The sequence below is a fragment of the Stegodyphus dumicola genome, chromosome 1, assembly GCF_044657685.1.
Source record: "Stegodyphus dumicola isolate Sdum_Otavi_A_Nest chromosome 1, ASM4465768v1".
Taxonomy (NCBI): domain Eukaryota; kingdom Metazoa; phylum Arthropoda; class Arachnida; order Araneae; family Eresidae; genus Stegodyphus; species Stegodyphus dumicola.
Genome location: NC_140768.1, coordinates 158154601 through 158226689, shown reverse-complemented (window position 1 = coordinate 158226689; position 72089 = coordinate 158154601). Strand labels below are relative to the sequence as shown.

The window sequence follows — 72089 nt, the reverse complement described above, 5'->3', positions numbered from 1 at the left end:
CTTATACGAAGCTATTTAAGCAATCGTTCTGTGCAAATCACCACCGATGCAGCCACCATCCAATATGACCTGAATAGAAGATGCCCACAGGGCTCCTGTTTGGGACCCTTACTATGGATACTTGTCGCAAACTCGATTCTAAGGGATCTGAGTGGCCACCGAGACTGTAAAATTATCGCTTACGCAGATGACTTCCTTATTATCACACGAGGGAAATCCAAACTCGAAAGCATTACACAGCACTACCTTGATGTATTTGGAGATTGGGCCAGAGCTCATAAAATCACAGTATCGGCCTCTAAAACTTAAGCTATAATTATTGGAGCCCATAGGCCTGTGCGGAGGAATCCCTCCATTAAAATGCAGGGTTCGGCAATTAAAATAGTTAAAGAATTCAAATATCTAGGCCTTGTCCTAGATCATCGTTTATCTTGGTTACCCCATCTTAAGTATGTTAAATCCCGTACTCTGCAATTAAATAATACCATCAGACGAACTGCCACAGCCTCATGGGGAGTCTCATCTTCTCTCTTAAAACAATGGTATCATACGGTCACTGAAAGAATCGCTCTGTATGGCTCGGGAATATGGGCGTGTCGGATGACAACCCATGAACGTCGCTTCCTTAATACAATTCAACGACCACACCTTCTACATATCAGTAAAGGCTATAGAACTACATCCACCACTGCTTTGCAAACTCTAACTGGTATTCCACAATAAGACTTAGTTGCTGAAAGAGACTCTACCCTTACATTAATACTCCGCCTTAAACAGGATCATACTCTATGGCACACCTTGTATCAACATCAAAATTTTGAAAGAAAAATCTTTGATATTCCTGTTCATCCAGCGCTTCATGATCTGACAGACTACGTAACCACTTCCTACAAGACTCCTAATGTGACCAGCTTCAATATTTACACGGATGGCTCTAAGATGGACTCGGGTACAGGGTCGGGTCTATGTATCATTCAAGATAACTGTATCATCTCTACATGGCGAAGAAGACTAGGTGTTGACAATTCCATCTTTCAGGCCGAACTCACGGCACTACAGAAAGCGATTTACATAGCGAGTCAGATACGATCGAATGTCTTTATTCATAGTGACTCCATGTCTAGCCTACTAGCCGTGGGTGGTAGGCCGAGTCGTCATCCGATCGTCATCAAATTACAAAAAATGCTCCTTAACCTGATGCCATCAATACGACCAATACTCACTTGGGTGCCGGCACATACTGGAATAAAAGGTAATGCAATAGCCGACTCATTAGCAAAGGAAGCAGCAACGAACACCAATCTACCGGAACAATATCTTCCACTTCCAGGATCTTATGTTAAGCGCACTACAATGTCACAACTACTTTCCAAATGGCAAGACAGGTGGACTATGTCCCCCACAGGACGCCGCACCTTTAAATTTATTCCCAAAGTCAACATTAATACAATTTCCTCGTCTTCTGCAATAACCACCTTTCTAACTGGCCATGGGACATTCCCAGAGTATCTCCACCGGTTTGGACTACGGACCAATGACCTCTGCACATGTGGTCAGAGAGGTACCCCGGATGACTATGTTTTCTCTTGTCAATTCACATCTAATCTGCAATTTCAAAAACCAGTGGACAGATATCTACCGGAATGGACAAAGCACCTATTATGTCATGCTGGAAGCCAGAAGAAGCTTTTCCAGATAATCCAATATTGCAAAGATCATTATGCATAAAGTTAGAGGACTCTTTCTTGCTTCCTGGGGACTATTCTATGAGTATTAAATACTACATTATGACTTTTCGGTATACTATGTTACAAAATTCATTGTTAAAATGTTATTCATTAATATTATGTATATAGTTTTCTTTTTTTATTTATTTATATTTTTTTTATTATTTAACCTTTTTAAATTTTTGTATTTAATATATACTGTATATCTAGTCATATGTATATATATATATTGCACAATGAACAAACATATCAAACTTTCTAACGTATTCCTTGCTATTGTTTGCAAGATGAATGACACCACTTTAATACGATTCTGTATCCATTCCTTGAACTTGTCAATTCACATCTGCTCAGCATTTTCAAAAACGATTGGAGAGATGTCTACCGGAATGGACAAATCACCTATTATGTCATGCTGGAAGCCGGAAGAAGCTTTTACAGATAATCCCATACTGTAATGATCATTCTGATTAGAGACAGAGGACTCTATCCTGCTTCCGGAGGACTTCCTTATGAATGTTAAATACCACAATATGACTTTTTCGATGAATGACACCACCTTAATACGATTCTGTATTCATTCCTTGAACTTGTCAATTCACATCTGCTCTGCATTTTCAAAAGCGATTGTAGAGATGTCTACCGGAATGGACAAATCACCTATTATGTCATGCTGGAAGCCGGAAGAAGCTTTCACAGATGATCCCATACTGTAATGATCATTCTGCTTAGAGATAGAGGACTCTTTTTTTGCTTCCGGAGGACTTTCTTATGAATGTTAAATACCACAATATAACTTTTTTGGTATACTTTGTTACAAAATTTTAGTTAAAATTGTTCTTTATTTGCATTATGTATATAGTTTTTTTTTAGTATTTATTTCTTTATTTTATATATTGTATTTTTTGTCATTTCATATATTGTATTTTTTGTCATATGTATATATCTAATTTTGCAAAATGTTCAATCATGTCAAGCTTGTAACGTATTCCTTGCTCCTGTTTGCAAGATAAATGTCATCACCTCACTGTGACTCTGTATTCATTCCTTGACATACTGAATAAATGCTCGCTGGCCTGTTGGCAAGTTCCACTGGCTGTGGCGGCTGCTAGAGGTAGATTTTTTCCACTGAACGGGCATTACACTGCTTGGCTTGCCTTAGGACAGTGGCCTGTTCAGTGCTGCGAATGTCCGTGGTGCTGCAGGCTTCATATCACTGCCCGTAACGTTCTCTCGGGTTTTAATGCTTAAAGCCACTGAGATTTCGCACGGCGTTCAATATGGACCCATTGATCTCATATTCGCCTTACAGTCGTAGTATCCCGACCAACACGGGCAGCTCTGTCGCGGAAGAAGAAATCGTAGTCCAAAGAGTCCACGATCTTGCCGTGGTCGAATTCCATACTCGCATGGAAATTATACATTTTCAGTGGAATGTCTTCCGTTTTATGTACCATCCATACGTCCATAGCTTAGTTGGCAGAGGAGTGGAGTGTAGAGGTGTTGACACAGCTACTAGTAAGGGTTTCTTCTTTTTATAGGGGGCGTAATACAATCATAATCCGAGCAACTGACGCTTAAATACGATTTCTGACTGACTGAAAAACCCGTTGTTCAGTTTTTTCCCCATTTATACGCAATGCAGATGGTATTACTCGTACATGCTTTGCGCGCATGCGCTGGAATACTAATTGTTCTTATATCCAGGATGCAGTACTTGGGGTTCATGCAAATTTGACATTTATTGCATGTCGCCTTCATGATGTTAATTTTAATAAGCAGTAGCGTAATGTTATCAGCTGACAAATAAGTATTGTTGCAAATAAATTGAAGTCTATCGTACGTACATACGGGTATACATACAGCCTATATCATAGAAATCGACTCATTGAGAAGTTATCCAAATAGGTAGAAATTGCGTATGGCTATACCTTACGACGAAATATGGAAGTGATTAACATTTAATGTTGAATGATTGAAAAGATATGGAGCTCCAGCGGAGCAGACAGATGAAATGGATAGCTTCGTCAACACCTCTACACTCCACTCCTCTGCCAACTAAGCTATGGATGAATGGTACATAAAACGGAAGACATTCCACTGATAATGCATAACTTCCATGCGAGTATGGGTCCGTCGATCTAGGTGGACTGTAGCAACGTCTCGTAGACGGGTTTGTCAAAAGTATGAGCTAATGACACTATTTAAGAATAAAGGAATGAGGGTGGCCGCAGGATACCTAGATATTTGGATCCGAGGAATGCGACAATTCTATGATGTTAACATGAATGGGTGAACCATGGTTGTAGAGAGCGTCAAGAATATAACGGTCGAGCAAAAGCGACGACAGAACGCAAGGACAAAGGGATCGTCCAAACACGATCACAACCTCAGTCTCTGATGCTTTAATCCGACGTGTAGCCGGAACATCAGTGCAATGACAAGTGATAATGAGACTCTGGGAACGGGGCTGAAGTTACAGAAGGCATTGCGTCGGCTACCCATCGTCATTGCACACCGTTAAGCATGTTTGTAGCGGTGCCGGAAGTATTCGACTTGGGATCTAACAGACTGGAGTATAATTGCTTTCAGCGATGAGTCCTGCTTCAAAGTGAGTTCCGACGACTAGCGAAGAAGTGTCTGGAGACGTTCAGAACAGGAATGCATGCTCATCTGGATACTGTCAACGAGACTACCAGGAGCTATCGTATGGGATGCCATTTCATTTGACAGCCGGCCTTGTTTGGTGTGGCACCCTTATAGCACGGCAGCACTTCGATGAAATTCTTGCCCTTTATTTTTGCCCTTCCTTTTTTACGGATCTCTGGGCTTACATTTCAGCAGGGTAATGCTAGGACGCATACGGCATGCCTTTCTACTAATTGTTTTCATGCGTCTCCACTTTTCCTGGCTGGCGCGATCGCCAGATCTCTCCCCAACTGGGCACGTTTGGGCTCGAGGAGCCATGCCCGACCCTCCCTGGTTCGCGCCGATCTAACTTGCCGGTTTGAAAGTACAGGGTTTTCGGGATAAATTTGACATAATTATAACTGATTATTTTTTTTCCGTAGGTTGGAGGTATTGACACGCACTACTCGTCATTTAGAAGTTTGGACCATTTTTCATTCACATACAAGATGTCGGAAAGGATGGATGACTGGAGCACACCTGAATCATGGAAGTGAATAACTTGCATCATGATGATTCGTGCCGGCCATCAAAATAAGGATATTATGACTGCTGCCCAATGCTCCCTGAACACAGTAAAAACAATCAGGCATGAACTAGACACTTGCAATGGTGACTACAAGGATGTAACAGGAAGAAAGATCCCTAGCAGACGATCTGATTGCGTTCGTACAGCAGAATTCCTGGTAAATCTGCAGGAACAGGTGTTGAAGAACCCTGGCACTGGAATTCGGGCTTTGTCACGTGAAATGAATGTTGCAGCCTCTACTATGAAGTTTTTTTTTTTTTTTTTTTTTGTCAATTCATTAAATTTAATAGATACAAAGCGGATTTTCTTTTTCCTTACGAAACTGTTAAATTTATCCCGAACACCCTGTATATGGCAAGGAATCCTCCAGGAACACATCTACCAACTCTACGAGTCAATGCCTAACCTGATTAGAGCTTGCATTAGGGCTAAAGGTGGGCCATTGCATTATTTATTTTGCTTTTGTAGCTGTATTTCCTAAATAAAAAATTAAATTCCTATCATACTAGTTTCGTTTTCAATCCATCTATAGAGTTTCGTCTCATTCAGATAACTCCTTTTTGGTGTGTCATTTTATATGTTACAGAAATGCAACTGAAATTGTAGGTTAAATTAATTGAATATGGCGATGTTTCCAAGGGGTATCTGCTTAGGAGGAACGATGCTTTCATGGAGGACTTATTAAGATAAACTGGCTCATATTTACGTTATGCATGGGGAAACCACGAAAACCAATAATTGCCTTTATTTGTGTGTCTTTCTAATAAAATCTTACATAGACTGCTATATATCTTATAGCTAGAATAGAGCATTTTCACAGGCTAATTTCATAAATGTTATCAAAATAATGTTAGAATTAATAAAGATTATTTACAATATTTTTCTTATTCGCTATAACACTTCAGTTTTGCATTGATAGGACAATCAAATTAATCTCTTTTGTACTTCTTGATAAAGCTGCGTATAAATCTGAAAGTAAGGCATTAAATTGTTTTAAATTTTACATACTGTGCATGTAAGTAATTTTAGAAAATTTATATAATTTCATCTTTAAATCTATGGAAGATTTAAGTATGCTTTCAATTGAACTTCTGCTATGGTTTTGGTGCTAAGAAGCATCTTGTTCTTGGCAGATAGCACTTGAAATGCATATGCTTATGATTAATAAAACATTAAACCACATGGTCAAAATTCAGTGTAAATTTTCTCTTCCTTTTGTAGAATGTTTTTCATTACTGACATGTAAAGTTGAAAGCCTTGTGAACTTTCTTCTTCTTGTTGCTTTATTTATACAAAATAATCTATACTGTACAATTGTTCTATGTATAACGTATTTTATTTTAGAATTTCATTCCCTTCTCTATATAACATTGTAATTTGTAATTTACTACTCTTGGTATTCTGAAGAATTATTTACAAGAAATTACACTTGGTATTATAAAAATTTCTAAATCTATTAATCTCAATGTTTTTGAAAGAGATTTTTCCCCTCCCTGAATTTTCCATTTACGGTAAAAAATTTTTAAATGCGAGTTTAATGCAAGACATACAAAAGTGTCATCAATTATGATAAAGCAGAGTTTATTTTACTCAGTGTAAATGAGAGCACATGTCTTATAACTCACAGGTAATCAGTGGCTGAGTGGTAAAAAATCACTGAATACGGGCAGTTCCTATTCGATTTCAGAAGAATTGGGGTGGCTGCATGGGGGTTTTCATGGTTTTCCCTACCTGTGCCATGTATATGAGCTAGTTTCCCTGAGAAAGTCCTCCACGATGGCATCCTTCCCTTAGAAAGGGAACCCTAGTTTGCTTTGCAATAATCAACTAAACCAAACCAATTATGAGTCACAGTTCAAAATACCTCTAATATATTAAAAATATACCAAGTTTATGAAATGTATTTAATTACATAATGTGAATGTGCCTATTTTCTTATTAACCGTTTCAGATATATACATATCTTAAAATTTATAATATACTGATTTATAATAGCCTAAGTTTAATTAATAAACTGATTACTAAAATTTTGAAATTCTGTAATAAATACAATTTTTTAAAATAATAAATGATAATTAAGTAATAATTAAGTAAGTAATAAATGAAGGTCCCATTTTGGCAAACGTGCTCTGAAATGAAAATATATTTGAAAGCATAAGATTGTGTATGCAAAATAAAGTAAACTCATTAGTCAATGGTCTTGTATTTATCTTTTTATATCACCGGTTGCTCTAGGAAACTTTTGCTTCAGCAGAATTCAAATGCCTACCTACCAGAAAAAATATGACATTCACACCTTTTCTGAGATTTGATGCATGAAACTGAACTAGGTTGAGGTGACAAATTCTGTTTGCCTATTAGGATTATCTGGGTTACTTGTAAAAGGCTGACTGCTATATTAGGGTTTAGATGAATCAAGATGACATCCTTTTTTTACTAGTTACATATTTAGTAGCATTTTTCAGAAGTTTTCTTCTGGCAATTTTAGAAAACCTTTAGGAATACCTTCAAATTTTCTTCATTACTACCAGAAAAAGTATCTGGTTTCCTTTTAAGATTTCATTACTTTGTGTACTTACTTTATCTATTGTCAGGAAGTGTAGCGTGCTATAGAAATAAAAACCCATTCCTTTCATTGCATAACATTAAGAGTCCTTCCCCCCTTTTTTTTGTTAAAAATTTTTGGCAGTTTTCAAAGGTGAATTTATGCAAAAATCAATCTATGGAGTAGATTTGTCGAGCCATACATAATATCCATTGATTAATGATTCCATACTCTGATCCAATTCTTGTACTACCACTTTGATAATTTCAATATCTATATAATTCAGTAGTATTCTTCAGTAAATGAAGTATCTACCTTGTTATGAAGTATTCACGCACAGGCTCATTCCAATCAATCTTTCCAAATGGAACAAAATCACTCGCTGGCGTTCTAAGGCTGAAACCTGAATGTATGATATATACAAGGTATGTCTTATGAATGTGTACAATTATGTTTTTTATGAAGGGTACACTTTTAAACTGAATACTTTGCATAAAAAGCATTGGGCAAGTTTTTAATTACACAAGTATTATTGGGGGCACATGTATGAATACAAATCATTTGGAAAATGACACCACAAGTCTCAATATCACAGCTTAAAAACAGAAAATAAGTCCATAAAATTATTCCATCATAACAAAAATGTGCCCACCAGTGCTTGAGCACTAAAGTTGCTCAAAGCTGGTAGTTTGACTTGACTGTAGTTTTAGGTAATCAGATTCGCTTGCATGTGTAATGAGGATACGAGTGAGTGTCTTTTAGAAAGTCCTCTATGAAAGCATGCTTCTGCTTATGCAAATAGCTCTCACATGCTTTGACATAAACAAATCATGCAGACCAAGCCATATCAAATTAAAATACAAATGAAAATTACAATAAAATAAGTTCAACTATTACTAAATAAGTAACTTAAAAAGTGTGTAATTTGAGTTTAGCTGTAATTCTGTAAAATGTCCTATGCATTATATGTTTTTTTTTTTTTTTTTTTTTTTTTTTTTTTTTTTTTTTTTTTTTCCAAGAAGGGGGGTAATTAGCTAATCTAGAATCAATATTATTGTTAAACATATTAGTTGAATAACTGTATTGCTCTTACATAAGTAACAGGTTTTACATGTTTCATTATTTACATGCCTTACAGATTTTCTATGCCTCATTATTTACATAGCTTACAGGTGTTAAATGCCTCATTTTGTTTTTATTTGGTAAAAAGAGGTATAATAAATTTCATTGCAAAACATTTTGACAGGTAGTTATGTAGATGACTTATAATATGAACTCTATATTCAACTACCATATAAATACTATTCCTAATATACATAAAATTTAATTTTTATTTGCCTCTATAGTCAACGCTCTAAGGTATAATATAGCATGGTTTGAGTAATAATTTTCACAATACAATGTATTGTGAAATGTGAAACATGAATACAGAAACATATTAAGTGCAAAGAACATAGAGAATAAAATGCCATTTTAATCATAGATATTTACAAGAAATAATGCTTGATATTTATCAGAAGTGTTCAGATGAACTGGTACTAATTGCAATACATGCATCACAATGACAAAGAAGTGATTGGCATATGCTTTGAAAGCTATTCAGCAAGTCTCTGCTGCAGTGATGCTAATTGGCTAACAAGGTCTGCAGTAGAATCAATCTCTGTTTCGTAAACAAGATCCACTGTCATTGTAATGCATGAAGTTTGCATTCATTTATATTAATTTTCAAATATCTTACTGTAATCATAAACAATTACCAAGGAATTCAGATTACTTAATTAAATTAAATAAATCATGAAGGAAATACTGCAAAATTTTCACTATCACATTCTGTAAGTTGGAGATGATTTATATTTATGACAATTAAAATCAAAAATGAAACAAACTATTTTTAGTTTATTCTTATACAATTTAAATCCACTTTTATTAACTACATAGAGCATTATTTTATGACATCATGAAATACTATAAAGATGAGGAAATATATATGTGTTTAAATACTACAAAATATGTATCCTTCTAGCAGGTTTAATGAAATTTTTATATTTATACTGCAGTTAAAAATTGAAATACAATACCATTGTATTTTGAACTATTAAGACTTGAGAGCATTACCATGTCTAACAGTACACAAATTTATCGCATACATATTTCTAAAAAGTTATTATTATTTCTAATTCGTATAATAAATACTAAAAATATTAAATGTGCTATAAACTAAATATCAGACTGAGGCTAAAAATGTCCCAGAACAATTATACTGCAAATATGTTTAGTCTGAGAACTTAGGTCTGTTTAAGCCAGATATTTCTAGCAACTGTGAAGTAAAACTGCCACTCTATAGGCAAATTTAAAGTTCCTCGGAATTCAGATAACTGTATGTAACTATGAATATGATATGAAAGCACACATTGACTTATTTTATTGCACTACGATATGAAAGCACACATTGACTTATTTTATTGCACTACAATATGAAGGCACACATTGCAAGAAAGAAAGTACAAGAAAATGTTTATAGATTACTTGCAATCAATGCACATAAAATAAATACTAAAAAGCTATAGAATAAACCATATGCCATATGTGAACATCGATGAATCCAGCGAAGCATAACAAATCAAATGAAAACAGAAAATAAAGCATTAAATAAATATTTACAGGTGCAGGACACTTATTTTTACATATATTAACAATATTTTATATTTTATTCAATTATGTGCTATTTCTAATTGAAGTGTCTGGTGTGCAAATATAGAAAAATAACACTTCTCTGACTCCAATGGAACCAATATTTTATTCCTTACGTAGTTATATATTCTTATTCATAAGATTTATTTACATTTTACATGCACGTAGAATCGCGTGACAGAAAGCCGAAGTTTGTTTACTTCGTTCTGACCAAGGTTCTTTAATATACTAAGGTTAGGCCAGGAACGGAAAAAGCGTGCCATTGGTTGCTGGTAGTGACGTCACCCGGGAGACAAGACGCATCGGCCGACGCGTCTGCTACATGATTTTGGTAATGGAAAAAATGTAAACTAAAGCAAAATAATCATTTTATATGTGGTAGATATACCGGAAATACGGGGTATATACTTTCCGATTAAGTATTTTGTTAAAGAAAATGTTTATTTTATGCACAGAATTCGTACGAATGCTGAAAATAATTGTAAACATTAAATTCTTTTCGTAAAGGAAAGCATTAGAAAATTAAAAACGATATTTAAGTTAATTAAGGGAAATAAATATTGTAAAACAAGGTATTTTTCAATATTTTTTCGTAGTATTGTTTGCACTAAATAAATCTTGTTAAACAGAACACATGATGGCATAACTGCTAAGACCACGGTAAAAACATAATCAAAAAGTATTATTCTATTTATTTTCATTGCTCATGCAGTTTCCATGAGAAATATATGATCGTGAATTTCAGTTTAAATTACATATCTCAAGCAAAAATATATATAAAAAGATTTGACTTAACAAATTCATATTTAAATACCATAAAATTCTACAAATTTCTTAATATCCGTCATTATACTTTTAAATAGTATACTTATCACATTCTTTTTAAAGTGAAAAGTCACTTCATACTGATTCACTTCAGATTATTGCAGAAGTGCGTATATTTTCAGTATAATCTAAAAGTACTCTTATAATCCCTTACACTCCCAAGATTTCTATATAACATTTATCCTGACGTGATTATTTGCTATAGTAAATAATCTTCGATATTGGCATCCTATTCTTCCTTTCATACATTAAAAATGGAACAATTAAAATACATTTTCTTACACATATACGCACAATAATAATAATAATAATAAACTTGCCTTACATCTTAGTTTCGGTCCACCAGCGGCCGAGCGGTAAAGTCGCTGAACACTGGGTAGTTCGGTTCGAATCCCGCGAACGGGCTGGCTGCATGGGTGTTTTCGTGGTTTTCCTCATGTGTAACGTGTATACGAGCCAGTTTCCCTGAGAAAGTCCTCCACGAAGGCATCACACCTATTACGCAGATAGCCCTAGTATGCTTTGCTATAATTAAATACACCACCACATCTTAATTTCAATTCAGTCTGTACACAAATTAAATATTTTTAATCACTAATGTATTTTTATTAGCTTGTTTCTTAAAATACTTTTGTTATACTCGAAATATGTGTTCAATATTGAATTATTTTTCTTTCTCTTATAATTAAAAACAAGTTATATGGAATCAAAATTAAAACATATGCAGCAGTTAAATAACATTGAACAGAATATCTTACTTTCTCTTTCGCTATTTGTATTCTAGCATTATACACAGATTTGTTTTCCTTCAGGTTCAAGCATGTGTAAGTTATATCAATTAAATTACATCACACATACCTGTATGCATCAGTTAAATAACACTGAAGGAAATATGTCACTCACTCATTCGATGTTTGCAGCATAGTGTGGTCGAGAAATTGTCCTTTCCTCACGGTGAGGCATGTATCAGTTTACTTAGTTCGCAAAGCTTAACCCAGACGCTGCTTCAATACATAGAGTTACGTTTGGGATGTAAAGAAAGTAACCAAAACATGTGAATGAAGTTGGATACGCAAATTTATTAACTAATCATTTAGGTACTCAGTATTGGTAAACATGACACTGAGTTTAAATATCTCACTACGATGTAAGTCTCATACACAAAATGAAGATTATGATAAAAAATGATTTAAAATGAGAAATTTTTCAATTTAAATGTAAAATAGCAGTAAAATGAAAAATAAATGTAAAATTACGTCACAGTTATGTATGAAAACTACATAAATTCATTAAAAAATAGTTATTTTATCTGATTGTAAAAAGTGTTTTCCGCCAAAAAACGTATTAACGTGTATAATTCTGACACAACGCTATAGCACAATTTGCCACTTCCGCTTAGGTATAATAGCAAATTAACAACACAAATCAAATCAAACTGTTGATGCAACGAAAGTAAACAAACGCCAAGAACTAACGCTGTCACCCACATGACGTCATGCGTATGTGGCATAACTTTCTCACTGCACTGCGCATCGCTCTTGGGCCCCCCCCTGGTTCTGACAGACAGACAAACAGACAAAGTAGACAGATGTCTTGTTTTGCACCCGCTAAGTCTTTCTGCATCGATGGGCGAAAAATCAAGCATAGGTGCGAAAGAAAGGTATATAGAAAGAGGGGCAATTTCGTATTTGAGGAGAGTAAAAAGGAACTTCGTACATCTTGTACGAGTTCAAAAGGCCAGGAAGAAAAGATGGGACAAAATAAAATTTAAAATAAATGGCCCAAAAATAATAGAGGGAAAAAAAAAAAAAAGGGCCTATGGAATGAAAAGGAAAAGAAGTAGGAAATATCCTAAAATACGATTGTGTCCATGAGTGTAGTTAAAAGGAGAAGAAACTGTCTTCATTTACAATAAATAGTGTCTCACATGTGTGTTTGTGTAGTGAGTGTGTTTGGTAATGGTGAATAGATGTGTTACTGGGGAAAAAACAAATATTGACGCTGTTAAAATGCTTCGTATCAAGGTATTTAGCATGGAATATAAAGTAATATGTACGCTTGCATCCTGAGATATCAGCAAAGGTCATTAAACAAAAGTATATATTAATTTAACCAAAGTAATTTATGCTACTTTCATTCTCAACATTTTCATACATTTTTCAAAAAACAGCAGCAGACTAACAACAGAGAACCATATACAATATATACAATACAAGACCACAACCGCACACACCAAAAAAAAAAAATATATATATATATATATATATATATTTATGTGTGTAAATTACTGAGTATATGTATTAAAAACACAAATTAAACAGTATTTATTAATTTAACTATCATAATTTATTACAAGATTAATTATTTTACTATCATAATTTATTACTAGTTAAATAATGTTAGTATAACACAATGAGGCACACTGTTATTTATATAAGCTCATAGTTCTAAGAATTCATTTAAGGCGGTGAAGAATAAACCATCCCTTACATATGGACATTTAACAGATAGCAAAGAACAGTATGAGAAAAAATCGGTGAGGTATAATATTATTTAAAGGCGAAACTATATTCAAGCGATCTAGAAAGAAATGAGAATCCAGAAGATCCGAGAGGGAAATAGCGCGATGCCCAAATTATCCCTCTCATCCCCAAATTTTCCCTCTCTCGAGATTCCTTAAGGGCTTTGTAAGTGTTGACAGACGTGAACTGATAACGCTGGCGTCTGTTTGGAGTTGATACACAAAGGAAGCCACAAGCAATGGTAATTTCAAGTATTTTTTAATGCTTTAAACTGATGAAAAATTAAGATTTATTGATTTAAATGCACTTACGAGTATTTAAAGAAATTTGATTTAGTTTAGATGAAAGAAAAGTACTTATCTTAAAATTCCAGGCTTTTGGAGTATATCCTTACATTGTCCGCTGTTTTATTCTCGTCAACATCGGAGCCGAAATTCATTGGAATGATATAGGTGTTGTAGGGGAAAAAACATTTTTCAAAGAAATTTAATTGATAATCACCAAGAGGAAAGGAAATATTTTCACTTTTTTACGGAGCGCAGCGATCGTGCTGCCGCTTGCCTCAGTGATCGCAGACCACTCATGTGGTGTTTTTGTTTGATAACACTAAAATCGTTTACTTCGTTCTTTGCGGAGACTAGAAATTGTTGCCATTCCGCTTTAACTAAATTTAATTAGAAACTTGACGGAACTGAAGCGACACTACACACCCCGTTCCTAGCGACAGCGATTATGGAAGATAATCTTTAAAGTGACTGGGGAACTTCACATGTCTGCCGGTTTTAGTAGTCTTGGTTTCATGATGAGTTTCTGAATTTTCTTCAGTGTTCTTGAGTGCAGGTGTTTCCCCAAGTCCCGCTTTCTTGGAATGGGAGTTTTGGAAAGGAATATCAGAATCTTGCACTAGGAAACATGGCTTTAGTCTGTCTATTGAGCAACCTAGGTCTTCCTTGATGGCAGATCTTATTCTTGAAAGAACGAAAGGCAATGCTTCCAGCCATGATTTCGATTCGAGTAGATGACATTTGAGATTTGCTTTTAAAGTTCGGTGTTGTCTTTCGATCAGGCCATTTGAATATGGATGGTACGCAGTTGTAGTGTTTGTATGAAAACCAAGGTATTTTCCTAAAGCTTGAAAATTTCGCTATCAAATTGCCGACCTTGGTCAGATGTTATGCGATTCGGAATTCCAAAGCGTGAAAACAAAGTATAAATCAAAGCTTTAGCAATAGATTCTGCTGATTGATCTTCTAACGGTACCGCTTCGATCCATCTTGTGTAACGATCGATGATGGTTAGAAGATACTTAAATCCTTTGCAAGGAGGTAGCGGACCCACCAGATCTATGTTTAAATGCTGGAATCTGTGTGGAGAAAATTTGAATTCTCCCAAAGATGACTGTGCATGTCTGTGAACTTTAGATCTTTGGCAAGATAAACATGCTCTAGTCCATAGTTGGCAGTCTTTATTCATATTGGGCCATATATATGAAACGTCGTGTTACCAATTTTATCGTGGATCTTATTCCAAGATGAGATAAATTATGGATTGAAGAAAATATTTTCTGCCGAAACTTTAAAGGGATGTATGGTCGATTATAATTTGTAGAAGTATCACAGTAAATTTTCTTGTCGCTGTCCGGTATAGGGATCTGTAGGATTTTTAAGTTTGAGTTGTTTTTAAGTATCTCCAAGTCGTCATTTTCTTGACAGTCTACTATAGTTTGTAAGTCTATTGCAGATGATACAGAAATGGTGTCTATGCGAGAGAGAGCGTGCCTCAGCGACGGTATATTCATGCCCTTGTATGAATCGGGTATCGGTTGAGAACTGGCCAATATATGACAGTTGTCTAGCTTGTCGTGGCGAAGCTTTTTCCAAATTTTGTTGGAAGGCAAATGTTAGTGGTTTGTGATCCGTGTATATTTCAAAAGTTCGCCCTTCTAAGATGTATTTGAAATGTTTTACTGCTGTATAGATGGCTAAGAGTTCTCTGTCGTAGGCACTATATTTTTGTGCTGATGTCAAATTTCTGGGAAAAAAACTCAAGGGTTGTTTTTCATTATTCAGATGTATGATTCAGATGATGTAAAACGGCTCCAATGGCAGTATCGGAAGCATCAGTTGTTAGCGATATTTCAGCCTTTTCGGATGGGTGAGTTAAGTTTGTGGCAGGAATAAGTGCATCTTTTAAGATCTGGAAGGCGTTTCTTGTTTCTGCCGTCCAGGTATTTCTTTTCTGCAGTTCTTTATAATACCACTGAGCAATGTTGTTAAAGGTTGTTGCAGTTTCGCACAATTTGGTATGAATCTGTGATAAAAATTCACCATACCTAAAAATCGTCTTAAACTAGTAAATGACTTTGGTTCTCGGAAATTTTTGATGGCATCAACTTTCGTTGAAAGAGGTTTAAGTCCTTCAGCTGACAGTTGTTAGCGATATTTCAGCCTCTTCGGATGGGTGAGTTAAGTTTGTGGCATGAATAAGTGCATCTTTTAAGATCTGGAAGGCGTTTCTTCTTTCTGCCGTCCAGGTTATTTCTTTTCTGCAGTTCTTTTTAATACCACTGAGCAATGTTGTTAAAGGTTGTTGCAGTTTCGCACAATTTGGTATGAATCTGTGATAAAAATTCACCATACCTAAAAATCGTCTTAAACTAGTAAATGACTTTGGTTCTGGGAAATTTTTGATGGCATCAACTTTCGTTGAAAGAGCTTTAAGTCCTTCAGCTGACACTTCGTATCCCAGGAATGCATGTTTTGTTTGACCAAATTTACACTTTGGCGCATTAATACACAGGCCATATTCGTTTAGTCTCTCGAGGACTGCTCGTAGATGTTTTTGGTGAGTTTCTTCATCTGGAGAGGCTATTAGAATGTCATCCAAATAGCAAAACACGAATTCTAGTGCATTCAACACACTGTTCATGAAACGTTGGAACGTTTGGGCCGCATTTCGTAGGCCAAACGTCATGAATGGGAACTTGAATAAGCCAAAGAGAGTGAGAATGGCCGTTTTCGGTATATCTTCTTCGCGAACTGGAATTTGTTGGTACGCTCTAATGAGGTCTATGGATGAGAAAACTCTTTTTCCAGCTAAAATGGAACTGCAATCTGTTAAAAATGGGAGAGGGTATCTATCAGGAATCGTGACGTTGTTTAACGCTCGATAGTCTCCACAAGGTCTCCAATCACCTGATTTCTTCATAGCGAGATGTAGTGGGCTCGACCAGTTACTTTTGGATGGCCTGCATAAACCCATTTGGAGCATAAATTCAAACTCCTTTTTAGCCGCTTTAAGTTTCTCAGCTGATAGTCTCCTGGCTTTATCGAAAACTGGTGGACCTCTGGTTTCGATATAATGTTCGATGTTATGATTTTTAACTTTATTATTAACTACATTCAGTTTTAACAAATCCGGAAAATCGTTAATGATACGTTTATGTGGATCATTTACGGCATTTAAAATCGGAATATTATTATTGTTATTTTTAAAACAAGCAGATCCATTGGTTGTTAAGAATGTAGTACCATCAATCAACTTGCGATTTTTAGAATCTACCAAAAGGTTAAAATTTGCAAGAAAATCCATGCCTATTATCGGTTTGTTTACGTTCGCAATTACAGAAGGCCATGCGAATGATCGTCTGAGTCCAAGATCAAGCTTGAGTAATTTTTGGCCATATGTTTTAATTTTCGTACCATTAGTAGCAAAGAGTTCTAATTTTGAGATTTTTTTATCTGCAGGCAAGGGAGGAATGACAGAAATTTCTGTCCCAGTATCTATTAAAAATTGGGTATGCGATTCTTCGTCGCTGATGAAAAGACGACTCAGCTGCACCCCTTGTCCCTCCGTCGTCAATGAGAGACGGGAGTTAGTTTTTCGGGCTATTTGTCTGTGATGTTGATGAGTAGTTGCAGGGTTGTTTACGCTTAAATGACTTATCACCGAATTTTTTATGATAGTAACAAATATCACTAAATCTGTTACCACTATAACTTCTATCTCGTAATTTGGATCCGTTACGACAATAGAGACGACTGTGGCGTTGCTTGTTTAAAGCAGAAACTTGTAAGCTACTTGTGAGATTACGCATCTCACATAGCAATTGAGATGGCTTTTTGTCACCCAGTTCTAATTCACTCAGTAATTTTTGGGTTTTTTGAGTCTCTGAATCAGCATATAATGAAATTAGTCTATTTTTAATTGCCTTATATTTATTATCTTGTGGTGGACTTAGCAAAATATCAGATACCTGTGACAAAATATCGGGTTCAATGAAACTTATAACATAATCATATTTTCTTTTATCTGCATTTATTTTTGCATTTCTAAATTGTGCTTCTAGTTGAATAAACCATATTTTAGGATCTGGCTTCCAAAAAGGAGGAACTTTAACGCTTACCTTTGCGACAGATGCAGTTGTTGCTTTTAATTTCGGTTTCGTCTTCATCAGCCATTGTAGAATTCGATCACGCAGGGATGCACCAGTGAAGTGTCTGGTGTGCAAATATAGAAAAATAACACTTCTCTTACTCCAATGGAACTAATATTTTATTCCTTACGAAGTTATAGATTCTTATTCATAATATTTATTTACATTTTACATGCACGTAGAATCGCGTGACAGAAACCCGAATTTTGTTTACTTCGTTCTTTGTGGAGACTAGAAAGCGTTGCCATTCCGCTTTAACTAAATTTAATTAGAAACTTGACGGAACTGAAGCGACACTACACTAATTTAATACTCTTTGCTTGATAAGCAAACAGCAAACATAATAATATTTGAGTACGTATCCCGATCTGCTGCTACGGATAATCCCTTAGCAGGGAAAAAGTATCACGCTGTCCTCCTAGAAGAAGTACGTAATCGGAAGACAAACATAACTTGGTGTACCATAATAAACTGTTTCTCCCCGTTTTGGCGTTGAGGTTGTTCTCCGAATCTTATCCAAGAACAATTGTAATATTAGTTACATTTAGTTTATACAGTTAGGTTTAGCTAACAAATGTGAAATTCTTTTCATATAATATACATGGAAGTTTTGAATTCTAGCAAATATTATATGATTACAAAAGCCAACGTATTCACATTTATATTTATGCTATTATTGGAGTTGTGAGGAATCGTTCTGTTTCTACCCTGCGGATGGCAGCACTACCCGGAACTTGATTTCTTTCGCCAACGCGAAATGCATTCTGGGAGATTTTAGAGAATAGAACCTCGAGATACGAGCACCTTTATATACGAGAAAAGTGTGAGCAAAAAATTCTTATCTAAATACGAGCATTGACTCGAATAACGAGCAAGAACCCAGGCTGTTGGTATGAGCGGCGCCGTTTCCCGATCCAGGTCGACTCGGGGAATCCCCTCTCAGATCACTCAGAGTCTTTGATCTACGTGTTTGAGCGCTTGTAAGTTAATTGGTTTTTACTTTTAATGTGAAAAAACGGATTTAATGATGCCTCACAAGAAGATTATTGTCTCAGATAGTGCTGCAAAGGAAAAGAAGGAAGCTATGGCCGTGGAAATTAAAAAAGAAATCATAGATAAACTTAACGTTGTGTAAGAGTAACGGAATTGGCGAAGACTTACGACCGTTCGACTGCATGATTCTGAAGAAGAAGGAAGAAATTAAGGAAATTGATGTAACGAAAGGAGTTACTGTTACTGTCAAGCACCGCCTAAACTCCCAGAAGATGTTGAGAGGCTGTTGTTGGTGTGGATTAACGAGAAGCAGTTAAGAGGCGATTCGGTGTTGGAAGCATCTTATGTAGTCAGACAGACAAAATAGACAGATGTCTTGTGTTGCACCCGCTAAGTCTTTCTGCTCCGATGGGAGAAAAATCAAGCATAGGTGCGAAGGAAAGGTATATAGAAAAGGGGGAAATTTCGTATTTCAGAGGAAAGTGAAAAGGAACTTTGTATATCTTATACGAGTTCGAAAGACCAGGAAGAAAAGATGGAACAAAATAAAATTAAAAACAAATGGCCCAAAAGTAATGGAGAGAAAATTTAAAAAAAGGGGGTCCTATAGAAAGAAAAGTAAAGGAAGTGAGAGGATTTTCTTAAAAAAAAAAAAAAAAAGATTGTGTCCATCAGTGTAATCAAAAGGGGAGGAAGTTGTTATCATTTACATTAAATAGAGTCTTCCAGGTGTGTGTAATGAGTGTTTTGTAAAGCTGAATAGATGTGAAGATGGGGGAAAATTAATTAAAAAATAATAATATTTTGGGGTCCAGTCACATAACAGTATAAGCCTAGTTTAGAAGCTAACTTTTGCTATGTCAGGGAAACTAAAAACTAAAATTAAAAAAATTGTTAATTAATTTTTTAACATGGGAAACAATATGTTTGCCTCTACCTTGAGACACAGTTACAAAAGACATATAATATCAGACAAAATTATATATTAACTAAAGTAACATCATCTATTGCGGTTTCCAACGTATTCATACATTATTCAGAAAACAGCATCAGACAAAATCATGAATCCATACAGTGTGAAACATATCAGCAAAAATAAATAAGTAAATAAATTACAGAGTTTATATTTTTATTTTAATATTAATTAATTTTTTAAAAAATTAAAATTTTATTTATTTATTTATTTAACCGTCATAATTTATTAAATTTGTGCTAGTTTATCAAGTTGAAGCACACTGTATATGCTTTTAATTTAAATAGATAGGAAATATAGATTAATCTTTGTCTCTCATATGCGGAAGGAGCAAAACCGCAAATCTATACATTCATCGAGGCCCAAGATCGTGTTTTTTCCTTCTCGAGAAATTCCTCAAAGGGGCCCCGAAGGGTAGTGCCAACAGACGACACTGCTGATAAGGATAGCGTCCCTACAAAATGGTAAGCAAAAACAAACAAACAAAAAAAAAAAAAAAAAAAAGAGAGAGAGAGAGAAACCACATGATTTAAAGCAATTACTTAGTATTTAATGCCTGAATATAATAAAATGAGCATAATAATAAACATAATAATAATGTGCAACGATGTGCAATGGTCAAGTAAGCTCATGACATTGAGCACTCTGACATGTTTCAGTGAGAATCAAATTACATGAAGTTGGTCAAAAGTGAATTTGTAATAATCATTAGAGATCTGATAATGCCAAAACTAATCAAGAAATATGTGGATTTCTAAATTTTAAGCAAAGAAATCAGTTTTTGTTATGATTCAGTATCGAGTTCAAAACTATGTTTTTAAAAAATATATTAGAATAGAAAATAAAGTTATATTAAAATTTTTTCATTCATTTTCTCAAGATATTTATGATTGTATGTTGGTTTTCAACAATTTTTCTTTGATTTTCAATACAAATTCTTTGATTTTCTACAGATTTCTCAAATAAATTGTACATCTGAGCTAATAAATTGGAGATATTTTTTTGAGTCTGAATGATGTCCTTTTCTTCTTCTTCAATTTTCTCCATTTCCTTTCTTTTCCTTTTCTCTCTCATTCTTCTATTTCTGATTGTAGAACCTGTATCTAAAAATAAAAAAATTTTAAAATTATCATTTAAAAATTTAATATATAATAGATAGTTTCCGTTTTATTTCAACATGCTTGTAGGATTCCCCACTGTGTAATTCTAAGTTACAGTTGAAAGTGTAGAATCTTAAGAACTAGGAAGCGAATAATCGCTTGAGTTCGTGAGACAGTAAATAAATTTGGAAAGAGTTAAAAGACCCTTTATTATTCAAATAAGATTTAACAGAACTCTGACTTAAAGTTGCACAATACAGCTGACACTCGGGCTTCAATTTAAAAGATTAAGAAATAAACTAAATTAAGAGTTGGCCCCTTAATGCTAATTGACTGCGAAGCTATCAAGGGCCTAAAGTACGGCCGAGCATAATAATAGCTTACGAGAGAGTAGCCTAAAAAGGCGGACGTGTGCTAGCCAGAATATTTGGTATCTCTTCTCACTAAAACAGTAGAACTTCGCGATTAAATACCGCTCTTCCTCATTAGCATTGATTCTAAAACTACGTTCTGGCCGGAAGTGGTAAGTTGAAATTAAGAAGCGATAGGAAAGGAAGTTTAACTCAAAATTTAACTGTTCATAAAATTAACATAATCCTTACATGCTTATTAAGAGAAGCTATTCTTAAATATAAAGTGAAAATTCCATGAAGGCCTATTATGACATATTTCCCAGCAATATTATGGATTTCCTTCACAGTCTTGCTACCTGATGGTAAGTGCCTCTAAATAAAATGATATTGCTGTTTATCTCTAAGCCAATCAAAGAAATTGCCAAGAAGAAGATGTTAGTCTTCTGATCATGCCATCAACATAGAAAATACAAGTACCAGTAATCCTCAATATTATTTAAACTAACATCGTCTGGCATAGTTTTCATCGTTAGAAGTAATTGCTGTGATAAGTTTTACTGTTCATATTATATTTCCCTTCACATTTAGAAAACATCTTGCAGAAAACAAACAATAAGTTACTAGAAGAGTTTTAGATAATTTTTAGTTTACAGCATTTATCTCCTTCCTATAAACAATAACATACAAATTTTAATATTAGAAAGATCTTTCATCTGGAAAACTGACATCTTTGTGTCTTGGATGATAGTTATATAATTTTCAAATGAATAATTTAAAAGCAATAGAAACACTTCTTAATGATTAATATCTGTTTTATTGGTTCTTTCTGATTATCCACCTACCCTCCAAAAAGTATTCATGCACAGAATTATATATGTGACAAACCATAATGTTGCCAAAATTTTTTAATGTGCAACATGCAGGCAGCAGATGTTCATTTCAGTTCATGCATATTTCCATCTTCTGGATTCAACAGTAATTTTTTTAATTAATGTTTTTGTATATAATACACTTTTTTTCCTCACAATGAATTATAAGAGGATTGTTGAGTTTGCTGGCTGATGAAAAAGAAAGTGTCATAATTTTTTTTCAAATTTGCATACTACACTAATTTGAATACTATATATACTGTACTTCTTAAATGGTAGAATTTTACTTACATGCTAGATGAAAATTATTAAGAATGTGAGCCAGAAATTGGTTTGAAGATAGCTATATCTTGTGTACAACAGAACTTTTTACCTTAATATCAATTACATAAGTAATAATTATTTAAAAAATGGATTACCAGAGCATTTAATTTAGAACATTTCACATATTTTCCCCTCCCCCTCCTGAATGTTATTAGTGAATTTCATAAGGGCAATTTATTTAAAACAAAAATAATAACTTTTACAACAAAAATAATAACTAAGTTTCCTAAAGTAAATTTAGGGGGGAAAAATGAGAAGAAATCATATGAAATAAGTATGATTTTGCTCTGACATATTTATACAATCAGAGATAATTTTTTATTTTGCATAATCATAAAATGGCGATAATCATAATTAAAAGATAGCATATAATACCAGTAGGCATTTCATCATTCTCTATAACTGCAAAATTTTCATTGCTTCCATCAGATATTCTGTAACTGTTTACTGAAGATGATCCCTGAAATATAATAAATGTTTACAGAAACAGACATACCTATTATATAATGCAGTAACATATTAGTATCAGTGTAACATGTTTTGGGAGCTTGGACGCATCTGTTCCAAGAGAAAATTCAAGTGATAATAAGATGGATAATGAAGCTAATAACTTTCAGAAAGTTGACAGAATCAAAACTATTATACTATGCAGCTTTGCTCTTTGACTGTTTGAAAACAACAAAGTGAGTGAATCAACAAAATAGATATTTTATCTCCCATAAAAAATTTCAAAAATATACTACACATTACAGAAGAGACACAGTGTCATGTGTATCAATTTTACCCACAAGAGATCCATAGAAGACAGAAATTTAAGAAATCATAATTTTTTTGTCTATAAAATGTTTATTCAAATGCAAACATGAAATCATAATAATTGCAATTCATCAATTTTTACATTTTAAAAAGATTTATAAAAATGATTAAAATTTTGAAATACTAACCAAATTTTGTTGAAGATATTGTGGTCTGCAATTGTCATCTAGGAAAGGAAAAAAAAATTCTTAGTAGAACATTCATCGACACACAACTATTTGAAGAATAACAGAGAAAACTTCTAAAATTATGAATGTAGGGCAACATCATTTATCATAATATGCATTGATAGAAACATACTGCAATATTAAACGTAAGCATAGTTAACAAGCATATTTCAGTGATGATTTACATTTCCTAAAGAATTTTTAAACTTTTGAAGTGCACAAATATAATGATACTTAGCTCATGCAAACAGATACGTATATCTGTACCCTGTGGAAATTATTTGAACTACGTAAAAATGTAATTAATATTTTTATATATTTATATCAAATTTAGATAGCAATATATAATTAAAAATCTGAGAATTCCATTCTTTCAGAATTCTATCACAATTCATTAACAGTGTATTTTTAAGAATGGTTAAATGCATTACATTATGTACTTGCATACAAGTAAGCTGTGGTTTGGAAAAGTCTGAATTTTTTGGCTAACGTATTCAAACACTTACCATTCAAGGAATGTGGCGTGAAAACTAATGCTGTATTCTAAAAAAATGAAAAAAAAATACATATATAAAGTTATTAAGAAATATTTATAATAAATATTTATGTTAAGAAATTATTCTACAAAAAAAATTACAAACATATTCATGATTATTTGAAAATAATGGCACTAGCACCTACCTGTTGGCTTGGAGTATGTATCACAGAATTTTCTGAAGCTTCCAAAAAATAAAATATTACATAAGACAAAAAAATTTTACAGCAAATGATTTCAAAATAAAAATTTAAAAAATATACTTTTAAAATGAGTTTTAAATTTTAAAATTAATTTTGTAACAACTTACTATTTCCTTCCAGTTTTCTTTGTTTCGGAAGATAAATAAATTAGTATATATTACTTAATTAAATTTTAACTATACAGTAATTGAAACTTTAGAAAACTTAAAAATTATTTGAAATTTAAAGAATTAAGGTTTTCTGCAGGAAACTGGAAATCTGCTAATGCAAACCAGCTTACACACTTCTTTAAGTTCGCAATTTGTATTATCAATAATAATAAATGGTGTAAATAATAAATATAATAATGTAATAAATGGTGTAAATACTGAGATTTAGCCAACAGTAATACCTACCAAACTCGTTAAAGTAAATATTTGGGAAAAAGTGCAAAGTGAATCTGAAACTGGCATATTTTGAAATAGTTAGACATATATAAACATTTATTATCAGAAATGGAAAACTAATAATGAAATTTTATTGTAGCTTAAGTAACTTTTTTCCTTCAGTGAAAGGCCCTCCAGCGGGCGAGCGGTAAAGTCGCTGAACACTGTTAGTTCGGCCCGAGGTTCGAATCCCGCGAACGGGCTGGCTGCATGGGTGTTTTCGTGGTTTTCCCCATGTGTAACGTGTATACGAGCCAGTTTCCCTTAGAAAGTCCTCCACGAAGGCATCCCTCCCCTTAGGCAGATAGCCCTAGTGTGCTTTGCCATAATTAAATACACCCCACCACACCTTTCATTGAAAAACAAATCAGAAATTATGTTTTATAACATATTATTATTTCAATTTCAGTATCAAGGTATTCAAAAACTGCTAGAATAAAACATATTTTAATACATGACACAGGGAATTAAAAACATTTTAATGTTATTTTTCTAAAAATCATAATTTTAACACATTATCTTTACATTTTTGATAAGGCAATAACATTATTACATTTGTTAAAAAAATGTCATGAAATTCACAAACCACCAGAATAGGTTTGAATTACGACAAACATTAAATAATGCTATCTGTTTAAAGAAAGGAAAGCTTTCATGCAGGATCACAAATATTCTTATAAATTAAACACACGCACACACACAGACACACACATATATATATATATATATATATATATATATAATTCTTCTGCAGGGGAAAGCCCACTGGGTTAGTCTATTTCTTATAAGGTCCATGTTGCGAGATGGCAAAAGCGTCGCATCTGAATTCGCTTTGCTAGGCTCAGTTAGGAACGCCCTACTGCGATGAAAAAACTGCGATTAGCAAAGCGTCGCACTTGAATTCGAAGTCTAAAGGCCCGTCCACACGAAGACGTTCTCGACGTAGTTGACGTAACTTTTTGACGCCGGCGTAAATTCGCAGGACGTAGAAGACGTAAAACTGAGTACGCTCCTGTTCAGCTTTTTCGCCCGCGACGCGCGCGTATAGGCAATAGCCGACCGAGTTCTTATCACGTGTCATAATCAGAAAACCTTCTTGCTTACCCGTTTCAATATGGCTTCAGAGCCACACAGAGATGAGTTTTTGCTTAGAAATATAACTGTATATAGCAATAAAATAATCAGCATTGTTCACGCCATCTTCAGATTTCTCAAACCGTACATATTAGTATACATTTAAAATTCTCATTAAAGGGAAAACTGTATACTTATAAAGCAATGATCCGACCAGTATATCCATATGCTTCACCTATTTATAACACCTTTAGTAATAGGAACCTAAATAAATTACAGTTTCTACGAAATCAAAGTTTCTGCCTTACAAAATTCTCCTTTATTATTATAAATATTGGCTATATCATGTGTAATAAAAAGCTCTATAAATATCCCAATATTAAATACACCAAAAACTAACTTCAGCAATATAATAACTTCTAAAATAAAGCAGTTAACTGTGAAAGAGTATTCAATAAAATACAATTACGAAATTTTGGAGGAAAGTTACAACTTGTATCATACAGCAATCATTTATTTAAGTTTAATTAAATTACCTTTGCAGCGACTTCTACTTGTTACATTATTTTTCACAAATACTGCTATCACAGATAGCTGAGTGGTCAGCGCGCTGCTTTGGTGGCGGAGGAGTGGAAAGGTGGCAAGTTCGAACCTCAACCGTAGACGGTATAATTCAGTTAGCTTTTCTCATTTTGAAACGTGTTTCTTATATTTAATCATGAATCATTATATTCTTATTTTATCTATTATTATTGTTTTCATTTCTTATTTTATTCAATATTATTATTGTTTTTAATTTAGTTTAAAAATGTGCAGTGCAAATAGAAATCCTTATGTAAAAATATATCTGCATCTCTTTATCATATATCATCTATAAATTCTCTCTTTATTTTTAATTTATTGCATATTTTATCATGCACATAATTTCTCATAAACTGTCCAAAGTTTGAACCTCATTCTAAATTAAAAAATAAATAAAAAGAAAAACAAAAGACCAAGGGAGAGCGAGTTAAAAAAATATGAAGTTGATTTTATTATATGGTGGATGGTGTATATAAAGAGAATTAAGTAATTTAATTCTCTTTATATACTGTATTCCAAACCAATTTTATAAATCCTAATTTTCATACGATATAGAATCTGCAAGTCTGTCAAACTGGTCGATACTCATCCTGAAGGAATTAAAAAACAAGTAATATACCCCCCCCCCAAGAAAAAATTAAGTCAATTCCTACTTAGGTCCACAAAGAAAAGTTTAAAAATACAAAAATAAATAAATAAATAATTAAAAATACAAACATAATTTTTTTTAATGTGAAAAAGCTGTATCAAGTGTCATTCACTGCAAGTTTAAAAAATTGTATTTGAACTTGAGTGGATGAATAAAAAGCATTTTATGTACTGAAAATTTGAACAAGATATAGGGAGAGTGTGAACTAATAGTAGGAATTTAATAATTCCAGATATTCCTTTCGCAAACAAGGCAGTAAAAAAAAAAAAAAAAAACTCTTTGAACAGGTCGCTCTAAATAAATCTTTCGGACCCATTCTTGCCATTTTTTGCGGTTTTGCCTCTGCTTAATAATTGCACATAATAATAAAGTTTCAGCTATTAAAAAAAATCATCTGATTCGGACAACTTGCCGCAAACATACAGAAGAACAGCGAAGTAATAAGATACAGCTCTGTTGACGCTATATTACAGCGTCACGTGATTTTTGCGCAAAATAATTCTATTGGTTAAACGCACTCTTCGCAAGCGTACTCGTTTGGACGCTTTTATAGTGATAACGTAAACGTAGCGTTCGTCAGCTACGTTTCGAGCGTACTCGTGTGGACGGGCCTTAAGGTGGTGCGAATAGCATCAGCCCTTCGATGACAACACGTTTGATTTTTCGCCCAGCGGGCAGAAAGACTTAGTAGGTCCAAAACAAGACAGCTGTCTACTTTGTCTGTCTGTCAACTTTGCTCATGTGCTAAATGACGGGACACGTTATTAACCGGACCTCTTCTCGCTCCTCCCACTAAATGGAACCCTCTCATTGGTTATAATGAAAGTCAATCAGACATGACGTTCAGATGAAGAGTTTTGTCTCCGGGCTACTAGAAGAAGTACTTTATGTATGTCATAGTAATGAAGAGCAACTCAAATATCGCCAATTTGTCGTGATTTTGGGATCTTCGCGCATTTTCTTTGTTCTTTACTGAAATTTTTTGTTCGTATGCAGACAGAAATTTTCCATAAGCTAATCACTAATTTTAATGCTTTAACGTATTAAACGCTATTTTATAAGGAGAAGCATTTACAATATACTCTGAAATATTTTTTAATCACTTAATACTATAACAATAATTCGTATCACTGAAATAATTTTTCAGTATTTCCTGAATTAAGTTTTTATCAGGATCATCAAAAGTCTTTCGATATGAAGCATGGTTTATTAATCTTTGAACAAATGTAGTTTCAAAATATTAGTCGTAATTTTATTTTCTAACATCTCATAGTTAGATCTTTTATAATTTTGAACTTACGTTATCTTTTCTCAAATAAAATTCGTAAATTGTGAATGATCAGAATAGCTATTACTCTACACCAATTTCAGGAGGTTTTTATAACACAAAATAAGTATAATAATAAATGTTTAATAATTTTAATTTATCTTAATTTAATTTGATCTGTTTTTATATTGTAACAGATTTGCAACAACAAAATATCCTTGATTCAACTTACTTATGTAAACTTGTCATTGTGATATATAAATTATACTTTATAATTGAGATTTTCATCAAATTTCTATGCACCTCATACAACTAGTTAATAATAAGTAAATGGTGTATCATGTTGTATATGGTTAAACTTTGTAAAAAATTAAGAAATCATATTGCATGGTTTCAAATTATGTATAAACTGTTTAAATCTCCTTTAATTAGCAAATTAAAATGGTTTGGATAAATTTATGTTACTTTTGTTTTGGATAAGTAATTATCGTTTCTTTTAGAATTTTCTGTTCAATAGCTCATTTTAATAATTAAACATATGTTTGATTTGGATCCCATCAGTGGCCAAGCAGTAAAGTTACTGAATACTAATAGTTTGACCTGAGTTGGATTCCAATCGAAAGGGTTGGCTACATGAGCATTTTTGCAAATTTCCAATGTGTAACTTGGATACCACTCTAGAAAGTCCTCCACAAAAGCACTCCTCCCTTTTGACAAATAACACTCACATGCTTGAATTATGCACTCACATGCTGAAGAATTTTCTGTTGAATAGCTAGCTTCATTTATAAAGCAAACTGAACTATGTTTGATTTGAGATTAATTAAAAAATGAAAGGCAACTAAAAGCTAATTATCATTTTTTTTAATTTTTTAATTTTTCTCTTCAAGTTAAACAGCAAAATACAACTAATAAGTTAATATAGTATAGAAACTAATACATAATGATCATACTGGGTATTTTCTGGGCACTTGATATAAGAAATACAAAAATAAACTGTTGATTGACTCCATAAAAATAAACAGATTTAAAGATTTTATTCCAGTTATTGAAAAATTAGTATATATATTGATTAAATGTGTGCAAATTAAAGATTAAAACTTTAACGTGCAACTGATTTAATAGCAGAGTAGGTAACACTGATTTCTTGAATTTATGGGTTCCTGTGCTAGGCGAGAAAATGCTGACATCCTTAGCTATTTATAATTCATTCTAAGGAAGCATTAGATCTTTGTATAGTTAATTTTCTTTTTAAAAAAATGTACATTAAGATGGTAAATAATGATTTTATGTTTCTACTGGGTTACTAGAACTTGTATTTTAAGGTTATTTTAGTAATGAAGATCAACTCAAATATTACCAGTTTGTCCTGATATATTCTTTGTAGATGTATTCTGTTCCTTTCAAAATGTTTGTTGATCATTTACTTGTAAGATAGTTATAAAATAAAGTATTTTCTCCTGTCCTTCCACATGTCTTCATGATGTAATTGAAAACAGACTCGATGCATATTCTAGAGTTTCAGGGTTCCTGTGAGAACATTGCACATTTTTCACACCGCCTGCTTCAAAATAATCTAATGATGTCACATAGTACTTAATTGTTCAAAAGCTAGTCAATAATTTTAATGCTTTTTGCCATTTTGTAGGGAGAAACATTTATATTATAATATGAAATATTTTTATAATCACTTTAAATTATTGAAAAATTAGTAATTATATTTGCTATTTAATAGCTGATTTAATAACAGAATTGTTAGTGCTGTGGTTTTGTTAATTTTGGTTCCATTTCCAGCTGAGGAGATGCTGATGTCCTTAATTATTTATAATTGATTCTAAAAAAGCATTAGATCTGTGTGCAATCAAGTTTCTTATTCAAAAATGTACATTAAAATGCTAAATAATGATTTAATGTGTCTGAGTTAAATTATAAAAATAATCCAATTTCTTTGTGATGATCTTGCATTTCATTATTAGCTTAAAATGTATTATGACATGGATATGTATTAGTTTACTACTCACACATTTAAAAAATAAATACCTGAAAACTTCCAAAGACTGATATAATTAAAAGTTCAAGATAGTGTGGTATCTTGATATTGTGCTTACATCAAAATTTTAACTAAGCTTTACACATTTGAGCAATATAATCACAAATTAGATAACTGACCTAAATTTCTGTAACATAGCATTTAATGATTATGAAAAAACGACTTAACTATCTAAAGATAAAAATTACCTTTATGGCTGGTATTCTATTTAGGATCCAGAAAAACCACAAAGCCACCTTTACGGCTAGCCCATTTCTAATGTTTTCAATGCACTTCGAACTATTAATGTGTGGATGGAGAACCCCAACATACTGATTTTTTTTGCTCAAAAGACTTCTCCTTATCTAAGCAATTAAAATTTTTCTAAAAGACATATATTTCATACATAAAATATCAGTAAATGACACATTTAAGTTTATATATATATATATATATATAACATTTTAATGAACACTATATATTATACTTAGGTTCAAGTCATAGAATATCTAAATATTAATTCTGTTTATTGATTTAGTCCCACACGTAGCTGAGTAGTTAAGACTGCTGAATGCTGGAAGTTTGATCATAGGTGAAAGTACTGGCTGTATGGTTTTTCCTGTGTGTAACGTAAATGTGAGCCGTTTTTCCTTAGGGGAGGCAGATAGCCCTCGTGTTCTTTGCTGTATTCAAATATCCTAATCTAAACTTTTATTCATTTTTTTCCATTTAGTGAATATGGCAGAGATAGTTATAATTCTTATGTATTACAGTGCAAGGATAAATTGTTGTTAATAAAAATAAACAAATAAGTTTCATCTTTACCCTCCCCCCTGTGTGTGTGTATGCATGCATAAAATTTTGATTTTTCCATCTAAATTTGTTTTTGCGTTTAATTATTAAACTTGAAATGCCAGTTTAATGCCGCGTATGTAACTCAAGTGCATTTTTATCCAACCACAACTTTTTTTTTTTTCTTAACTGCAGTGTGTGTACAAAACTTATTTCATTTTACTTTGGATTCACTAAAATTTTTAATTCGATACTGCCATTTTACCTCTGCAAGATGATTGTTTTCAGAGATAATCAAATCTTGAGCTTATGAGAAAACAAATCACCCGTGGTAGTTCTAAATTTTTTTTACCTTAAGGAACAATGTAATAAAAAACATGAGAATTTCTTAATCTTTTTCTTGAATCTTCATTGGGCTACATTTTGTTATTCTATTGAAGTATTTATCATCCTTGCTGCATAATACAGTCAAAAGTTGTTAATCCGGACTCGTCGGGACTTCGGCGATTCCGGATTATCGATTTTTCCGGATTATAGATCATCAGTTTAAAGCTGGTAAGATGGCATGCAGAAATTATAAAATTAAAAATATGAAACCGTAATTTATGAAATAAAGAGCAATTATTATCTAAAGGGTATCAAAATTTACAAAAAGAAAAAGCTAAATATTTATTTGTTAACTTTATTAAACATTTCTTTCAATGTAAGTTGTTTAATATGCTTCGTTTCATGTGATAATACTTTGTCTTTAATGCTATTAAACAGACATAATTTCTAGTTTAATTACAAAGTTCCGCTGTTCAAATCCTATAATTGCTGTGTCGAGAATACCGACTAATTTGTCAATCGAAATTTTTTCGTTTTGAATAACCTCTGAGTCACTTTCTTCACTATCGGAAGCGAATTATAATGACGAGGAACTTGATTTAAATCATATCAAAGATCGAGTACATCGAGATGAAATACTACATTTAGTAAAGAATTATAAGCCAAATAAAATAAAAACATCTGCCCTGAAGATAAGGATAGTGCTGACAGATCAACTTCCAATTCATTACGCGCCGTGTCGTTTCCTTTCCGCCGCAGAGCAGCGTGAAATTGATACACATATTTCGGAATGATTAGATAATCAAAGGATATGTCTTTATCCATTTTTTGCAGCAATTCCACTTTCTGTTTAATGGACTTCGAAACATACTTTTGCTTTGTAGATCCTTTACATATTAGTAAATATATATCGGAAATTTTGTTTGACATAATCGGAAGTTCAAGCTTACTTTTAAAAAATTGCTCTAACAGTCTGCAAAAAATAATAAGCAGGATTCAATTCGAAGATTAAAGAACAACGCAATCTGCAACATTAACTGAAATAGATAATTAGATAATTTTAGCGTATACCGTCCGTTATACATTAAACGCGCATGCGTAAACGTATTATACGCATGCGCACATGTATATTCGCGGCCGTAAAGGTCTTACGCGCACGCGTAAACGCCTATGCGCAAGCGTGAACGCGAAGCATACGAAGAAAGTTTTTAGCTTTGAGGTTCGGATTATAGATCATTCCGGATTATGGGTGTCCGAATTAACGACTTTTGACTGTAATTGCCAGTTTTCAGAAGTTATAATTCAGTGTAGTGTAATATTTAATTTATTTTTCACATTAAAACTTAAAAAATAATGAGCATCCTTTTTTATATCTTTATTTCATTTTGATTTTTATAATAATTAGGAGATAGAAGTCTTCAAAGGAATATAACTGCAATTTGTTTTAAAATTTATTAAGATCTATAAAGAAGGCAATACAAGAACATGTCATATATGCATAAGAATTTTGGTCCTTGCTCAGTAGCAAGAGGCTTAAAAAAGGAAGAGAACGTTCTGACTGGCTTCCCAATGTAATCTAAATATCTTCAAGATTTTGCCATCAAGTAACTTCCTGAATTCTAAAAATTACGTCACCTGTACTTCACCAGGTGACTAGTCCTGTGTTTTAGACACTATACACTGACAATACTGAAAGAGAATTGTCATTTCATTAAGCTCCAGAGTTTGAATGCTGTTTTCAACTTTGAATTAACAATTTATTTTATTAATTTGATCTGAAGTGTATGAAATCGGGAAAATTTATCTTATATTAAAATAAAAAAAGAAAAACAATATTTTTATTTGCATGCATAAAAGACCTGGGCAGTTTGGAAACATACACTAAAGTTTTAGCATTTTCCTAAAATATGATTAAGTAAAAATAACCTCGACTTTACAATATCCTGATTTAATGAAAAATTTCATGAATTATGTCACACTTTGATTACTCTTAATTGTTTGAAATGATATTTTTGCATACTTAATTGACAAACTTAATGACTATAGCACAGGGAATTTAAAAAAAATTACTGAATTTAATTCAATGAACTTTTCATTAAGTCACTCGTGTGCAAAATTAAGAAAATTTGCAAATTATGTTTATTTTTAAGAAAAGTTTTAAATCTAAGGTACTAATTATGCCGCCAAAGAATTATGCAAATATTCAGAGTCGAATACGTAACCGTACATGTGCGTATCTGCGGAGCTATGATCGTGAAAAGAATGTCAGCGCACGAGGGGTTATCAACAATACTGGATATTAATCTGCATTGTGATTGCACCTGTATGTATTTGTGTATATTTGATATCTCCTTTTTTAATATCTAAATTGTATTACACTTCATTTGTATTCTTATTTCATTGTCCCTTTGCTGTGTATATCAGAGACTTCGAGGATTTTTTCCTCCCTCCATTTCATGTGTTCTATAACCACTAGTTGGCACCACATTACAGTAAATCACCTATCTGCATGTTGGAAAATTTTTTATCACCAGTTCGGACTAGCATCCACTTTTGCGATGGAATCAAAGAGTTAAATGCAATGGTAGCCACAGTAATTTGCTATAGAGTTTCGCCGATTACGGTGTGTATGTATAAAGCCAATGGCCCAGAAGAGTTCTCCCAGATTCGGGTAAAAGCCAGTTAGTTACATGCCTGTTTCAAAGCCACGCTCGGCGATTAACGGTAGATTGTCGCCAGATCAATCAGAAGCGCAGGTAGTTAAAGAGCTCAATGTGACACCCAGTGTCGTCAGCAATTTATGGAAACAGTTTCAGGACTTTGAAAAGTTCAACCAAGATCCACAACCAAGGTCCAAAGCCGACCAAAATCCACAACGACGATTGAAGCTCACTATTTGCCTCTTTCAGCGCTGCGACACAGAACTGCTACAGATTCACAACTCTCACCTGAGCTCTATGCTGCCGCTGAAATCCGAGTTTCACGGTTTACAGTTGTCTGAAGGCTTCATGAGATAGGGCTGTATGCCAAAAGACCTGCTATTTGCGTTCCGCTCACTTCAATACACAGACTTCAGTGCGTGCTTTTTACACGAGCCGAGATATGCCTGGCCATTGATTCTTATTGTGCCTGCATCTGGAAAGAGCCTGGAACACGATACCATCCCTCCCTCATCATGAGAAAGGATCATTACGGTGGTGGAGGTGTAATAATTGGGTAGGTATTATGCTGAACGGCCCCACACCTCCCTTCATGTGTTTGACAAAGGCTTTCTGATTTCTATGAGGTATAGAGAGGCAATCTTAGATCGTATGTTTCAGGAGCGCAGTTGGTCCGGTGTTCCTGTTAATGGATGACAAAGCTCGTCCACATAGGGCTCAGCTGGTCAACAGTAACCTGGAAAGTTAGGATATTCGCCACCTGGCTAAACAACGCAACACCTAACTGAAATAATATATCCCTATAAAGCATGTCTGGGACGCTCTTAGAAGGGCAATTTTCCCCCTTCCAAGAACCATCCTGGAGTTGAAAACTGTCTTGTTGCAGGAATGAGACCGACTGCCATAAGGGCTCTTCATCTGCGTCCTGTCTAGTATGCCGTCACGCTACACGACCTGTCTGGCTATAGAAAAGACCTTACCTCATATTAGATCTTAGAGAGATGTTAATTTATTTTACCGATGTTTATTTAGAGCTTCATTGATAATCATGAGACATAAAATGACTTGGAATGTCACATTCCTTTCTCTGTTATAAATGTATATTCATAGCGTAATTTTAAAATAATTCATATTCAGCGATTTTAAGTGATTTACAATAAATTTGACAAATGAACTCCTGTGTAAATAGAAAGTTTAAGAAACATTAATGAAGTTCTCCTGTATTTATGTCTTTATTCTAAACAACGCAACACTTAACTGAAATAATATATCGTTAGTTTCGCTTTCAGTTTCAGGATAGTTCTAAAAAATTATTTCAAAATTTTAAAAAATTAACAGTATTCAGGATCTTAACCTGTTTTTGAGGTGATCCTCTTTACTTCTCAAGGTTCCATATGATTTCGATCTTGTGCGAAAGTGATTTTCAGTACCGATATTAGACTTAGATATATTTTGTTCTTTTCAGAGATGGACGCAACTAGAGAGTTTACTGCATTTTGTTTTATTCCGTCACAAATAAGGTGATGAACGATTTCATCACGTTTGAATATTTGTGAATGATTTTATGTTATGCCCTGTTAATTATAATTAAATAAAGGGAAACTTTTTTAAAATTATTTCGTGTGATATTTGAATATGATGCAAATGTTATGCCATTTTTTAACCATATTTAAAGACAATATATCCACAGCTAACTTTTAACAGTTACCGTTATTGAATCTAAGAATCTCTAGAAACTATGCATTTTCGTCTCAAAAATATAATAAATAATGTAACTGTTCAATAACAGACTGACAATACTTTTTATAAATTTTAAATAACTTTGAATAATTCGTACATTTATCAGTTAACCAGATTTTTAAATCGCTATAATTTAAACACTTTTTTTTAATATGCTTGGCACTTTTTTCATTTTTGGCATTGCGAGCTTGGTATATAACATTATTCGAATTATCGAAAACAGTTTTAAAAAATTATATTTGAGAATGCAGGTCATGATATAAAGAATTATCGCATTTGGCCTTTGCCTGTTCTCATGACTAGCACGTCCAGCTGTCATGAAGACCAAACATTAGCTTAGTCTTGCTGATTTTTTATGGCAGTTTATGTAGCACCAATGTGCGTAATAAAAAACTGCCCATTAAATTATTCATAAGTCAAATGAAACAGTTTACACCGTTCTTTTTAAGCTCTACAGATATTAAACTATGCACGATTAGCTAAAAAATTATTTTATTTTAGTAATTGAGTTTGTACATGCACTTTAACACATTGACTGCCATGTACATCATCGATGATTCATAGAGGCCTTACTTTTCGGAGCCATGCTCATCGAATGTGACTCAAATTTTGTGTTGTTTGAAGCTGTGTGAGTCATCGGTGCTTCACAAATGGATCAATTTATATGGTTAAAATTATTTCTACATTCAGAAAGTTCTTCGTATTCTTGGTTTCGGCTTCTGGAAGCTTTTTTTCATAGATTATTATCTGATTTTAATATAGATTTTGCTGCAATAAGTAATCATTATTTATGAAGTAAAACAACGAAGTTATAATTAAATCGGATTGTGTTGTTTATTGAAAGAATACAAGACTAGCGATATTTTTTAAGATGTTTACACATTCACTAAGTTATTTATTTTTGGTTATGTATTATGTTTTATTATTTGTATTGTAATACAGTATTTGTCTAATTTTACCAATTTTTCCTATTGAGACATAGAACTCTTGTGTTAATTTACAATGAACTGAAATGTAATAAATTTATTGTTTAAAATATAAATAGGATTTATATTTTAAACCTGTTATTTGTTTATCTATTTATTAAATATTCATAAAAATATATTCAGATTAGGTACTGAACTGATTTTTAGGATAAAAAAGACACGAAACCACTAGAATTTAAAAAATGATCCGACGGACTATTTTACCAGATTTTGCTGTGGCACTGTGTTAAATAAAGATTACACACCCACGTGTTAAATAAAGATTCTTTTCAAGTACCCTAAAAAACTTTGATTTTAGAAAACATCAATTATGTCCGTGAAGTATTTTATTTGTTATATTTATAATACCGCTGCCATAGCTTCAGCCATGGCATGCGAGTCCCCAAGAGCGAAATAATGATATATTTCATTATTTCGCTCTTTATTATCCATTAAAATGGGGGTATCCCCTCAACCAGAGGTTCATTGTAGCCCAAATAAGTCTGTAGAGTTCAAAAAAAAAAAAAAAAAAAAAAAGGTGAATTTGAAGATTTAATAATGTCCTTATTCTTCAGAAACACAATTTGGGTACAATAAAATTAAGTAATCATGCTAGAAAATTAATTTCTTTAAAGTTGCACAGTAAACACCACGTGATGCGAGGTGGCCAATAGCGAGTGAAGGAGTCACAAGACCGCGAACTAAAATTTTCACTGAAAGCAAAGTCTTTGCTTTAAAACATTACTAAATAAATTCTTGGTTAAATAAAAATAAAAGGTAAGAAATATAAGTTGCAATCAAAGTCCATAAGCTTTGTCAGAGCATAGTCCATAACGTAAACTGATCTTGAGTAATGAAGAGTAATAAGATACGTAAAATAAGTAGAAATAAAAGATATACACTGTACACTACCACCCATAATGCATTATGATGTATAGTTCGCGGTCTTTTATCTGTGGGTTCTTTAATGGCTAGGTATTGTGAGTTTTTCAGTTTTTCAAAGAAGTTGTGTGCTGTAGTTAGTATTTGATCATGAATCGGGAGAATTTTTAAACCCTTATGGATTTGCGCGTTCCGCACAAACCAAGGTGCATTTGTTATGCTACGGAGAATCTTATTAGGTAAGACGTTTTTTTTTCTAGCGTTCAATTTATCCGGCAGCTGCCCATGCAGGAACTCCATAGAGTAGAATTGGTCTGATGAGGGTGATATAAAGATTTCTCTTAGTATTCAGATTTAATTTAGATTTCCTTCCAAGCAGGGAGTAAAGAGACATAAACGCTGCATTAGCTTTATTGATGGTATACTGGATACCAGTACTTGAAACTGGTCCTTGAAATTTAAGGCTTTATCGACGTACACTCCTAGGTATTTATATGAGCTTGCTACTGGAACAGGTGAATTATCTATTTTAATATTGGAATTAACTGGAAATTTTTTTCTGTATCTGCGATATAAAACAACACAACATTTTTCTGCGTTAAGTTTAATTTTCCAAATTTCACAATATTTGTTGATTAGATTAGCTTGCATTTGGAGTTTGTCAAGACCATTTTGTGGATTTCTAGAGTTGGTTAAGATAACTGTATTGTCCGCATATTTATAAATACTTGAGTGTAGTGGGAAAGGCATGTCATTTATAAAAATATTAAAATAGTTCGGTCCTAAAACAGACCCTTGAGGGACGCCTCGGAAAATCTCTTTCTTGATGAGAGAATTTCTCCACATCTTTACTTGAAACGTGCGACACTAGAGATAAGAGTAGGTAAGTTTAATGAAGCTATTAGGCAGAAGGAAATTTGACAATTTGTGGAGTAAGCCAAGCATGCCAGACTCGGTCAAATGCCTTCTCAAAATCGAGAAAGCATGCTGCTACTCCATTCTTTTTTCTAAATTCTTGGGCGATAAATTCTACCAGGTGGAGTATCTGATGAGTAGTACAGTGTCCCTTTCGGAAACCAAATTTGTTCCTATCAATGCCAATTTGGTAAGTCTTGTACTGATGACACGTTCAAAAACTTTGCAGAGAGCCGGTAACAGGCTGATGGGTCTATAATTTTTGGCATATTTAAGGTCTTTTCCAGGTTTCAAGATGTCAATAATTATTGAATGCTTCCACTGAGAGGGAAAATAGCAGTGACGAATGCATGCGTTGAAAATATTAGTGATAAGTACTGTACATCTGTTAGGCAGTGCTTGTAGCCCTTCATTTGAGATATTATCAAAGCCTTGGCTTTACGTTGTTGATAATTTAGTGGCTTTATTATGGCTTTTAATTATGATAGCATTTTCGCCTCCTCTGTTGTGGGGGTCTATCCTCTCTGATAGCCATGAATTCTGAATCTGTCACAAGCTCGAAGATGTGTTTCATTGACTAACATGACATCAATGTCATGTTTTTGGAAGTCGGAGATCGGAGATCATCATTCGTTAAGTGATGTTCAACCCGATAGCCTTTACCACTACATGTTTATCCATACCCTAATAAGAGATGAGCTGAGGTTGTTGCTTACGGATACCGTTAGCATTGAAGAAATTAATTTTTATAAAGCTTTTGGTAGCTGAAATAAGATTAGGAATATTATGAATCGGCTTAAAATTCATAATCAATATTTGACAGATAATCAAAAACGGCCATGCCGACCTCTAATTTTTCAAATATTCCTTTAGCATTTTAAAATTTTTAGAAGAAATCTTTAATTTGTAACTTTAACCTCTCATAAAATCCTAATTGGCTAGTTTTCGATCCTTTCGGTTGGCTTTCATCTCTGGATGGCTGTTGCCAGGCAGGACTACGTTTAGGGATCTCCTTCGGATTGAGGCCGGGAATTCATTTTTGTCGTAATGGAATTGATTCTTCGTCGCTTCTATTTTGGCTTTAATTTCTTCAATCTGTTTCTGTATATTAAGTGGGTGCTTAGGGCAACCTTTAAAAGAAGAAATGTGATCTGCTCCGCAGAGGACACAGACTGGAGGTTTATCTTCATCATTTTTTGTTTAGGAGCAAGTATAGGTCTCGTGAGGTTTTGTACATTTTAAACAGCATGCTTTGTATTTGCGGCGATCCCATGTATTGTCCGTACCGTTGGCACTTATGGCATTGCATGGGGCCAGGGCAAGATTCGTAAGGTTTCCACGAACACGTCGAGTCCTCTTAATTTCTTTATGTCATATATAGCTTTACCTTCTTTATTGCGGGTGCATTCAGCTAAGTATACAGGTAAATGGATAATTTTCCCCTCAATAACATGAGTGATTTGACGGTTTTTTTGGAAGGGTATTTCCATTTCTTTTATTTCAGATTTGATACGTTCAATATTAGCAGTCTTTGGCAGTTTCTCGATTATAGCTTTAATCGGTTTCTCGATGTTCATTTTAAAAGTATGGTAGGGGAGTTCAAGTTTATCTAAAAAATCAGTGAGCATTCTGTAATGTTCAGAGTCGTAAACTCTGATGGTAAGAGTTCCACCGGATAAATTTCCGCGGAATTTTTTGATTCGTAACTTTTCTTCAATAGCATCTTTTAATTTGTCCCAGTCGCCTGAAATCGGCTAGGACAGTGGGAGGGGGATATACCCTGCCGTTTTTGTTGGGGCTATAAAATCACCCTGCTCGTTAGTAGAATACATATTGGTCTTCGAGATTTAATTCCTGGAATTTGTTTTTCTGTGCTGGTTCATTAATCTCTGCGTTTGAAAGAGTGCGTTTATGTGTTATGCGAGTTGTAGTAAAACCTTCTTTATCCGTTATGTTTTTCTTACGCTTAATTTTAGCGTTAGTAGATTCGGTAGATTTATTAGTTTCCATGGTAGCTGGGAGTAATTAGTGGGTTCATCCTCAGTTGGAGTTCAATAACGTACTGGTTTAGTGCTGCGATTTGATTTTTGAGATCATTAAGATAAGCTAATTATTTCTCGGACTGATTGGGAACATCTCTAAGTGAGTAATATTCTTCCTCTAGTTTTTGCATAATAAGCATAAGATTAGATGGATGTAATTCTATAGTATGATTTAAACACCATTGCTCGGTCCTTCTGAAAGCCTCCTCTCTCTCCATGATAATCTTTTGATCCGTTCACCTAACCAAATGGCTAAGATTGAATGAAAAACATACTTATCAACATACTTCTGGGACTTAATAGCCCTTCTGTGCTGTTATATTTATTTTGTGCTCCAGAAAAATGTTGTTTACAAGCAGGTTACATTATAACATAAAAATCACTTGTGTTAAGAATCACTGAACTGTTGTCTCATCATACGTACCAGGACCACCAGTATGCCTGATTCCGATCAATTTTCCCTTTTCAATCTTCTACAAGATTTTACTTCTCCTGAATGAACTACTACAAGTGCCACTTCAGCATTACTAGATAGAGCCTGGTATGTCATACCGAAGGTATCATATGGCCAAAAAAATTACGTTCTGCTCAATTTATTTGCAAAATAAGATGGAAAGGTGGGAAAGAGCACATGTGGTGTAATTTTCTTTAATTACCCTAAAGAAATCACATATAGTGCAGTCAAATTGTCTTTCTACTATGACATTAATGTAAATTATTTTAAGATATGAAGTTTAAATTATCGTATGTCTTTAAAAGTTCTTATGCCTTATGTAACTGCCAGCCATTTAGACATATATACTTGCACTTACAAACATGTTTTGAATAAGACAAATATTCATGTTTTTGTATTTTTAAATTTAAAATATCAGTTTTAACTCATGAAATTATAAAACCTATGAAATTAATTTTGTAACACTTGCATTCTTTGATTTTATTTCCAAATATCAGTTAATAATAATCAGTAAAATGTCTTTTCTTTCACATGTACTATTCTTCCTTATTTTGAAAAAAAAAAAAAAAAAAAAGATCTAAGCGTTTTTGGTTAAGAAAAGATATTCAAAATGTTTTGAAAATGAACTCATATAAGTATTCGAATACTTTGAAGAAAGAGTCAATAAAAAAATAAAATAAATTAATAAAATAATGGGACATTCAATACTCATAATGGTTAGATATCTTTTAGCTAAAGTTACACTTTTCACATGCATTTATCTATATTTTTTGAGTAACTGTTGTTCCATTCCTTCACAAGAATAGCTTTAAATAGAACTTTTGAAGAAATGTTACTTTACTTATTCTTTTCTCCAACTCACTCAATACATGTTCAATTTGATTTAAGTCTGAAGACTAAATGAAGGAAGAAGTTGTGATAACTTCTGGACAGTTAAAACCACATGTGAACATTTAGGGCTGCATGTTTAGAATCATTATCCTGATAAAACATGAATGTATTTTGCATTCCAATTTTCTTGCAGATGCTTTCAAATTTTCATAATAGTTATATACTGATCTATATAATTTTCCACTATAAATGATACAAGATTCTAGTAAAATTGGTTGCCCTTGGTATCTAGAATACTTGAGAATTGTGTAGCGACTATTCATTGACTTCTAAAAGTCTAGAGCGACAAGTCCAAAGTAGGGTTTAAATATCCTTTTATTTAACTTGAGACCATTTACAGTTGGCCAATCCTGGGCTTACATGAAGTCTCCACTTGGGCTTTAACTTAAGATAGAAAATAAGAAACTAATGCTAACTAACTAAAAACTAGAAAAAACTGTACAGAAATAACTAATAGAGTTGGCCCTTAATTAAACCTCACTGGTGAATACAAACAGGCACGTAACAATACGGCTGAACGTAGTAAGATTTAGCTTAAAGCAATGACGTGGCCAGAAAGGAAGACACGCATTACTAAGCTCTTCCACGGAAGTAACTAGAAAGTAGAAGAAAAAAAATTGATGTAGTCATTCCTGAGACTTCTTATTAAATACTGGTTCCACCTCGTTTATATAAAACGGGATTTTGAAAAATCATTTTGGTAGGGAGTTGTAGGTGGGAAACAAGAAAATACAGGAAAGCTGTTTAAAATTTAAAAAAAAAAAAAAAAAACCTACAAAAGTAAATTTCTCATTCCAGGAGCAGCAAGAAATATATAAACCATTTTGCTTCCAACTTCGTGCTTAACAGTATGCAGAACCATATTTAGACTTAATAAAGTCCTAAGCTATTTTAAATATGTGGCCCTTTATAAGTCTGTTATACAGTACAAAATCCGTAATCTGGACTCATCGGGACTTTGGTTATTCCGGATTATAGATCATCAATTTAAATCTGGTATGATGGCATGCAGAAATTATACAATTAAAAATATGAAACTGTAATTTATGGAATAAAGAGCAATTATGATCTAATCCATATCAAAATTTACAAAAAAAAAAAAAAAAGCTTAGTATTTATTCGTTTAGTAAACATTTCTTTCAATGTAAGTTGTTTAAGTTGCTTCATTTTTTTGTGCTAATACTTTCTCTATAATTCTATAAACAGACATAACTTCCTGTTCAGATACAAAGTTACATTGTTTAAGTCCTGTAATTGCTGTGTCGAGAATACCGACTAACTTGTCAATCGAAATTTTTTCATTTTCAATAACGTTCTTTGTTACTTTCTTCGCTATCGGAAGTTGCGCGTGGGTAAATGCTTTACTGGCTTTAAGCGCATGCGTAAGTTTGTGGCTTTGAGGTCGGGATTATGGATCATTCCGGATAATGGACTTTGTACTGTAATATATTTTAATATTATTTATACTATATCTTAATTTTTGGCCCCCCCCCCAAGAAAGTGGGGGCTCTCAGCTATAGCTCGTGTAGCTTATACATAAATTCGACCCTGACAGTATGCAGTAAGATTTTAATCTAAAAAAAATTTAATTAGGAAACATTTCTACAGAACAGCAAGCAGCAGATTGCTTTCAAAGGTATGAAATCTGACATAAAAAAGTGTAGATTAATCTATACAATATGTTCAACAAAACAGTAAACTACCTGCAGAAAGTCTGCACTCATAGCATTCTAAACAGAGCTTCAAGTAAAATCAGGAAGGCAAAACAAACTAATAGAAATTGATGAAAGCTTTTTTACAAAGCAGGTTGAACACTAATTTTTTGTTAAATAAAGATGCGTCAGGTTTTCAGAGTTCCACAGGAACAACTAACAGAAATTTGGTAGCATCTCCCTAACTTTCACAGTCGATGAGATAATATGTAAGTACTGGAGAATGTTTTAGTGAAGAAATTGAATAGCCACACAATATAATAACTACTACTGAAATATAAATGAATTTTTCTATAAAAAATAAACCTTTATTTATTCCCCGCTTTTTTTAAGCCTCAAGTTCTTAAAATACCATTTGAACTTTACCTACAACCAAGAACTAGCAAGTCTGCTCTAGGAACAGGATTTAAAAATTTATAAACCTTGCTCCACAGAACATCCCAGCTGGTTTTTTTTTCTTGAAATAAAATACCAAGTATTTTCCTGTGATAAGACATAACATATCATCATCACAGTCATTAAAATAACTCTGAATTTTTTTTCTATTATGTCATTCACATTTAATGATTTGAGTTCAACTTAATTGCAAAACAAATATTAGATACTTTTGCTTCATAAAACAGAACTCTTAGTATCTAAGCCTGAATTTAAACCAGTTTTCCTAAAACAACTACACTAATGATTTTAAAAATACTGATAATTCTTATATTGATTTAAGAATGTATAAAATGGAAAATTTATTGAAATACTGAATGCATAATTCACTTCAATACATAATTTATCTTCTTTTAATATGTTACATTAATCCAGAAATTCATATACAGTCAAAAGTCGTTAATCCGGACTCATCGGGACTTCGACGATTCCGGATTATAGGTCATCAGTTTAAATCTCGTAAGATGGCATGCAGAAATTCTAAAATTAAAAATATCAAACCGTAATTTATGAAATAAAGAACAATTATGATAATTATTATAAAAGGTATCAAAATTTACAAAAAAAAAAAAAAAAAAAGTTTAATATTTATTTGTTTACTTTATTAAACATTTCTTTCAATGTAAGTTGTTCAAGTTGCTTCGTTTTATGTGATAATACTTTCTCTTTAATTCTATAAACAGACATAATTTCTTGTTCAGTTACAAAGTTCCGCTGTTCAAGTCCCGTTAATTGCTGTGCCGAGAATGCCGACTAACTTGTCAATCGAAATTTTTTCGTTTTCACTAACTTCTCTGTCACATTCTTCATGTCTTTATCCATTTTTTGCAGCAATTCCACTTTTTGTTTGTTGGACATCGAAACATACTTTCGTTTTGTAGATCCTTTGGAAGTTCCAGCATCGGAAATTCTATTTGACATAATCGAAAGTTCAAGTTTACTTTTATGAAATTGCTCTTACAGTCTGCAAAAAATAATAAGCGGGATCAAATTCGATGATTAAGGAACAATGCAATCATTAACTGAAATAGATAATTAGATAATTTTAGCTTACACCGTCCGTTATACATTAAACGCACAGGCGAAAACGTATTCTGCACTTGCGCACACGCATATGCGCAGTAGTCAAGGTCTTACGCGCACACGTAAAACGCCTGTGTGCACGTGCCAACGCGGCTTGTGCGCAGAAAGTTTTTAGCTTTGAGGTCCGGATTATAGATCATTCCGGATTATGGGTGTCCGAATTAACGACTTTTGACTGTATACAGTTTCATTTTTTAAAAATATGTACTATACTTAAGAAAGATCTTTCAAATGATGTTGAATTTTAACGATGGCTGTTACATTTTTCAGTCAGTTGTACACTTCTATCAGAAGCAAAAATGTTTTATTCACTACATTTCACCGTTTTGTAGTTCTTTGAATACTGTATATATATTAATAAAACAATTTGAAGGACCAAAGTCCATAGCTATCCTATAACAGTTAATATGCATGTATGATACAAGCTCTTGATCATCCAAGGTGACCTTGGTGTATATTACTTTGAATAATCAGTCTATCATATAAAAAAACTGAAATTTATTAATTCTTGAAATTATTCTTAGCATAAAGAATATCAAAATTTTCTCAGTATCTTGCACAGAAGATCACCCACCCTGTGAAATTCCTAAACAAATATGAAGTTAACTGAATAATATTACTACAAACTGAACATAAATTTCAGAAGTTTTTTCCCACCAAAATATACTGAGGAATGGGTACTTGCCATTTTATTTACCATGTTCACATTCTAGGCGCCTAAATAAATGTAATGAATTAACAGAAAAATCAAATTAAAATTCAGTTCAAATTTACATGGACTAGATTATTGAACTATTTGAAACTCAATTCTGTTGTAAAATATATTAACATTTAATTCTTATATTCTTTGGCTAATTCCATTTTTTAAATCTTTATATAAAAATTTAGAAATGACTACAGATTAAGACAACTCTGACCAAATGAAATTTAATAAAATGTAACAAGAAAAAGTACAATTCAAATGAAATAGAATTTAAAAATTTTGAAAATCATTAGAGATTGAGGGAATGGAATTTGCCTAATTTAAGTTTAATTAAATACATTCCATTTATTTCTGAGAAACATTTTCCTTTGTTAAGACTAAAAATTTAAAAAAGGTGAGTAGGCAGCAATGAATTATTCTTCAATATAAAAAATGTCCTAATTTCCATACTGGCTTTAGTTATCTATTAAATGAAAGTCCACAGGAGACATGCAGATAAATTTCTAAAATTACTACACTCAAAAGTCTTTAATCCAGACTCGTTGGGACTTCCGGATTACAGATCATCAATTTAAATCTGGTAAGATGGCATGCAGAAAACATAAAATTAAAAATTTGAAAACATAATTTATGAAATAAAGAGCAATTATGATCTAAAGGATATCAAAATATACAAAAAAAAAAACTTAATATTTATTTGTTTACTTTATTAAACATTTCTTTCAACGCATGCATGCGTAAGGAATACATTACACATAGTCGAAATTAGAAAATTGCAATCAGAAAACTATTTGATGTGTATCCGTTATATAATGATGAGAAATTTGATTTAAATCATATCAAAAATGGAGTACATTGAGATGAAATACTACATTTAGCAAGGAATTACAAGCCGAATAAAATAAAAACATCTGCCCTGAATATAAGGATAGTGCTGACAGATCAACTTCCAGTTCATTGCGCGCCGTGATGTTCCTCCCCCCGCAGAGCAGTGTAAAATTGATAAACAGATTTTGGAAAGGTTAGAGAAACAAAGGATATGCCTTTATACATTTTTTGCAGTAATTCCACTTTTTGTTTGATGGACATCAAAACATGCTTTCGCTTTGTAGATCCTTTGGCAGCTCCAGAATCGGAAATTCTTTTTGACATAAACTAAAGTTCAAGCTTACTTTTATAAAATTGCTCCAACAGTCTGCAAAAAATAAGCCAGATCCAATTAGAAGATTAAGGAACAACGCAATCTGCAACATTAACTGAATAAGATAATTTTAGCTTAGCTTATACCGTCCGTTATACATTAAACGAGCATGCGCAGAAAGTTTGTAGCTTTGAGGTCCAGATTATAGATCATTCCGGATTATGGACGTCCAGATTAAAGACTTCTGACTGTATTCTTATAATAGAAAAGGGGTGGTCAATGTATGCTGCAGAAAAGCTTCTCGAACAGAAAGGTGATGATAAAGAAAAACTAAGTTATTTTATGAACTTGAGCATACTCTCTATAGCCACACTTGGAAATTTTCATTTTTGGGGGGTTAAAAATCTATTATCACATGTGCCACTAAAATGAAAGGTAAAGTTCAATAGGAAAATTTTTCACAGACAACAGCAAGTTTAACGAATTAATCAAATGAAAGAAACGAATTTAACAAATTAATTTCGTTTCTTATGACTTAAAATTTACACACATGCTCAGACATTCATACCCAGAATTAAAAAAAAAATTTTTTTTTGTCAATAATGAAATTCTGAATTTAGTTTCAGTATTGCATGATAATCAAAATCAACACTTAAATGTCACTAACATATTTAATGAACTTTTGTCATTATGCAGAATGATACTGGCACAGCTATAACATACTAATTTTTACTTGAAAAAAATGCTTAAATTTTTTTAGTATGATTAGTCTTCATAGTAAAAAAATGCTGGATACATAACTCAACCACTAAAAACTGCTATTGATTGGAAACTTGCCTTTACTAGAAAATCCACGAGCATAGCCTTTATACTTTAATATCATAAATTACATGAAATAAATAAAACTATTAAAAACTAAATTCCATATTTATTCAAATTGGTAGGACCATCTGCTACTACTTTTTTTTATCCTAAAAATAAATAATTATTAAATGATATGCATGGCTGGAAATTTATGAATACAGCAAATGACATACTCTTTAATAAATTCATTTCACATTTTGTTCCAACTGATCGATTTACTAGGAGAAAATTTAAATTATGGACATATCCCATATAATTAGCAGAATTCAGTAGTTAAGGTCAAACATTTCACCAATCTGTTTAAGCATTGGATTTACCAATAATGATACTATAATTAAGGCCTTTTTACGAAAAGTTAACCTCGATGCAATCAAATAAAGCATGTTAATCTGCAAAACAAGGCACAGAAGTCAACCTTGAAATCTGAAAAATAGCAAGACTTCTGGGAGAAAGTAGAGATGCTTTTACGCTGCACGGCAACATTAAAAATATACTGACTTATACAGAAATATTTTAATGCCTTTATTTTTTAAATTGCTTCCAAATGAATTCGTTCTTAATTATATCCAAAAAATTAAAGATTAAAATTGCGATTTAAAAGGTCTACTAGACTTTTCGAGAAATGAAATACTCAGCAGAGAATGCACAGCTTATGTTAATTATAATTCTGAAGAGAAATTCTTGCAATTAGAAAAGCCACTACTTTCCAAATTGAAACCTTTTCCCGACTGCGATATTTTAAGTTTAGAAATGAAAAGGCAGATGTTATTAATGTCTGGATAAAAGGTAGAGAGTTAAAGACTGCAAGCAGAAAGTAAAATTAGCTTCTATAATTAACAAACATTCGAAAGTGAATTGTTCGGCATTAAAATAACACAAACAAGAACTAATTATCATACTTATTCAAAAAAATACAAAGAGGAAATTCTATATAGACTAAATAAAAATAATATTCACAGGAAAAGTGCACAGCAAAAATGGATGAGAAAAATACACATGTATGAATAAATTTTCAAACTGATACATATTCAAAAGAACGGCATGACGAACAGCAACAACGAACTAGCTACACACAGAAATGGCATTTTTCTTGAATCATTAAATTTGGCACATAATCAGATAAAATAAAAATTTTCACATGTAAAAAGCAGACTTTTATCCTAGAATATAATAAAATTCAGTAATTAAGATCAGAAAATCTTTTACCAATCTGTTAGGCCAAGAACTTACCTGCATTAGTTTTAATGAATATTCTCGCATCTCAATCTGTTAAATAAACTGTATTAATATGCAAAACAAGATATTAAATAATACAAACAAGAATTGACATATTTATTCAAAAGAGGCATAAAGAAGAACAATTTTTATGCAAACTAAGTAAAAACGGCACATTTTGTCAAAAATTTACCAGCAAAAACTTGATGAATCTCTACATGAGCTAAAGAAAATACCACATTCAACTTGAAATGAGTTCAGTGAGAAATTTACTAGCACAATTAAAAGAGACATGGAGGGAAAAAAAAGAAAAAACAAGAATTAATTTTTATATCTACTCCCCCCCCCAAAAATGCAGAATGAGCAGCAGCAACACAAAACAAAGTAGACAATTAAAAATAATTTTAATGAATCGATCATTAATAATGAAATTCTGGGCATATACCAAATAATCAGAGATAAAGTACAAATTTTCATACATAAACAGATTTTATCCTACAATATGATTCAGTAATTAAGAGCATGTAATATTTTACCAATTTGCTAGGCCAAGCTCTTACCATCATTGGTTCTAATGCATTTTTCAACAAACAGCATTACACATCTGTCAAATAAACTGAACTAATCTGCAAAACAACACATTAAAATAATACAACTAATTAACATATTGGCTCAAAAAAGGCATAACGAAGAGCAACTTCTACACAAATTCAGTAAAAATGGCACATTTACTTGAAATATCCTCAATCAAAAGTTTACTAGTAAAGCTTTTACATGTGTTAGAATTTTCGTGGTTACTTAAAAAAAATGGAAACAGTAATCTCTACCCGACCTAAATAAAAATGGCGCATTTATCTAAAAACACGGTAATCGGCCAAAAATCTACCAGCACATAAAACAGAAAATGAGCATGAAAAAATATACGCATGCAAAAATTACTTTTCATATTTAATAATAAATATAAGATATAAAGCAAACACTTACCAGAGAAATAGAAACCTTGGGTATTTGACGAATAACCTGAAATTTGCCATTGCGCACATCTAAAAACAAACAACTTCAAATTAATCAAGCAAAATGTGTAAATTTGGAAAACAAGGTATTAAAAATTTACGATAGAATTTTAGCATACTTACGGATCAAAATCATACCACTCTTCAACCACAGTTCCAGAAATAAGAATGAGCCAATGACGCCAAATTACTTGGCGAGAAAGTTATTAGTAGATCTTCATGCAACCCAGAGAATCTCGTAACTCCTCCCATTTTTTCCCCCTTTTTTCTCGTGAAGATAACCTGTCAACAACGAATTCCCTAAGTGAAGCCGTGTGTCGCAATTTAGAAGTATGTCGAAAGAGTATTTCTTTAATTCTGAATACTTTTATAAACGCATTTGTAAATTGCACTGACAAACGAGCGAAAAATGTTTAAGAAATCATTTAAAGAATACCTGTTGTAAGAATTGTTCTAAAGACAACATTCGTAACTTTTTTTGTCCTCTTCTAAAAAGCAAAAATTTTAAATTGAAAAAATAATAATTAAAAATATGGAGAGTAGCTTAATTATTCATGCAAGTACAGAACAGTGTATGCTGACATGAAATGGAAGAATCTCTAATAACTATGTGCTAAAATACATTTATACAGAAATTTAAAATAAAGATTGTCTTGCATGTAAGTAAGGAAATTGAAATGCATTGAAAAGTAATAATAAATATTTGTTCTGTTAGGTATAGTAGAAAAATATTTATACAGCACTTTTTAAAGTGAGTTCGTGCTAAAATTTAACTGAAGACAGAAGTGCATCTTCTTTTTAATATGTCATTTATGACTTTATCTGATTGTAAATAACATTAAATTATTAATGAGACTGGTCTTTAGAACAATTTTTAGTTAAAAAATTGGAAATGTTTAGTTGAAGGAATTTATCCTAGATTAAAGTGGGACTAGTGTATATTATAATGAAATTATACGTGACTATAAGATTTGCTTGTATTTCTTTTCAAAATGAGTGTGTTTACAGCAGATGAATGGAATGAAATTGATGTACCAAAGAAGTTTACTAAGGGGACTCGCACAGCTGTAAAACCTCATAAATGTGATATATGTGGCAAATCCTTTATTTGCAGGACTGCTTTTAACAGGCATATGCATAATCACAGAGGTGAAAAACCACATGCATGTCATATATGTGGCAAGACATTTGCATTTAAATATGACTTAAAGAATCATATACTTATTCACATAGATGAGAAACTGCATACCTGTGATGTATGCAACAAATCATTTAGAAGAATGAGTAAATTAAAAGAGCATCATGTTATTCATACTGGTGAAAAGCCATATACATGTGAGGTTTGTAACAAGGCATTTGCTCGCAAACATGATGTAAAGCATCATATGTTAACACATACAGGTGAGAAACCACATAAATGTCAAATATGTTGCAAGTCATTTACACATGTAGGTTACCTAAATAAACACATGCGTATTCACACTGGTGAGAAACCGTATCAGTGTGAAACATGTTACAAGTCATTTGCACGAAAAAACCAGTTGGACAGACATAGTTCAGTACACACTGGTCAGAAACCACATAAATGCAATATCTGTGACAAATCATTTGCAGACAAATGTGACTTGGACAAACATTTATTTATACATAATATTGAGAAAGCACATGTATGTGATGTGTATTGCAAACCATTTGCATTTCAAAGTTTCTTAACACAAACAGATACCAATATAGGTGATAAATCAAGTATGTGTAATGTATGTGACAAACAGTATCAATGCCAAATTGCCTTAAATTATCATATGCTTGTCCATGCTGCTGAAAAGCCATATGAATGTGATGTATGTTGCAAGTCTTTTTCACGGAGAGCTAACTTAAACATACATAAATATATTCATACTGGAAAGAGGCCACACAATTGCAGTCAGTGTAGCAAGTCATTTCTGCATAAGGGTGATTTGACGAAACATATGCGTGTTCACTCAGGTGAAAAACCATATGAATGTACTGTGTGTTGCAAGACATTTGCATTTCAGAATGGTTTGAATAAACATATGGTTACTCACACAGGTGTAAAACCACATGAATGTAGTATCTGTAACAAGTCATTTAGAGAGAAAAGTACTTTAAAGAAACACATGCATACTCATGCTCGAAAACAAAGCGAATGACATGCACACCATGAATAATTTTTATGCAATTGTGTTGGAAAGTAATGAATATTGTAATATTTTTAAGAAATCAGATGCATGCTGAAAGAATTTAAAAAATATTAATGGTACAGTTCTGTATTTTTATTGTTCCACTTCTGCCTTCTTGTCATGTACCAATATGTATGTACAGCTGTAAAGTTTTGTTCCTATACAAGGTGTGAATTCCAATTAATATGTAGGGATAAAAAAATGATAATATTTAGTATGCTGTGCATATAATTTAATAAGTGTAATATAGAAAATATTTGGAACTACTCTTATATGCACCCTCAAGTCGCCAAATTTCTCACCAAACATTTTTGGTGAAAAACTCCATGGTGCCATATTACTATCTAAATTTTTTGTCTACATTTCAAACTTTAAGTCTAAAATGTCTTCAAAAATGCAGTTTTCGCACATGCGAAAACCACGTTTTGAACACACAATTTAAGCTAAAAATTCAAAACAAGAACAAAAAATTTAGATAGCAGAAACATAAAGTTTCTAACAAAAATATTTGACAAGAATCCATGTACACAGTGATATGTTGTAACTTAAAAAAAATCTACGAATTGCACAATCCAGGCAACGAAAGAATCTACAAACTACGCACACCTTGCTTTAATAAATTAATATAACAACAATAAATTTCAAAGAATACCATGTACACAGAGTTCTGTTTCAACTTTAAAAAGCTTCCATGAATTGCACAATCTAGGCACTATGCACTAATCAACAAAATAAACTAAAATAACTAAATTAAATTTCAAACAATTCAAAGAAACAACAATAATGACAGAAATTCATATTAAAAAAACAATGTATATGACATTCTACAAAATAAGAACAAGAATAAAATAAAATGCACTTACCATGAATGAATGCTTTTTCAAACAGCAGAAATACCAATTTCATGCCGCCACGTAATCACTATCCTATTTATATGAAAGCCAGACACACTATCCAGAAAATTCATACTATGGTTCACAAATAAATGTTCAAAACCTTCTTTTTTCCTAAATCCTTTTAAGATTTCCGAGCCCACCAGCGGCTGAGCGGTAAAGTCCCTGAAAACTAGTAGTTCGGTCCGAGGTTCGAATCCTGTGAACGGGCTGGCTGCATGGGTGTTTTCGTGGTTTTCCCCATGTGTAACGTGTTTATGAGCCGGTTTCCCTTAGAAAGTCCTCCACGAAGGCATCCCTCCCCTTAGGCAGATAGCCCTAGTGTGCTTTGTCATAATTAAGTACACCAACACCTTTTAAGATTTCCAGCCATCCGAAAAATAGTAGTACAAGGCTCAATCCACTCTAATATACTGCATCGGCATTTCCTTACTTCTATCATGCACAGCAACCCAGACCCTCTTGCAACCACATCTCTCATTGCAACATAGGCCATTTTAAAACACACACGACATGAACCAACAAACAATTAAAACACTCCAGCAAAAGAGTATTCAACGTCAAAAGGGTTGCCATACAACATGCAATCTTGCCAAAAACCAGCACAGAACACATATCGTCACATTTGGTGATCTTAGGGTGCGTATAAGAATAGAGCCAAATATTTTACTGCACTTATGAGATTTGAGGTTTTCCAGGTTTGGGGGCATACCTTTTCAACCATGCCATAAATTATTGTGCTATACTAGAATTTAGGTCTTCAATTTAAGGTCGAAAAATTTCCTTTCAGGACTGAGAAATTTGCCCCCTTCAAGCAATCTTCACAATTGAGAACCCTTGATGTAATAAATGAGGCTTTGGTGAAATTGTATAGTACATTCTGGTTACCTACATCTGTATTAAAAAGTCACGAACTGGTTGGTGACTTTGGAAAGAAACATTTGTAAGTCTCTCAATAATGCATCTAGTGTTATCAGTTTTTGTACTACTTGTTTTTTTCCACACAAGACACGCATGTTTCTTTTTCTTTCTTTCTTTCTTTTTTTTTTTTTCGTGTGTGTGTGTGTCTGTTCTTTCCATGTATACAATGAACTGTTATTGCTAAAAAATCATTGGAGAATTGTACAATGTCGGCACCGAAATCCTAAAATAAGAAGTAAAAAAGAGGTGCATGATGTCTTTGAATGAGATATGATCTATGCACACAGAAAGCTAAGTCCAAGCTTTTGCTGAAGAGGATGAATACTGCAATATGCAATGTACCGTTGTGTTAAAATCCTGAAAAATCTCATAATTATCATAATCTGCAGTCTGGCAAAAATGTACAGGGATACCTGTTATGCATACCTGGGTTGACATATAAATACTTTTTAGCAGCATGGTGCATTGCCTTGTCAGTACTTTTTTTGGCTTCTAAGTGGGGATGTGGGTAATAAGAAATGCTGTTTTATGCTATAAGTATTTAAATTTCATAAAAGAATTTTTTAATCTCTGTGCATAGAGGATTTAAATTTAAAAAAAGGCAGTTGAGGTAATAGATATTTTAAAGAGCATTGATTTTTTATTATATTTAAGCATGCATTATCCTACTTCAAGTAATGAGAAAGCACTTGTCACGAAGCATAAATGCTGGTGAGAATTATAGCTTGAAATATTGATAGTAACTCTAATGATGTTTTGAAAATGTAATTAAACATGAGTATTTGACAAAAATATTACAAAGTTTTTGTGAAATGAATAATAATTTTATTAGATCAGTTATAATGAAATCATTGAATTCAATAAGTTCCCCCCCTACGGTGGGCACTAGCTATTTTTAGTCTTTTGCCACTACTAAGGCCAAAAGTGGTGGTCATTTTATTATGGGAGTACCTAATAGGCAGTCACTATTTCTTCCTATGAGGGAGCAAATCCATGGCTTCTCCGGGACTCGAACCCAAGCTTTTTGGTATCACAGTCGCCTCCCCTAACCACTATACTCTCTGGGTGGTGAATTCAGTAAGTTTGTTAGATGGCATTTATACAAACTATGTTATATGCATCTGAATTCGGTTTTTTCTTGTAATACCTGTTGATGATTATCAGTTATTCATGTGGGTATTGTTAGTGTATACTATATAAGGGGCATCAGAGATTGCTTTTCATGTATTTTGAATAAGCTTGTAATTCCAGTTTAAGATCTGAGTTAACTGATGTGGACTTTTTTGTAGCATCTGTGTTTGATACCACTTTTAAAACTTTGACTAACAAAAGCATCCAGTTTACTAATTATGTGAAAGCGTTACTAATTATGTGAAAGTGTTGTTCTGATAATTAACAGGCTCGGCATTTTTTAAAATAGATTTTGGCACTAAGAATAATTTGGTACTTTTCACTGTTTATCTCTAGAACTATTTATCTTTACTGTTATAAGAATAATTACATTGAAATTAGATATCTAAAACAGATAAGAGTTACCAAAAATGTTGCTTAAGATTTTCTGGTAACTCATATGTATTTTATAAGTTTTTAGCTCTGATAGCAATCCCCAGAAGAGTCTTGATGCCCAAAACATTATCACTAGAAAACTTAATCCAGGATTCCCAATAAGTACTCATATCTTCTCTTATTCTGTGTATTTAAATGCTAACAACTGAAAACATTTATCACGTGATTTAAATTGCATTAAAAAGTTAAATACCTTGTAAATAATATCTTAGTATAGATTTTTATATAGACTTTTCATGACACCTTTTATGTTAGATAAAAGGGGCATAGTTTTTACAGATGCTTGAGGGTATGGATTAAAAATTTTAATTTTTAAACTGATTTTCAGAATGGGTCACTTAACTAAAATTTTATTGAAATTGTTAAAAATGTGACAGTTTATCTTATTTGATTGATTGTATAAACTGCCTTGTCACTTATTCAGGAGATATTCGGTATTGCAGTCTTTCTGTAATATTTTATGTATTAATCTTATTGATATTTATGAATAAACTAAATGTTCCATTCGTGATTGTGTTCACATTTATTGTAATGCCTTTACTTCATGATCCACTGTATCACTTCAGTTGAAGCAGATTGTTATTTATAAGGATGGCATGAGAGATGCATGTAGAAAAAAACTGAGGAAGAATTTTTTTCATTTCATAATCAACTAATTTTTATTTTTTAAAATTTTTCTTAAGGATTGTTTACATTGTGGAAAAATTGCTTTATTTAAAAACTACTTCTTGGTATTTTCTCTTTTCCAGCAGAACCTATTGTATGAATTAAATGGGGGTTTAATTATGAATTTGTAATTTTGTTCGCATAAGCTATTTCATGGTCAATTTTGTAAAAAAGACAATGTTTTGGGGGTGGGGGGTATAATTTGTAACTATAATATTACAGTAGGGGACAAGTTGTTAGACTCAGTTTTTCATAAGTGTTGGATTTAGTGCATAAGATGCAAATGTTTCAATATAATAACAATATTTGAATAGTTAATATAAAAACTTGAAAAATATGATATCTAGGCATCCATTCAATTAAGAATTTGTAATTTTTTACTACCCATGCCCTGATGCCATACTTGAAGAATGCTCTAGATGGACTCCGTTCGATTAGTTACCTTAATTTGTTTTAAATTTTTTCTTCCTCTCTTTTTTCCCCTTAAATGTAGATTTTTGACTGAATTCATATCTGAATGTTTCTTGGTCAAAACAATACTTTTGCATTGTTTTTAGCTAAAAAATGAGAAAAATTTTTTGTTTGTTGCATGGTAAACTATTATGCATGAGAAGACATTTTTTTTTTTTTTTTTCTTTTCATGAATAATAGTGCCACAACAGAACCTACTACCAAAATACAAAACACCAATTTTATATTTCAGCCATGAGTCATGTTTTTAAGACACTGACATGTTGGTTTTATCTTAGATTTCCATCTGTAGTATGTAATCTTAGACCTTTAGTATTCTTCTCAATCCAGAACATTATTAACATCAGATGGTTTATAGTCAATGCCATAAGAGATGTCTTCTGGTAACTTAACAAACATGTTGTTTTCTTCATTAAACTCAGATGAAGATGAGTTGGTTGCTAAAATATACCTAAAAGTAGTTAAACATATATGTGTGACCTTTTTATTACAAAAACATACTGATATGCTCTGAGCTTAATTTCTAAAATTTGAAGTGCCAGAGCTCTATAGAAAGTTGTCAAAAAAAGTGAATATAAACAAATGAATAAAATAATTAATAATTCAAGTTGGGCAAAATATATAAATTTTAAAAAAGTTGAATTAATGGCAATTAGTTAAGTAATAAAATAAAATAGCAGCAAGAGCTCATCTTATTTGAGACTCTGTCTGGAATTACAATTTGATTGGAAAACTGAGAAGTTACTGAAGTTGGGCTTTGTCAGAATTTAAGCCCTAGACATCTTGAAAAAATCAAATTTTAAATAAAACTAAAGGTAAAGACAACAAAATTATGCTGATTAATAATCATTCAGGTACAGTAAAATATCTGTGAATGTTTTACATACTGAAAGTTTTCTGATATCCCAATTCCTTAAGCTTTTCAATCCAGCTTTTTTGTTGTTTGACTTCTGAATTAGTATTTATTCGGCGTGTTATTGTGTCTTAATGCAGAATGTAATTATTTTTTAAACTATTGAAGTTACTTCTCTGTTTAGAAAGAATATTATCATCAAATTTCCTTATGTCCTTTGCAATTTTTTTTTTTTTTTTTTTCTCCTGCTACATTTTCTTTTTTGGGTTTGGCCATAATCTCCTTCTTGAGCAAAGTTAGGTGCTTGACTAATAGTGAATTTTTCCTAAAATTTTCGTTAATTATACTTTTTTCATTTACTGCTGGTTATTGAGCAAATGCAGTTAGAAAGAATTAAGGTCGGTTTTACCACCCATTGAAATTTACATAAGAAATAAATAAAATTAAGTTAAAAGGTTACCAAAATTTAGAGAAAATGTATGTGGATAAAATAAAGTGTATCAGATTTCTAACACAACTAACTTCGAAGAAAAATATAAATATATATAATGAAAAGAGTGCAATGTAGAGTGAAAAATATTGCCTATAAAGTAAACTATTAGTTAAATGTTTCCATAATGAAATTCAGAAATATAGCAAAAGAAATGTATATTTTCGAATAATTATGGATTTAAAATATAAAATAATAGTAGTAATATTATTTATAATTTTTTAAATCATAATTAGTTTCTTTAGTCTAATGATTTGTACACATATGTTATTTTCAGTTGTCTTGTGCATAAAGTAATCTTCAAAATTTCACTTTTAAGTTTTCATCTTTTGTTTAAATAATGTAGCAAAAATAATGAAGCGGTTAATAATAATTTTTTTTTTTTTATTTCTTCCAGTTATTATTTTTTAAACTGTTCAGCCAATATCCTAAAGATTGGGTAAAAGAAAAATGCATGACAAAAATTAATATTATTACTTCAGTAAAATTGGTTAAATATTTTACAAAACAAAACATTTTGTAGCATTCCCCCAAAAGAAAAAAAAAATTCAAAGCAAGAGAACCTTATTTAAGGCAACAAAGCAAAGTAAGAAAACCTTAATTAATGTATGAAGCAGCAGGAATAATTCTAATTTATGTTTTAGTAAGCCTAAAGTTTGAAGAAAGAAAATTAGAAACTGTATTAAGGAAGAAAATCATTATTAAATTAACAAAAATAAATTGTTTAAATTTTTATATAATGCATGAACATTTGATTGAATAGCATTTAAAATAAATAAATAAAGGCGATTTAATCTATTTTTATTTTGTCATGCAAATACATTGTGTCTAGTGATCTCAGCAAAGATTCATTTCATATCAGACTTGGATTGGATTATTTGATTATGACAAAGCACACTCAGACTGTTGACCTGCATTCAATATTAGTGCCAGAGTTAATTTAAAGAATTAACTTTCTTTATTTAGTATAACTGAAAACTAACTAAAAATATTCTGAAATTAGTTTCATTTAGAGACTTAATACATATCTTTCTGTATTCAGTATAACTGAAAACTAACTAAAAATATTCTGATATAGAGATTTAATACATTTAATTAAACATTCTTCATGTTTCAAGAAAATACTCATACAACTCTCAGTTGCAAAGTATTCACAATAAAATGGAATATCTTATAAAACAGTCCATCATTGGAAATGGAAGGGGAGGCTCCCATTCCCAATAATAAAGATTTAGAATAAAATCTAAATTCTTACAATCTTCTATTAACTGGTTTAATTGATAATATATTATCCATGTTGTAAGGAATTTAAGTATAAATAGGTTCATGTCTTTATGTGCAAAATTCATATAAATATTAGAGAATAAACTTTCTGACCTGTATTATGTTTAAGTTTGCTATTACTTAAGTGTGCTAATTTAGTAAAGAATATTGAATATGTTATTAATCGAACCTTTTTTACTATGTCAGATTTATATAAGAGAGTTAAATTTTTAAGTCTTAGAACCTCCTACCTTCAGTGCAGAAAGCCTGCCAATGATGAAATGAATAAACTGCTGAACACTGATGGTTTCAAAGGTTCAAACGTTGGTGAATAGGCAGATTGCATTGGTATTTTTGTGGGATTTGATGTGAATGGGATTCAGTTTCCCTTAAAAGGTACTCTGCCTTAATAGTTAGCTCTTGAGTGAGCAGAAACTATTTTCAGAAAATTCTCTAATGCTAATACTACTACTCTTCAGTATTTAAGGAAATAAAAAGTATGATCACTTTTTGCAAACACTGTGTAGAACTTTTTATGTTGTTTTAGACATATAGGAACTGAGTTAAATTTAAAAAAAAGTTAAATAAAGATTTTTGAATTATTATTCTGAAGTATGGAGTTCAGTAACGAAGGTGGCCCACCAAGGCCAAGTGGTCAGCACTATTGAACACTAATAATTCGAACCAAGTTCGAATCCCTTCAGGCATGCTAGTTATACGGTTATTTTCTACATGTGTAACGTGAATATGAGTCAGTTTTTCCTAAAAATCCTTCACAAAGTTACTAAACGATAATACCTATACTGGTAGTAACTGCCCTGTTGGTATAGTAGTAGTGTAGCCGGTTGTCTCAGCACTGGTTTCGGGTTTTATCAATAGCACTTCTAGCGTTAGGCGATGTAGAACAAAGGAGATGAAATGAAAACTGTATGGAGGTATCAAAGTTGGATATATCAAAAAGCAGGACTTAATATCAGGATTGGTGCAACCAGAGCGAAGGCATTAGGTGGCAAAAATTTTAAATTTAGGGGAAATACTGGGCAGCAGTATATAGGGGTGGCCAAAGTTTTACAATTTAGTAATGCACCGGGCAGCAGAGTTTAGGATTATCAAAGGCTGCACCAGGTGACTAAATGTCTAGTGCCGGCTGCGTTTGGTGGAAATGATTGTGTTCTCACCAGACAGTGGATGAGACACGTAGGTCATGAAATTATCTCATGAGTAGAATGGTGCATCACCGGAGTACCTAGGAGCAATGACCTTACCTCCCTCGAAAAATAAACTATTTCGAATGTATCAACATAACTACAAAATAAAAGTTCTAAGGTTTAAGCAAAAGTCCGTAGAGAAAATTTCATAAAAGTCACAAGTCCATAAGGTAATCATGTATATTGAGCAGCAGGTAAAAATATCGAGCTGGCGACACGTGAACGTGAGAAAAATACGAGCACAGGGATTTTCGAAAATATAGAACACGTAATATACAATTTTTTAACATAATAAACACAAAATAACATCATAAACTGATAGCCCAAAGTAGTCAAAGTTCCAGCACAAAATTAAAATTATATACATATCGAAAGATTGTTCAAAAGAAGTCGAAAATGCCAAAAGTCTAGTTTCCATTTATACTAGAAAAATTTCCACTAGAAATTTCTTCGAATATTTTAAAGAAGACAAAAATTTCATCTATGAGAGTAGATGCAGCATGAATTTCATCCAGTCGATTCGTGATTATTTTAATTACAGCAAAAATGGAAAATTCACTTAAGATTTCGTTTACGTCACTAATGACTTGCAAAAAGTCTTTAAAAGTAGAGGAGATATTATTTGTAGAGTTTTTATTCTGACTTCTAGTATTGGGTTTAGCTTCTCTGAGAGCGCTGGAAACTGTGTGCGGTCGTTTCTATTGACATCAGTACGAATTTTCCTATAATTACTAAGTGATATGGTAGGATTTTTTTTTTTTTTTTTTTACTAAGAGTGTCACTTTGAGTCCTGGGGGGGAATATTTCCACCACGCGGCTCAGAACGAGTGTTAACATTCTGTTTCTTAACATTTGGGTTCTTCGAATTACTTGGGTTCTGGGAACAAAAACGGAAGTTGGCTGCGTGGTCACCACCACAGTTACAACTCATCGGTTTTTCAATGAATTTTGCTTCACATTCATCAGTTTTATGCAGCAATGAACATTTAACACATCTCGGAGCAAATTTGCACTCCTCCGATGAATGATAGAAATAATGGCATTGAGCAATACCACCTTTGTATTTGTATGGTTCTGTTTTAACATTAAAACATAGTAAATTATTGATGTCGTAGATTTTATGTGATCTTAACATTAGCTAACTGGAAATAGAGGTAGTTTTAAATCTGAACATTTGGTTCACTGTAATAACATTAAGGCCTTATCTGTAATTAACTCATCTTTAATTTCGTCTTTAAGGCAGTCAGAGGGTAACCCTCGAATAACAACCTTCACAGGTTTCATACGTTTAGCATAGTATGTAATACTGTACACCATTGGTATCTAGGTATCTCAGGCTGATGATCCTCAGTGAGTGGTAATAATTTTAAGAAATCACCAGAAATTCTGGCTATGAAGACAGCATTTATTTCATTGTTAAGTTTCTTAACAAAGTCGTTAAATTTAATTGGGGGAATTATACGTGTTGTCGTAGTTTATCCTTATCTGCTGCATTAGCGCTATCAGCATTTGTAGCCATATTTACCAGCATTTTCATTAATCTTTTCAGTATTATTTTCGCTACAATTAAGTAGTGTGTGTAGTATTACAATTAAGGGTTTAGTTTAGTTTAGTTTACGAGTATGCTGCAACCTTCCTGGCCGACAAAAATCGGCCTCATGGTTAACGCAGCACACCCGACGCAGACAAACAAACAAACCAAAAAAAAAAAAAAAAAATTAAAGAATTAAAATATTTAATGTCCTATTCTTACGGCAGTCTTGTTTTCATTCACAATCCTCATAATTTCTGTTGCATAGCTATTCAAGAATTTTCGTTTTTCAATTACATTCCGTTCATTTATTTTTCCAAATCTCGTCCTCACACTCTCGGTCAGTTTACATTCTTCCATAAAATGAGCTACATTTCCGTACTTCCCGCAAGCCAAGCATTGATCATTGCCCTGGAGATTAAAACGTTTTAAATAAGCCGGGAATCTACCATGATCCGTGATAACTTGAATAGTATCTATATTATTAAATAGATCCATTTTTCTTTTTATGGTCAAAATCCTCAAGTAACCCTTATTTTTATTTGAACCATTCCATTCCCGAGCCCATTTCTCAGTTATACTTGCTTTCATTTTTCTCAAGGTAATTCTTCTAGAATCATTAATAGCGTCATAAATATCACCCTCTCCCAGGGCAGCCTCTTTAGCTAGCATATCCGCCCTTTCATTCCCGATAACACCAATATGTGCCTTGACCCAATAAAAATATATACCATTTTCCTCTCTTATTTTGTTGTAAATGTTTTTTATATCCAAAAGAAGTCTATTGCTTGGTTCCGGATTTGCCAAGCCTTGTAGGGCCGAGAGAGCATCAGAATAAATATGTATTGTAAAGTACTGTTTTAAGTTTTTATAACTCCACCGCAGTGCCTCTCTCACCGCAGTGCCTCTCTAATTGCAACCGCTTCAGCTTGATACACTGATTTATTTCCTTCTAATCGTATTTTTCTATTATAGATTTCGACTCCGTAATAAAAAATAACAAAAGCGCAACCAGTTCCACCTTCATATCCGGAGCCATCAGTGTATATATCAATCATGCCAGTATTCATATAATCTTTATCGTACCGTAAACCCTTGAAATCTTTTGGATGTATATTAATAAAATCTTTTCCTTTACAATTAAGGGTAGCAAATGTTTTCGAGATTGCAATATCAACATTGGTTTTTAACGTTTTACGTGACCTGGTGGTCTTCCTAGGAAAAGTAAATCCGTCCGAGCACATGGCTTTATCTTGTGCATGTTTTTTATAATTACGTTTAAGTTTACTAGATTTTTCTAATTCTTTATCATTTTTATCAACATCAGAGAACAGTAATTTATTAGAAGTACTGAGTTTACAAGCATATATCTCAATACATTATTAGTATTCTTATCACTATCATTAGCCATTTTCCTTAAAACACAACTTTCCTTAACATCAGAATTTAAAACAACAGAATCGGCCATAGAACTATTATGTGCCCTAAAAATGAAATTATCAGTATTCTCACAACAGATGATCTTACCCCCCGTCTATTTACCAGCCGCTGATGAACCATGGCCATATAGCCAACTTGTAATTAACTAGGACCGAATTAACAGACTTGCGCAAGGAAAATTACTGTCACAGACCGTCATAGTAAATCAAAACTGTGTGTGGAAAATACAAAAATGAAAAGAAAAGTGGTTGGGATAGCGGCAGTGAATGCACATGATTCATTAGTATTTGGGGACTCATTTTATGCTCAACAGAAGACAATTCAGTTTTAAGCAAGATGGAATTATAAATATTTTATGACGAAAAGCAAAAAGTTCTAACCGACATTTCTACGTAAGTTTGAACCGAATGTCGTTGCTCGAGTTTTCTCGCCTATCTTGTTCTTTAATGCCAGTTTAAATCGTTTTTTTTTTTTTTTTTTTTTTTTTTTTTTTTTTTAAATTCTGATAATGCTTCCCCCTGTTATTATTAACGCTGCTTTTTTAACACTCATTTCATGTAATTAAGATACAATAACAGAATGAACAAATATTAATTTAGAAGTCGAACAATAAAAATCAGCGTCTATTTTCAAATTTTCACAGGACTAGTTTCGATGGTTCAGTAAATTAATACTAATTAATACTTCTAAATTAATACTCATTTCATGTATTAAACTAAATGAAATTATTCTTCAGAATACTGGTCAATTGCTAATAGTACCTGTTATTAAAATGTAGGTTATTCTCATTTCCTTGTGTATTTTTAACTGGCCTCGTATTAACTGTGATTCGAGCTAACCGGTATCCGGTATTAACACTGTAGAGTCTCGCCTTGTTTGGAAGCGTAAACTGAGACTCAAGCTGAACTTAAGCGACTTATCGTTATGTCCAGTAATCAGAGAACGTAAGAAGGGTTTAAAAGACCTTTTCATTAAAAGTGGGTAATTTAAGAGAAGGCACTTCTTGTGCTTACAAGACCAGCCAGTATTTATTTTAGCCAGCAACTAAGAGTAATGCACTCAAGTTAAAGTTGTAAGTTAGCCAAAGGGACTACACAGAATGAATAAAGTGCAAGTTGGCTCAAACGTAAACCAGCGAGTCAAGCCCTAATGGCAACAATAATGTAATAGACAGCTTTTGAGATTCAATTAGTAACGTGCCCTTCAGCATGATTAAACCATCTAAAACCTTTCCTTTAAATACTATCTCTTACTACCTCATTTAAATACGCGCAAACTAAAATTTGCATTCTGATAGGAAAACGAAGAGCGAATGCGATAGTAAAGGTATTAAACGTAAAATACGTGGTTAGAAAAATAATTAAATCCTTGCAACCTGTTTAATCTGGATTTGGCTGAAGCTTATTTGGAGCGTTTTAATAAGCTTTTCAACTTCTGATTTTTCCGCTTATTTTTCTTGTTCCCCCTTCACTTTGCTCCATCTGTTTTAAACAAATGATACATTTTCTTCATGAAGCTGAATTATATTGAGGTTTTTTATACTGCTCTTTATATTTCGCAAGCATAGAAATATCTGCACGTTCTCATTTTATGCTTAAGACTGTTAACAAATTAAGTTCATTAAAAAATTATTTGTAAACGACTTTCCTTTAGGGCGGCTACTGTCTGTCCCCCCCCCTGTCACGAGAAATACTCTCACTAGTTTGTCTAATTGGAGACTGTCACGAGAAATACTCTCACTAGTTTGTCTAATTGGAGACTGTCACGAGAGTAGCAAGCCTTGTGCATTCGAAGTAAGAGCGAGTTACATTGAAGTTTTACATTTATTTTATTCTGCGCGAATGCTGGCTATGGGAAAGACAAAACAATGCTATGACAAATTTTTTACTTTAGACAAAAAAAAAAAAAAAAAAATTGCGTATATCGCCAATTTGTTGTTCAGTGCATCAGGATGGCAAATTCAAATGCATATTTTAAAGTCCTGCTCTTCGTAAAATTATTTAGGACTGGTCTTCCGACTGCTGAACCACGAGTGCAGGGGATGCTCAGATTCATGTTTTTCCGAATTCATTCCAAATTCAAGCTGAACTTGAATATCCTTTGACTGTTATTCCCAACTAAGCCTTTCTAAAAACTTCCGAAATATTGGCCAGCCCTATAAATATGGCTGTGTTAGAGCAGAGTAATCAGGAATCAGCTGAGTAATTCAGTTCAAAGTCATATCATTGTTGCGCAGCTCTGCTCAGTGATTACTGGTTTATTCTATGATTACTATGTATATGCGCAATGATTGTTGATTATACGATAGTGATTACTGATTATAAGCGAAAAATATCGTGTATCACCGATACCGATTGTTAAAGAAAATTTGTCTTATGTTTATTTTCCTCCTTCGGCTACTTAAACGCTGCTTATCTTATAAGAACTGCTATTTCTTTCAACAAAGTTTCAATTTCTTCCTGTTCATCTGGGCTAATTATTCAGGAGATCTTTGCGAAACTATAGCACGTAATATTATTTATTCATGGAGAAACAGTCAAGTATTTAATAGACGAATAGGGCACCACAAGTTACCATGTTTGACGAAAGAGAATCAGCAACCATGGATGTTCACGGGAGAGGCGGCAAGTGATCCTGGAAGAGAAAATTCCTTATATTCTTTATCACTTAGCCGTAAACTGGGTACGCGGAGATTCAGTCGCCAATTCTAAGTGGTGACGAATTATCATCCACCACATTTCAGTTCATCTGCCACCTGAAGAGTCTTTTTGAATTTTCCTTGGAAACGGGAGAACTCAACTATGCCCTCGCCGGAATTCAAACATAGGACCTTCCAACTGCTAGTTTCACATGCTTCCAATTTCCATGAAGGCACGCAGTAAAAAAATGACGAAATTCCTTACAAATACATGTGTCAACACAAATAAAGTGGCGCAAAAAGCGCCTGTTCTAGAATTTTTACATTTTTTGCGTCACTGCGGTAACTAGAGAAGGAGGAACATTAAAGCAGAAAGCTAATGCGGTGTGTAGAAGATGAAACCTTCGTTTAGAAGGATTTGGTTTCTGTTCCGATTTAATTTCAATTGATTAATAATCAGTATCTAAATCTACTATTGGCTGAAGTCTCTATGTAAGAGCCTGTATCATTAGCTTTCTGCAAGAATCATATGGCATGAATCAAATTGATAAGTTTGGTGAGATTTATTATAAGTAGTTACTCTTTTTAGGACAGAAAAGAGAAATAGCCGAATTAAAATGAAAAGTTTAGGGATTATTGCAAATCAAAATGAGAACTTTGTTTTACAGGGTTTTATTTTTAATCCTTCATATATACATGTATTTTACGCAACACTGTATATTATACTCTATTTAATTTCTCACCAAATAAAAGCAATTAAAAATATTTATTGATATAATTATCAACTACAATCAACCTCCCTCCTTTTTTGAATTTTTTTCTTTGTAGATGCCCATGTTTGAGACACTTTATAAAAATTAATTTCAGTGATCAAAGAGCATATAATATGCACAGGCTTCAGTGACGGATGAAAACAAATAACATAACAAAGACAAGAAAATTTTCAAGATATTAAAACATGCACTGCATATCTTTTAGAGCAGTTTCCTCCAGGGTCCTGGTCTACGGAAACCCAGGGTCCTTATCACCACTGGGGGGGTGGCAAATCAAAACTAATTTGGAGGTGTACGGACAACGTCGGAGGATCCGCGAATATTTAATATACAATAAAATAATTTTAACCCATTTTCGTTATTATTAAAATTTTCAGGGGCGACGTTCAACCGAAAATTGACTTTCCTTTCTCATGTTTTAAACCTGAGAAAGAAGTGTTTAAAAACACTAAATATTTTTAAAATGTTGGCGAACACCTCATGGGGTGCAGAGCGTTGCTCTATGCTTCGCATTTACAGAGCACTTGTTCGCTCTAAACTGGACTATGGCTCAGTTGTTTATGGATCCGCTCGGTCATCAGTTTTGTTAAAACTAGATCCTGTTCGCCATCAAGCTCTGCGGATTTGTTCAGGAGCTTTCAGGGCTTCTCCTGTCCAGAGCCTGTATGTTGACTCTAACGAACCATCCCTTTATCTCAGGCGTGAGCAATTGTCCCTTTTGCAATATTTTAATATTCTAACTCAAGCTGAACATCCTAATAAACTGTGCTTACTTGATAATGTGTGTAACACATTATTTGAAACACGTCCATCCTGTGTTCCTACCTTTCTTTTCGGCATAGTTGAGTTCGCCCTGTCATTTAGGAACTTTCCCTCTCTGATATGCAACCCCAAGCAGTACAGAATTTTGAAATCCCACCTTGGGAAAATGCACGGATTCAGCTTCTTGATGTTTTCAAGCATCACGTGAAGTCAAGCACTAACGAGATCATTTACAGACAACTCTTCGCTGAGCACAGGCACAAATATTGCAGTTATTACCCAATATATACAGACGTATCCAAGTCAAATGATCATGTCGGGATGCCATTTGTATTCGAAGATTATATAGAGGGCAGATGTCTGCACCATGCTTTCTCAGTCCTGACATCTGAACTAACTGATATTATGGTCTTTTGTACATCTCAAAGCTCTGCCACAAAAAGTTCATAGTTTATACAGACTCCCATAGTGCTCTTAAATCGTTGGAAACTTTTCCCAACACTCAGAGTCCTGTGGTGATGGATGTTCTTAAGGTTCATATATACTTAACAATTCGAGGATATGAAGTCTTGTACTGCTGGGTTCCTGGACATGCGGGAATAAAGGGAAATGACCTTGCAGATATCGCAGCAAAATCTTCTGTTGAACTGTCCAGTCGCCTCATCCCTTTTAGAGAAAAATGCTGTGTCATAAAGGGGAAGATCTGGAAAAACTGGCAGCAAATTTGGGATGTTCAGCTTCACAACAAGTTGAGAAATGTAAAGCCTAGGATTGAGCATTGGGATTTTGCTGGAAATAGTAAGGAGGAAGTTCTTTTGACTCGCCTCAGAATTGGTCACACTAGAGTGACACATAACTACCTTTTGAAAGCTGAGAATGAGCCTGTTTGTTCAAATTGCAATGTTTGTTTATCTGTCTGTCATATTTTAATTGAGTGTCCATATTTTAATAGTCTTCGTCAGAAATATTTTAATAGCTGTGACTTACCTCTCGACTGTTTAATCGGAAGAGAGGCTAATTGTAATTTATTTTATTATTTAAAAGAGACTGGCTTTTACTACCTAATGTAATATGTTTTGAAGATTGTGTCTTGGATTTTACTGTGTGCTTTTACCTTGTTTTTATATGACTTCATCCTCTGGATTTGGTACATTTGTCCACTTGTTTTTATTTATTGTATTTTAATTTCGTCATTTGTAATCATCCCATCCTGTGTTTGGCACGTCATAATCATCTTTGCTTCTGCGCAAGAAACCTCACTCACTCTGCATGCCTTCGGGGTGTAACGGTACAACACTCGGTGCGTATCGAGAGGCAGAGGTTCGAGTCCCGGCGATGGCATTGCTCATTTTACGTGTTTCCTTCAGATTTTTACGTGTTTACTTCAGAAATCCTAATGATGACTTTTCAGTGGCGCCCGAACTAAAAGGTGTTGGATGATGATTCTTCACCACCAGGATTTGGCGATTGGGTCCCCTAATCTGCAGTCGCCGTTTAAAAGCGGGGTATATAAGGTACTTTCTCCCTTCTATCTGCATGCCTTTGTTGTGTAACAGTAGCACACTCGCCGCGTATTCGAGAGGTCTAGGTTCGAGTCCCGGCGAGGGTATGCTCATTTTTTACATCTTTAAAAAAATCCTACTGACTGTACAAATTTACTACTTAACTCTGAAGTTCTTTTTGGTTATCCAAAAGTGTATGTTTGGATTGATTTTATGCACTCTGTGATTCAATGTTGCAGTTCCTGGAATTGAAAGAAATGATTTGGAGCTCACTTTAATTAATTCATAAAATCATATATCTTATATGAATGACCGTTTTGCTAAATTTAGCGAAAACAATTTGTTATTATAAGGCGATCACTAAACTTAATCAAAACTAAATAATGCTATTTTCATTTATTGCAAAACTTTCGTATGCAAACAAAACTTGGGGAGAGAAAAATGCTCTAAGTTTCCAAATCCTTTAAAACTGTAGAAACGAGATTAAAATTTGCATGCTATTGTGATATTATTAACAACATTTAATCGACTCTTCAATCTGATCTCAGCTGAAGATTTGAAAACATTCCTCATTTGGTTATTTCCGATTGGGTGTTGAACTCTTTTTGCAAGTGCAGTTACAAATTCAGTTGAATCCATACTAATACAAAAGAAGTTTATCGAGATATTCACAAATCAACCCATCTGTGATTTTTCTATTAGGCACTTATATGGAGTTCATTCAGCTGAGAGTTAGTTCATGGTCAGGATTTTGCTGAAGAAAGCGGTCGACTGGTATCGTAAGTTTGAAAACAAGTGTTTTAGAGCATATCTAACTCTAAAGATGATGTGGATGGTTCGGATTTTTGTTTCTATTCAACTTTTGCTTTATTTGATTACGCCAAAGCACTTGAGAGCTATCGGCCTAAGGGAAGGGATGGCTTTGTAAAGTATTTTCTAATGCAAACTGGCTCGTATACAGGTAACAATTGAGAAAAACCACGAAAACGACCATGCTGCCAATCCATTCGCCGGGATTTGAACACCGGACCGAGCTACCAGTGCTCATCGAACTAACGGCTTGGCCTCTCTGTTCAACTCTTGTATATTTTGCGTTAGATAATATTTTCCATAGAAACTCTTTGTTGGATTTTACATGTTCATATAAATCAATAATAACTATTTATATTTCATTTTCTAACTTAAAATTCCAAACGAAGGACCGCGAAAATAATTCAGGTGGCCTTGTGCGGCCTGCGGACTTCGCGTTTGGCATGCTTGTACTGAAATGATGTATAGGTTACCGTGAAAGACCGAAATTGGAGAATGTCGACTTTCACCGGAGAATATCAACATTCACCAAATACGTCGGTGAAAGATCGAATATTGAATTAAATTCTTGTACATTCGGACCCTCACCGGTGTATGTCGACAATCACAGATATGCTATGGTGTAGGTCGAAAAGAGAGGAGTATATGTACACGCTGTCATTGCAAAAGGAAGTGTTCCACAAATAAATGCAGTTGTAAAAGCAAGGGCTTCTTGTGCAATTGAAAGTGTCATAATAGTTTAAGTCGTTGCAATAAATAAGATTTGCATCACATAATTTAGTAAGTTTTTAACTTCTCTTATTTTCCTTTCTCATTTTGAATGTACCGTGTGTTTTAAGTTCTTATATTCTTAAGTTCTTATTTTAAGTCTAAAGTGCTTTTTTTTCGCGACTGAATTGACGGAGAAGAAAATATAATATTCTTATAAGTTCAACATTCACCATTAGTACATGGTGAATGTCGACATTCACCGGTGTAAGTCAGAAATAAGGGTATTTGGAAAATATTTCGGACATACACCAAGCGACTATGTGAATGTTGACATTCACCGGTGAAAGTCGACATTCTCCAGATTTCGGTGTTTCACAGTAACATATATATTGCGTATGATTGGAGCCGGATCTGACAGCTGTTTATTTCATAGAAATTGTCATTTGTTTCGATAAAGTGTCAATTTAAATTGTCAGAGTTATTAAGGAGACCTCGAAAATAACCATATTTGCAACAGTATTCATTCATATTTAACAGTAGCCTCCAGCTTTGAACTATGAATGGGTAAGTAAGTCATTCGGAGGAAAAAATACTCATCTGTGAATTTGAATCTTTTTTCTTTGCATTCTCTCTCTCATTTATTCAACTATCTATTACATAATTCATTTCAAACTCAAATTGTATTCCAGCAAAATGCACAATCTTAAAAACAGCTGCCGGATCAGAACGTTTTTTTAAACAAAATGAAAAATTTTTATCAAAAAAATAAAAATTATTTTTGTTAAATTTTCTATCTGAAATCTAAATTTTGGTATCTGCAAGACATTTTTGTTGGCTACAACTTTGTAAATCAAACATACTGACAGCTAAATATTAATATCTCATTAATATTAATTATAGTAATTTTCTAAGTTTTTAGAGAAATGGAACAAAACTTGAAAATAAATTATGTTTATTTTCAAGTTTCCAAGTGGGACAAAACTTGAAAATAAATTATGACAGCTTAGTTTCTTTTTCTTCTGTATTAAATTTTCCTTCGACATGAAATTTACATACGTTTGTGTGTAAATAAATATAAAATTCTAATTTTCTTTCAACAGTTTGACACTTTATGGCGTTACGATTATGATAAAGTTTGTATCCTTGGAGAAATATGACTAGAAATTATCTTCATCACGGGATGTAGGTATCAATATCGGTTCTTTTTTGTAATTTTCAACTACGAAAAAAGCTGT

General features: G+C 32.9%; 2 protein-coding genes and 1 long non-coding RNA gene across 3 annotated transcripts; 2 read left to right on the top strand and 1 right to left on the bottom strand.

The window, feature by feature from the left end:
- Positions 1-20462: 20462 nt before the first annotated feature.
- Positions 20463-49187, bottom strand: LOC146999363 (uncharacterized). Its single transcript, XM_085821862.1, has 3 exons — positions 49158-49187; positions 22950-23034; positions 20463-21031 (listed from the first exon to the last, which is right to left on the bottom strand). The coding sequence occupies exons 1-3, from the start codon at positions 49185-49187 to the stop codon at positions 20796-20798; spliced, it is 351 nt and encodes a 116-aa protein (XP_085677988.1). The 3' UTR covers positions 20463-20795.
- A 1178-nt stretch (positions 49188-50365) lies between these two features.
- Positions 50366-56247, top strand: LOC118190949 (uncharacterized). Its single transcript, XR_004758501.2, has 2 exons — positions 50366-50485; positions 54040-56247. It is a non-coding gene; the product is annotated as an uncharacterized LOC118190949 (long non-coding RNA).
- Positions 50492-56247, top strand: LOC118190948 (uncharacterized). The gene has a single exon (XM_085822618.1). It carries the CDS (start codon positions 51148-51150, stop codon positions 52324-52326), a length of 1179 nt encoding a protein of 392 aa, XP_085678744.1. The 5' UTR covers positions 50492-51147; the 3' UTR covers positions 52327-56247.
- Positions 56248-72089: the final 15842 nt, after the last annotated feature.

Coding starts and splice junctions, on each gene's coding strand:
- LOC146999363 (XM_085821862.1), bottom strand. CDS start 49,187: ATGCGAGAATATTCATTAAAACTAATGCAG. Junction 23,035..49,157: donor ATTCATTAAAACTAATGCAG/GTAAGTTCTTGG, acceptor ATTATATTTCAG/GGATCATCTTCAGTAAACAG. Junction 21,032..22,949: donor GAATGATGAAATGCCTACTG/GTATTATATGCT, acceptor TTTTATTTTTAG/ATACAGGTTCTACAATCAGA.
- LOC118190948 (XM_085822618.1), top strand. CDS start 51,148: ATGAGTGTGTTTACAGCAGATGAATGGAATGAAATTGATGTACCAAAG.